Here is a 59,409-nt window from a genome sequence, read left to right on the forward strand (position 1 = left end):
CTCAAATAGCGTAAGTATCGAAATAATATATGTATACTTTAGGAATGGGTTTTACAAATATCTCAGGTAATACGATACAAATGTTTCCACCTTTAGCGGATCGTTCAGTTTTATTACTATATTTCTCATACATGGGTGTGACCTTTTTGTTATTTAGAAAAATATTGTACGCCTTACGCAATTTTAATCAGAGATATTTCTTAATTCTTGTAGATTCAGAGAAATTAGATAATCTGGGTGTAACACTTGTTTTTTTAATCTTAACTTCTGCTAGGGAAATACCATATTATATTGGCTGTGTGTCGATAAGGATCATTTTGTCAAATTATCTTAAATTACTCGCTTACTTTCAGAAGTGATTTATGCTATTTCAACATATTGAACAATTGCAATACTTATCAAATGTTTCAACGATCAATTAAAATTATATTATTGACATATATCAAAGGAGAATGTTAGAATAATAGTTTGAACGTATTGCAATACATGGTTTAGCACTTTCACAAGTGAAAGTCAGTCAGTGACATTGTGAACGCACAGTCAAATAATATGTATTTTCCGAACAGAGTACATTTTTGTAATGCAACCAAAGAGTCTTTAAAATTAATCCGTAAAAAGTACCGAATTTGTAGATCTTTTTCTCTAATATTCTGGGTGTCGTCTTTTCTAATACAAAAGTTCCACTCATAATCAGAGTACGCAAGAGTAACATATTAGCGATGATATAAATTAAAATTGTTCATGTATATGAAATAAACAATGTAATAAAACGAGAAATAAATCAAAGGTCGAGGATCTCGACTTCGTTGTAAGAATGTCGAGAGCCACGACTGTTAGCCGCACAATGTACTTAAATTTTAAATTAATGATTATAGTCTTAATAACATAATATTCCTATCATTTACTGTTGACCTGTGTTTACCCAATCATAAATGGATCGTATATTATCCTATTATGTTGGTCTCTGGGAACTCTCTCGAGCAATGCCTCTTCTCCGGGCCTTTAGTATTGGTAACATTTTAGTTTTGCATCATTTTGCGGAACGAATGTCGCGTGTTCGTTCTTCAGCAACTCGTCATTCCCCGTTTCAAACATCCGCAATAAACGCACAAACGTTTTCCGGAGAACGGGCATTGTTTCACGGAGTTCCCGCATAGCTTATAATGTTTTGTATTAAAATTTTGATGGACTTTTGTTGTCGATTTTGATGTGTCAAACAAACCGTTATGAAATTTGTTTTATATAAATGAATGCTGTACACGAATTGTGACCTTGCGATCGTCCCATGTGCGGAATACGTGGTGTCTTTGGAGTTCAAATTTATCATTATGACAGCAAAATATTATTATTTTGAAAAAAAATTGAAAACAAGGTATTTTAATATATTTATGAACTTCGTTTATAGATCAGAATGAACAAATGGATAATTTTACCAAACTGACATTATCTCTCGTAATCTGTGTTTTTTTTTCTTTGAATAATTACTAGGTATAAGATACAGGCTTCTTTAATGAAATAATAAGCCTAGCCTTACATTAACGCAATATTAGAGTATAATAGCTAACATAGTTTTTTAATGTATTAAATATATTATACTTATGAAAGTGAATGATAGGTAGACGAGTATATCTCGATTTTATGTTAAACGGTTGCCGAATTCTTTTCTTACCGATCAATGTTAAGTGTAATTAACTTAATATAGAATTATACGAGATAGACACTTGGTCCCTTTCTGTGTGTTAGTCTGAAAAAACTGTAACTAGTCCCAATTCTATTGTCGTTCCAATATATAACCCAGAAAGTTTCAAATATCTATGAATTAAATAGAATACGCACTCGTTAAAATTGTCACCATCTTGCAACTTCTCAATACTGTTTACATTTTTTATACATAGATCTAGCGACATAGCACTGGAAAGCCACACCTTCTGAACAATCTTCCGTACAAGACTAGCACTCGTCGTTCGTAAGGGACAGCTCCAAAAACACCCGTATTACAACATAGCGCCATTGCAAACTCCACGTTGCTTAACATCACAGGACATCATACTTGGCTCCGAATTCCCCGCACACTCCGCGTAACCAAATTGTGTTTGGAGTGATGCAATACTTTCCAAAGTGTAGCAATTCCTAGTGTAAAGAAGACATGCGATCGGTGAATGAAGCATGTTTCTAAAATGCTGATTGAATTTTTATAGTTGTTTTTTCAGGATATATCCTGATGTGATAATGAAGCGGTTTGATGCCCTGTTAGTGTTTTGCTGTTTTATACTTGACTTCTGTAAGTTATAATGAGGCTCCAATACAAAAGCAATAATGAAAATGTACGCTCGGTGTTCATCTTGTACCGTGTTTTGTAGGAACGTATTTTGGAAATGGATAAGCTGTAAATGTAATGCTACAAATAATCCAACACCAATAACAGATACATTTATGAATGTTTAAAAATAGGAATACAAAATGTTTTTAGTACGTTTACCAACTCCGCAGTTATGTGGACTTTTGGGTTGCCTTCCATTTTTAGTCAGAATGCTTTTCAAACTTATTTTTATATGGTATATTCTATGGAATTATTATCAAATTACGAATGATTATCCTTGTTACCTTTATTTTGACAAAGTTTACTACTTTTTCGTCGCAAACAGGTTAGAATTATGCGTTTACGGACATAGTTTATACAAAGTCTATTCGTAATAGTGATGCCGTTTTCTATGGATTTACACTTTGGTTTTTAGGAAACGATTTCAAGTGAATGAAACTTAGTGTTACTGATACAGTTGTTTGTATACTTTATCAACTCTGCACAAATATATATTAAAATAAACAATAATATTGTAAAGTGGGGGAATTAAACGAACTAGTAACATTGGCAAGGCATACTTTACTAACTTAGTCCACATACCTAGAAATAACAAGAAATTTAAGGTATTTTACTAACCATGTTATGTTTTATTTAACATGAACTTTCTATTACTTTATTTCTAATGAACAATTATAATGTTGAATGTATAATAAAATAGAACTTTACAACTACTCCACGTCATTTGTTATTTCGCAGAAACGTATTTATGTTTCTAATTTATGTTTCATTTTTAGTTTTACTTAATAAAGGCATGGTTAAATAAAACTCGTGTGTTATTGCACTCAATCTCCATACAATGACATTACTGTTGATGTAACTCCTGATAAACTAACTCATCAATCAAAACGGTTCTCTGTTCTCAGCAACTCTCCGAGGTCAGATGGAAATAGTAGGACTTGTTAATACGGGACTATTATAAAATGTACGACGATAAGTAAAACTGACTTAACACACTATGGACGGGAAAGGTATTTCTACCCGTTCAGTCGATTGATGCTTAAAGATGGAAAGGATATTTTTACCTTCTGGGCCGGCCTCATTTCAGAATCAGAAAAGAAGGAATTACATATTTAATGTTTTTATAAGAATATTATGTACTAATCTCTTTATTAAGGTCATAACTATAAAAACATAATTATCAAATCTCGATGTGGTCCGCAGACGTAAAAAACACCCGTCCCAAATGTGCTAATAACAAAAATGTTTACTAAAAACATTTAAAAAATAAGTGCAAGAACTTTACATAAAATACGAACATAAAATATCTGTTTTTATAACTAAGATATATGCTAGTTGTCACTACATTCTTTACATGTGTTGCCTCGGTGATGTCCGTCGTAAATTTTACAAAATGTCCTGTAATCTAGGTTTAATAAATCGATACAACTTTGTATTGTGTTAAAATGGTTATTTTTACTGTAAAAATCTGCGATTCTCCGACAACCATAAAATATTTAATTCACTCCATACAAAAATCATAGCTATTCACAATTTTCCCACACATTAATGGTTTATTTATATCTTTGGTATTTTCTGTCAGCTGCCAGCTCCCTTGCATCCTCCCAAGTCAGGTCTGCGTCCCAAAGTTCTGACGAGAACTGCCGACAAATTGTCAGCAGTGGTCGTCCTGCGCGGCGCGAACCTGATGCCTTGTAAAAGAGGCAAGCTTGATGCCTTGCAAAAGAAGCAAGCTTCAGTTGGCTTGGCCATGTACTTTGCAAGGCTCTTGGGAGGCATACAAAGAACGTGGCCAAGCCAACTGAATCGCCTTGAATCTACATAAGTAGATTTTTAAAATACCAACATCAGTAGATGTCAAAGTATCTCTCTTTTTATGATAGTTTTTTTTGGGTTCTTTTTTTCTCTTTTTCATCTTTCTCTTACTCATTTCTCTCAAATCTTTCATCTCATTCCATTTCTCAGATACACATTTCTTCTCTTTTGTATTGTATTACTTCATAGATATTAGAGATGATATGAGTGACACATTCTCTCTCTTTTACTATTGTCTTTGGTTTATATTGGTAGAACAAGGATGAACATGTTCTAGAAGTCTTTATCATTCTCATTTGATTTTTCTGTATGCATCCCTTTCTTCTTCTGTCTCCATTTGCCCTTTAAGATCTCACTCTAATTGAATTTTGGTTTCTCTAATATCTCCGTACCATTTTTTTTTTCAAATAATAATAAAAACAAAATAATCAAAGTTACTAAGGTAAATTTTGGAAGATATGGGTTGTAACTGGTTTGTTTTAGGGCAAGGTTTGACAGATAGTCTTCCTTTGTCAAATGGTCATATCGTTCACTCCTTTCAACAATGTCATAAATCAAAAATCGTAAATTTTCAGTTGTGCATGTTTTCGGAATGCCCAGAAAATGTACTATATCCCAGAAAAAGAAGCATATTTTTAACTTAATATTTACCCGCTACAGGGCAGAAAGTGTTGTTTTTGCATTTTGAAGAAAAGGTATTGTTTAATTATTATTTTACATATAATAAATATTTTTCAAATGAAGAAAAAACTTTCAGGTTTTACCTAAAAAAATCTGTTGCATAGTAAAGAGTTCAATAAGTGGCTTGATTTTTAGTTTTAATACATTTTATTATATTTTTAAACTTTAAAATCTCCTGAAAAATCAAGTTTTTTGATATATGATGTTGAAAGGAGTGAGCGATATGTGAGGATTATAAAGACAGGTTTAAATCAAACACGTTTAAAACAATTATTAACAAGTGATTCATTTATCTTGAAAACATTGTCTTGTTTAAAAATATGATTCTTTCACAAAATAAAAAAGCACACAAATTACATATTCCATATGACTACGTATAATGCTACATTTCTATATATACAATCATAATTCTAACAGTTGGTAGATAATACTGATCTAAACAAAATTGTACAGAAAATACTAAGTACATATTAACAGCTCACTTAGTGACATGAATCCAATAGTGTAACAATTATAAAGAAGGAGTTTAAAGCTTCTATGAATTGATCGGCGGGATTTATTTTGACCTAGTTGTAGAAGCGACTTCAAAGCAGAATACATATTTTTAGGTTATAATAATAATAATTTTGGATGATTTATATAGCGCCATTTTCATAAAATACTACCTCAAGGGTGCTTGTACAGATAGGGATATGAAAATGATAATGATACATAAAGAAAAACGTTGTCAATCGGCTGAGTCTGAGAGCCACCATATTATTGGGCCTTCTTCTAGTCTTGGGCTGGAGCATGGCCAAGATGTTAGGCAGGACGCCTCCTTGAGCGATGGTAGCGCCAGAGAGCAGCTTGTTGAGCTCTAATGTATAATACTATCTCCTGCTAATATTTTGGGCAGCCTTTTTCATGTCGCCAAGATACCGATATTACGGAATGAAAAAAGACCGTTAGGAGGAAATTTTTAACCCTTTTAAACATCCAAACAGTACATTCGGATCTGCATCGAATAGACATGATAAATGACATCAATCATGTGCTCCAAATCTGAGAGGAACAGAACATGTTTGAAGTGATATAAATGGCTCACTCCTTTCAAGAACGTCATAAATCAAAAATCGTCAATTTTCAACTGTGCATGTTTTCGAAATACCAAGAAAATGTACTATATAACAGCAAAAGAAACATGTTTTTAACTTAATATTTACCCGCTACAGGGCAGAAAGAGTTGTTTTTGCATTTTGAAGAAAAAGTATTGTTTAATTATTTTTTTTAAATAAACTTAATATTTTTCAAATGGAGAAAAAACCTTCAGGTTTTACTTAAAAAGATCTGCTGCACAGTAAAAAGTTCAATAAGTGGCTTGGCATTTATTTTTAATACATTGTATTATATTTTAAAACTTAAAAACGCTCTCCTGAAAAATCAAGTTTTTTGATTTATGACGTTCTTGAAAGGAGTGAGCGAAATGTCATAAGTGAAGGAGCTCTGGATGAAGCACATTACTTTAATATCTTAACACATTGTTGTCGGGCAGTTTTTTCATCAACCCCGACCCTAATTAGTATACTAATTACGGTTGTGTACTTATCACAAGTAACCGCAAACCCAATTCCGATCTGTACAATATTTTTTGACGTCTCTTGTGCTCTATCAAAAGTAAGCAAATAGCACTTATAAGCATCTCCCGCTCTCTACCAACAGTATGTAAAAGATGTTTTATCATAGATGAAGAGTAATATGGAAGTCAAAGATTAGGACTACTTCAGCACCATCTATGGTTGAGTTCAGTAAGTTTTTTTTATTTAGCAGAGACCTTTATGAAATAATTTGTGAAGAAAGATTAGGACTCACTTAAACTATTCTGAAGGACATTACTGCTATATGAAAAAAGAATAGCGGCAATTGCCAGGGTTGCATACCCGTACTCGATCTAGCTTATGACACTTAGACACTGCTATTTTGTATAAGTGGGTTGAGGTCACGTATACTCAGTATAACCTAAAAATATGTATTCTATTGTCAACAGTTATTGAGAAAATCTATGTTCATATTTAACATTTAAAATATACTAAAACCTAGTAGTTTTTTTTATTTTATTTTTTATAAACTATTGTTATACCGCTTGAACACAATTCCAACACAAATTTAAATATAACATCCTAGTGTGGGTTCATGAGATCCAGGTTGGATTTTTTGACTCTAAACATTTATTTAATATACCTTACATAGCAATAGAAAATGTAACACTGCTGTAATCTACATGGTTTTATATTGCGCTTCAAGAATAATTACTTGTGTTCATATTGCATTCATATAACTTCATTTCAGTAACAAAATTTTTAATTAGTAAAAACATTGTTTCTGACAGGCGCCGTGGCGTAGTTGAGTTGACGCTCGACTGCGAAACTGGTGTCGCGGGTTTGATTTCCGCCAATTGCAAAATGAATTCAAGAAAGATAAATTTTCAATTGGTCTAGGTGTTTGTGATGTATTTTTCACATTTACCTTCCCTATCCTTACTATCCTACCTGCAGACAAGCATCTAAAATTTGCGGGTTATTCCTTTAAAATAAAAATAAATTTAAATTAAATAAAAATATAATCTGACAAGCTTTCAATGGCCTATTTTACCAAACACTTCAATATGTTAATATGCAAAACTTAGCCTGTTGGCTCAAAGAATCGCGGAACAAAAGTGGAACTGGGCAGGTCATGTGACATGTATATCTGATGATAGATGGACGAAAAAGGTGCTTAACTGAAGGCCTAGAACAGTACGCAGGAGCGTGGGTAGGCCCCAGACAAGATAGTCTGATGACATTAAAAAAGTGGCGGGCCTGCACTGGAAGAGAGTCGCGTCCAACAGAGAACTGTGGAAGTCCAAGAGGGAGGCGATTGTTCAAGGCTGAAGTAAGTAAGTAACCTGTTTAGATAGTATCTATCAGTAGGGTGTCTACATATGTTATCACATTGTTTGCAGGCAGTTTTTTTCATCAACCCGACCCTATACTCTGCCAGTCTGCCGCCCAGCCCTCAGTATACTAATCACAAGTAACAGCAAACCTAATTCTGATCTGTACAATGTTTTTTAGCGTAACTCGCGCTCTACCAAAAGCAAGCAAATAGAATGCTCATAAGCGTCTCCTGCTCTCTACCAACAGTGTGTAAAATATACTTTTAAGCGTTTCCTGTAAACAATGTTTTAATAAGGAGAGTTTTATGTCACAGTTCTCACTCCTGAGAGTTTATAAGTTACATTTTTTGTTGATCCCTTCTTGTGTAGAGATACCCAATCCTCTGGTCATTACCAATTTTCCATATTCTATTACATATTACGAAATACTTTGTACTTCTTTAGATAATGTGATAATAATAATGAGTGGAATTGTCTTTTAACTGATAAAAATACTAGAACAACCACACAAGTATAAAATATGTAAAGTTTAATAAAAAACATTAAGAAAAGACATTATTTATAAAATACTACACATTTTAATGACAATAAATGGTACAACGATTAAAGAAAACACTTCGTTTTTTACCACTTGAGTTTTATTATAGACTACATGTTTCAGAAGTTAAACTTCCATCATTCAGGTCTGTATTCATTCGTTACTATACAGACCTGAATGATGGAAGTTTAACTTCTGAAACATGTAGTCTATAATAAAACTCAAGTGGTAAAAAACGAAGTATTTTCTTTAATCATTGTAACATGTCTTACCACAAAGTTAATGCCGAAACAATAAATAAAATACAATAAATGGTTGTGAATAAAGATGGTTGCCATAATCAGGTTAGTACTTCTGTCCATAGATGTCAGGCAAAAATGTTTATATACTTGTCCCATAGGTCTTTGCAGAGTTTTGCACATTAACATATAAAAGTATTGGCACTTATTTTAAAAACACACCAAATTTAAAATTTCTCAGCTCTTTGTACATACAATGAAACATATGTATACATTTACACATCAATACCTAAATAATATTAAAATTTCATAAAATAAATGAGAAACAAATTGACACTGTTAAAAATATAGCGTATTTATTCATCATTTCTCAATTTTATTAATTGAAAAATATATTCCCACAGTATTTCAATCAATGAGGATGTCAATGTTGAAGGAGGTGAACGTTAAAAATTGTTTTAGGTTAAAAATAATCACACAAAAATATTAACAGTATAGAACACTGTCCTAGGCTGATGAAGACTAGAAGAGGAGAATATTGAGAAGGATACAGTTATACCACCGATTTGACTTGCCTCCACTTAAATATGGCTCACAGAATACCGGATCGTATTGAGAACTTGATCTGGGTAAGTGAAGTTAGCTTTAGTGGAATTTGAGCCATATTTTAAGATAATTTCTTCTTTTTCCTCAATAATAAATAAAGCTTAACATAAGTTGCTATAAAGTTGACAAATTTAAGTTACATCTTTTTAAAAAATGGCTGACAAATTAATTACCTCAATGGTTGTCGTTATTTTTACTATCTCTGCGTGTTCCAATATTGACACCTTCAAAAAATACTTGACTTTTGCTAGTGAAATGAGTATAAAGTAGTATGTGTAATAAATGCTAATTTTGATTAGCGTGTGACGCAAGTACGGAAACGTATTAACACACTAAAAGGGTTAGAGATAAACAAACAATATACAAAGTAACAAATAACATGTAAAAGTTTTAGTAAAAATATTTAAAGACATTTCCAGATCATCATTAGATGTGCACAGCTTTACTGTAGCGTGCAATGCGTAAAAAAAAGAGAAATTATATCATAGAGGTATCATTCATGTAACTAATATATGTATATAACTATATAGCCAATAAACAGAGACAGTAGCTAGGACACTCTCAGAGTAAAAAGCCATAAAAAAAGAGAAGAAGATAGTATAAGGCAGGCACGTAAAATTCACGGCCCGTGGGCCGCATGTTTGACATGCCTGCCTTTTTTTTTTGCGGCCTTTGAGTATTTTTTTGCAGCCCGCGGATATAATTTTCATTTATTTTGATTCTTCATTGAAATCATTTTTTTTGTACAGGAACATATAATATTCTTTTACAAAATCATTAAGTTGGATCTACTGTACCTCATGTGACTGTCTTTGATAATGTATTATTCACTTAAAGTTAGATAAAGATGAAAATGAGATTTTTTAGTGTTTTGAAGTGGCCCGCAGGCGTACCCAAAATACCTTATGCGGCCCTTGGTGCCTTTTGAGTTTGACACCTCTGGTATAAGGTAACGTATATTATAAATTTAGTTTAAAACAAAAGATGGATAATCGGCAAACATTACGCAAAACGGAGCCAATCTATAACCTTTTACAAAATGTAAATATCTTTATATACAGTTATATTGTGAAGAAAAGGAATTAAAATATTAAGTGTATAATATTAACAAGTTGTCAAAAACCTACAGCACAAACGAGCATCAATACACTCAGACCTCGCTTTGCGTCGTATCACTTTGCATTTTTTTGAAGTTGGGTCTTTACTGAATTAAGACTCATTTTCGCCATCTTTGATATTTATATGATTTCCAATGGAAAATAGCCATTCACTTTGCGTTGTTTCAATTTGCGTTGCGATATTTTGGAATGTATCTACGACGCAAAGTGAGGTCTTAGTTTAATTAAAATTTTGAGATTGTGAGTTTTTTATGTTTGAAATACGTACAAACATCTACATACCAACATAAGTAGTTTTTAGTAATCTGATGAATTCAATCAAAATTTTTCTTCATAAAATATCCAAATAATTGATAAAAATAAATAATCTTAATATTACCAATTATTTACGCGTTACAATTTTTATACATTTATATAATATACGTAAAGTTTCGATATTACAATAAAACAGCACCAGAGAAGAATTGAAATATTATATTTATGAAATGAATAGAGGAAAGAATTAAATTTCAATTAAACAGTAAAAAAATTGATAATGAATGTCAAAAAGATCAAAACAGTGCTTTCAAATATAAGAATATTCAGATAAAATTTTCAGTTTTTTGTCGAGGTATAACTGCCTCAACAAAAGTGCAAATGAACATATTGCTCACCACTCCTTTCAACAACATCATCATCAACATATCAAAAATCAACGATTTTCAGTTGTGCATGTTTTCGGAAAGCCCAGAAAATGTACTATATCCCAGAAAAAGCAGCATATTTTTAACTTAATATTTACCCGCTATGGGGCAGAAAGTGTTGTTTTTGCATTTTGAAGAAAAGGTATTGTTTAATTATTTTTTTCAAATATACTAAATATTTTCAAATGGAGAAAAAACATTCAGGTTTTACCTAAAAAGATCTGTTACGCAGTAAAAAGTTCAATAAGTGGCTTGATATTTATTTTCAATACATTGTATTATATTTTTAAACTTTAATAATGTCCTCCTGAAAAATCTAGTTTTTTGATTTATGACGTTGTTGAAAGGAGTGAGCGATATGACAACATCAGATTTGCATACTTAACGCAACAAAATATAACCAGGATTTTTTATACAATTTCTTTAACAGCACATTTTGTTCAACAAGGATTTTTTTAGTCATCAAAGCAGTCAATTTCGACTAATATTCATTATATTTATGCACATTATAATTTGACATTTCATACAATTATGGTGCCAGCAATACAATATCAATTTTAAAAAGAAAAAAATAACTACAGTGTACGATATTTATAAGAAGAATGTAGTATAAGAAATAATCGTATATTTATTTTTAGCTTGTTAGAAGAGGCATAATGTACTAAATAATGGTACATCAAGTTTTAAATAATAAAATTCTATACACAGGCATTAAAAAATGCATACATAAAATGTTATCAATTAATTTAATTTTGCAAAAATACTATGTAAAATCTGGTGAAACTTACAAGCAAATCTTTGGTGTTATTTGAATTATTAAATATTAGCTGTCATTCATTTTTCTATGTCGCGACAATATAGCAGTCAGACTTGAGCTAGCTTTACGTTGGCAGAGTGTCTCACATAGCCATAAACAAGAATCAGGTTTAAATACTAGTATATAACGACATTATATATGTTTATATCATAATACTATAATAATCTACTAAATAAATTACAAGAGATTTCATCATTTTTGGGTTAATATTCATCAACACACCTTTTGTTGTTATTGAAAAAACTACTAATTTATGTCATAATAATTGTTGATGTTTGTAATTTCAAATTATATTTTTTTAAATGTATACTGTATTTCAATTACATTGTTAGAATATACATTATCTATGCAGCTTGTTTAAAAATTGTATTTATTAAGGGAAATTTAATAAATTCAAATCATTGTTAGAATTCTAAAAAAATAATCATAGAAACATGTATTGATGAATTATTTACATCTCGAAATATTTTAAAAGATTTTTTAACATTTTGTGGACTGTTTTGTCCCGTTAAAAAAATTGTAACATTGAAATACAGTAAAACCTTGATATAACGGAGTAACTGGGGGGGGGAGAGGATGACCATTAATGCCAAAAATCTGTTAAATAAAAATGGGTTTAAAATAAATAAAAAAAAAATTTTTTTAAATACGAACACTATTTAGGTATAAATAAACAATACTCAACACAAACAAAATTCTATTTATCTGTTTTATTTTTTACTGTTTGATATTGACACATTTGCTTTCGGTGATCCTGTTTTGAAAAACGAATCATGTTTTGCTTACACTTTTGAAATTTTGAGACATAATTTGTGATTAATTAAAAATGGCCACTAAAAATTGTTTACATGTGGTGCCACTCAAATTTAAGCATGTATAATATTAAAGGGACTTTTTTAATTTGTTAACATTAGACTGGATCTTTTGTCCGTTATATCCGAAGTTCGTTAAATAGAGGTCTGTTATATCGAGGTTTTACTGTATTGTCTTAGTTGGCAATTACACATACATAAAAAGAAGTGCAAAATGGACTCAAAAAGATGAACGTAAAAATCCTGATTTGTAGTTTCTAGATTAGGGTGACAACATGAAAAACCATTGCCCTTTTTTCTTTTAAAAATTCTGAAAAAGATTATAAATAGTAAAAACAATAAAGCTTTGTTCATATCGCTCACTCATTTCAACAACGTCATTTATCGAAAATCGTCAATTTTCAGTTGTGCATGTTTTCGGAATGCCCAGAAAATGTACTACATATATCCCAGCAAAAGCGGCAGATTTTAAACTTATTATTTACCCGCTACAGGCCAAAAAGTGTTGTTTTTGCATTTTGAAGAAAAGGTATTGTTGCATAATTATTTTTATAAATATCCTAAATATTTTTCAAATGGAGAAAAAACCTTCGGGTTTTACCTAAAACACAGTAAAAAGTTAAATAAGTGGCTTGATATTTATTTTTAATACATTTTATTATATTTTCAAACTCTCAAAACGATCTCCTGAAAAATTAAGATTTTTGATATATGACGTTGAAAGGAGTGAGCGATATATAAAATTATAACAAAATTTGGTTTGAAAATGGCGACAGAAAAATTATAACAAATCGCTGAAAAGGTTGACCGAATAGAGGTGTAAGGAAACCGAATATGAAGTGTCCAACAAAGGTTTGTATTTTAACATGAGACCCCTTATTCAATGAAATACAATGAAACCTCTCATAACGAGCACCTCCCACAACAAGTAATTTGCATAACGAGCAAAAAAATGTGACAAGTTGCTCCCTTAACCGGATCCACGCGGCTCGCATAACCGTATGTGTTTTCACAAAACATTCCCCGTAGGCGGCTGACATAACCGTTTGTGTTTTTACTTTACTCCAAGTTTTAAACCTCAGTTCAACTTGGATGGATTTTTTCATGGTGTGGAACTTTGGATAAAATAATATGTCAATCCTTGGCCTTATGACATCTGTTGAAATATCAAACTAATAATTTGTAACATCACAAGGATAAATAAAAGAACAGATCCCTGATTTTTCTTGCGGTCGGTAATTAGTCCGCGCCATAATCATGCCCTATATCTGTCTCACTCTCGACGCTACGCATCGCCAGTGGGTAAGAGTGACACACGATGCGTGCTTTGATTTATTTATCTTACGATCTTATTTGTTTATATTACGATATATTTCAAAAATAATGTGACACGAGTGTATTATAGAGTACCAAAAAGGCACAATGAATCCCATTGAACATTTTTGTTTAGGAAAATAAATCGTTTCTTAATTAAATACATGATAAAAGTAATCATTTAAAATACGGCAAAATACCGCCGCGCACGGGCGTCTCTCAGGAACAAAGTGAACGCGGTTAAAAGGTTAACGAATGACATTTCGGATAAAAAGTTACAGAGAAAAGGCAAGTCTTTTCACGACATTCACTTGTGAGCCGGGATTTCCGTGCCAGTCAAAAAAAATGTTTCGCTTAACGATTAAGATTCTGGAACGAATTATGCTTGTTATGAGAGGTTCCACCATATTTTTTAAAACCAAAAACTAACCATTTAATTAATATCAATAAAAAAAAAATGCCAGCCTGCTTTAATTGTTTCTTGAACTATTTTCTTTGATAATATCATTTGAATAATATCATCTTCTTTGTTTCGCACTCTATTTTTTATTTCTATACCCCTCATTTAAAATTGAATCAAATTGAATCTCATTATGTTTACATATATTCATATATTACACTCATTAATAATATAAGTACCTTATTTTTTTTACTTATTTACGAATTAAAATTTATCAAAAAATATTTCAATTTGACACCTACAACTTACAGGCCAATACCATCCAAGTAGGCCCCCAAATGGATCAATAACCCGTTTAAAAATACATAATAAATATTACATTAAATCAAGCTTGTCCTTAAAATATAATGTACTGCGAAAATTCATATCATAGACAAATCACACTACAAAAAGACATAAATTTAATAAATAACATCTAAATTAATTTATTCAAACTTTCAGAGATCAAAAAACGATGGGAAATGTTTTTTTAACTGATATATGTGTCTGCGAATTTATAGTCTCTTCTTCTGTATAACAGTTTCTTTAATAAACTGATATATTTATTATAAATAACAACTCACCCCGTATTTGAAATATAAAAAAAATCACTTGACGAAAGAATGTTTGGAATATTTTATAATAAGTATGGCAACTCTTTTATTTTGAAAGCTAATATTTCAAATAAAGAATAAAAACTTGTCCAAAGCAGAAGTTTTAACAAAAATTAATGAGGTATAGTAAAACATACATTATTTCTTTATAATAAGCCCTTAAAAGGCAAGTGTCAAGAAAATAATGTTATTAATAATCATGGACATAAAAATAAATAAAACTACAATAACTTAAAATTAATTTCGGTTTAATTATATTTTTTTTAATATATATTTTTCTCACCAGCTCAGAGACTTTCCGGACTCTTCATTGCAAATTTATTTTGCATAACCAAAAAGTCATTATCAAAAATGTACATATATACACATCTTTGATAATCACTTTGCATAATTTTTGGCATCATATAAGATAAACCGCAACATTAAAATTAAAAATCAAGTACATTACGGTGGGAATAAATACTAAAATTAAATAAAGGGCTTTAAATATTATTTTATATGCTATGCATAGTCATTTGTTGGCTTTGTGAAAGCATCATGGCCATTTTTTCGGTCGTTATATATTTCTAAAGCGGTGTGAATGTAACGCCATTGCGTGTGTACGTGTGTATTAATTTTTTTCATAAACCTTTCTGGCATTCTTTCCGGAAACTGTTGCTTTTCTCTCTCAATATTTCTTCATCTTGTGTTCTCAATTGCCATCAAGTTGTTTTTTTAATTTTATTTCTGAAGTATTCCGGTGATGCTCTGGAATAAACAGAAAACAATTAAAGTTTTTCAGACTATCATCTTTTTTTAGATGGGAATTGCATTTATTATTTTCCTTTCTTATTATGTACCGTAGAACGGGGCTACTTGAACTTTGATGTGTTACTTGAGCCCAGTACAAAAAAATATTTGAATCTGTATTTGGTCTACAATAATGAATGTATCGTGACAATAAGTGTCACCCGTCAGGGAAACAATGAATCATGTCGATACGTTCATTATTGTAGACCCAATACAGATCTAAATAAAAAATATATATTATATATGTTCTACGGTACATGGTTTATAGATCATTAAGTGGATTTTTGTTTCGTCTAACTAACTAAAGATATTTAAATCTGTGTTGGGAACAGGAGGGATAATCTAGTGTGGGCCAATCAGGAACTTCTCAGCATTTGCTCATTGCTGGGAAGAAACCACGTAAAACTCCTCAGGAGAAGGCAGACTGTTGACTGTCATCAGCAAGCCTTCCGTTCTACTAGAAGAAAGTTCGGCATTTTGTGTCCTAGCTTGGTTTATGGTGCCAATGTCCTTCACTATCTTTATCATGTATGATACCACCTCTCGTGACAGTTCCTTATGACTATCATCTATATGCAATGGTGCATAGGAAGGTAAGACTACAACAATGATATATAGTCTTTAATTGATCACCAATCTCATGAAGGTAAGGTGATTGTTCTGCGCTTCAGGTTGATACCAGTACATGGGGTAAAATGTAGTGGCGTGAATATGCAAAAAATCTCTCCCAGATAAGTTAATATCGTCTTCCTTACTTGTTTTTTGAGGGCAGAAAATGGGCAGATATTACCATAAAGTGGCTGCCGAATTAATAAATCAAAATACAACTACAAATACAACAACTTACATTGGATTCTGTACTGTAGTATTGAAGAAAATTTCTAGAGTGCGGTGATTTTCAATATGTACATCACAAAGCCAGATAGCAATGCCGCTATTGGAACGGTGACTACCCAAGCAAAGATTATATTTCTGCAACAAAAAAATCATATTAGTCAATAAACCAATCGTAAATGAGACATTATAACGCAGCATTTTACAATTAGACACATTTGAACATCCATATTAACACACTTCGGATGGAAAAGGTATTTCTTCCCGTTTAGTCGATAGATGCTTAAGGACGGGAAGGGTATTTTACCTTCTGCGCCGGCCTCATTTCAAAGGCAGAAAAGAAGGAATCATCCAATGTTTCTATTCTGTTCAAGAAGTTAAATAAATGGTGTTATATTAGATGCTAAACACTACATTTTATCTATGTTACTGGGTGAAATTCTAAATAATTAGATCCCAGAAAAAACAACTTCATAAAATACAAATTAGTTGTTAACCACTTTCATTGCCTTCTATGTCTCCAATCGGTTTTGACAATCATTTTGTAACTTTATTTTTCTGTGTTTAATATCTATCCATCTCTGAAGGCATTTGTGCAAAAAAACAAGTTGGAGAAATAGTGCGAAATAAAATTGGTTAAAAACAAACTTTTTGGTTTATTTCGTAAAATAAACCACAAAGGGTTGTGGTTTATTTTATACGAAAATGTGTCAATTTATTGTATTTTTTTTTGCAATCAGTACCTGAATATCTTCCAATCAACTCCATCGGACTTTCCTTTAGCGTAACCGACGAAGACCACAGATCCAACTTTACAGTGCGTCGTGGAGATGGGGAGACCGATCTTGGATGCTATCAGAACAGTCAACGCGGCGCCGATTTCAATCGTAAAACCGCTGAAAAATAATACAAATTGCAAATTGGTTGAACAGTCGAAATTGAGTACAGCAACATACTATAGCTATATAGAGTAAATTGTAGGAATCCCATATAGGTTTTTTTTTAAAGGGCATAATCCACAGAGCCTCTCTTTAAGAGGCTTGTCTGCAGTTGGAATAGTAAGGATAGGGAAGGTAAATGTGAAAAAGACATCACAAATACCCAAAACAATTTAAAATAAATCCTTCTTGAATTTGTTTTGCAAATAGCAGGTGCAAAAATCAGCTTATATGTATTTAAACCCGTAGATGGAAGCATATATACCTTCCGAAACTAGTCGTTAAAAGTAAAATATAATACTCAAGTGGTAAAAAACAAGTGTTTTATTGATATTTACAACATTTTGAGTGTGTCCAAATACTTCACAAAATCTGGATTATCTCCAATTACAGGAGTTATTTTCATATTATTTTTTGACATCTCATCAAAGATGAAGAAGAATATGGAAGTCTGGGCATTTACAATATTAATTATTATCACATATTCTTCTTCATCTTTGATGAGATGTCAAAAAATAATATGTTTTATTGATAATTTAAATACTGCATGAGAATGCTCCAAATATCATGGGTGTAGAGAGTCCTCAGCCAACGAGCGCTTATCGGCTACACTTCACTACATACATACGTTGAGGGCGTTATCTCGGTGAGGTCCTCCCCGACGGTCTGGATGACCCGGCGCCCCCACAGCCACAGGCCGATGGAGATGCCGACGCCCCCGTACAGCAGGATGAGCAGCGGAGTCTCCGACCTCTGCTGCGACGAGCCCTCCACGTACAGCAGCCACAGACCCACCACGGGACCGATGGCATTACTGCACAAGACAACAGTATTTAATATCATTTTTTTAAATTATATATCAAATTTTAAATCAAACACTGATTTTTTGAGTCTACTAAGTTGTATTTTATTGTTAAACAAACACATAAAAATCAATTTTGTGACAATTGTTTCCCCTAGTTATGGCATTTTCAAACGAAAGCATGTAAAAAAAAATAGCAGCCATGATAATCACGTCTACAGTCTGTTCACAGTTATTTTACCTCTAGTTTTTTTTTTTTATTACTATTTATATTGCCAAATAAATAATTTTTAAAAATGTGCTTGGTTATTTTACCTCTAGTTTTTTTTTTATTAATTTATTTATTTTTTATTTAACTGCCAAATAAATATAAATGAAAAAAAAAACAAAAAAACTAGTGGTAAAATAACTCTGAACAGACTGTAGCACTAGAATTTGTAACATAATGCCATCAACAGCAACATCATGTCACAATGAGTGTCCAAAGACAATGGAATTTTGTTTTTGTTTTGTATTGGTTATCTGAATATGTACAGCATTTTTTATTTATTTTAAACCTATTTTTATGTATAAAAGACAACCCTCTCCCCCCAATTAGTCTATTATTTAGATGCTTTATTATACATGAATACCGCCAACTCAATTAAATTCCGATAAAGCTTATTAATATTTAATTGTACTTATATAATCCTGGTTTAATTATATTGAAAAGTAAAAATAGATGTATTAAAAACATTGAGAATTAAGACAGTGGTTCTTAACCTGGGTTCGATCGAACCCCAGGGGTTCGGTGAGTCAGTCTCCAGGGTTCGGCGGAGCTCAAAACACACACCCGAATTATTGTACGAAATTGTGAAAAGTGATACAACATACAATATATTCACTATCCAATAGATCTAGTATATTATTTGAAAGGAATATATCAATCTGGCAATATATTTTTCCAATTAAGGGTTCGGTGAACATATGAAACTAGTGGGGTTCAGTACCTCCAACATGGTTAAGAACCACTGAATCAAGACCTTTTTTACTTGGCGTCATAGCGGCGACACTTGAGTAGTATGGCAAACCATGCATGCCGCTTCAATGAGGGAAAGTTCATATTTGTACTTCAATTTTGAATTAATGAGTAAAAACTGTCATGTTAAAAAAAACTCACCTGACATCGTTGCCTCCATGGGCAAAGCTACCAAAAGTTGCTGTCAAAACTTGTAGAAACGAGAACAGATGACCGACGCCGCTCTTCATCTCTTCTTCGGCTCCGTGGATACCGATTCTCTGTCTAGAATCTTGTCCTCTCTGCCTCTGCCTAAGTTTGTCCGTAGCTAGTATAAGAGGAGCCGCACTCGAATTAGGTGTCAACGAGGGATTGAGTTCAACCAAATTTGTCCCACTATCCACGCTTTGCAGTTTCACAATTGATTTCGCAATAGCTTTGCTTCCTGTAGACATTCTGCGATTGTCCAACCCGCAGAATACGGTTTTGTGTTGTTTATTCTGCTGCTGATTTCGATCTTCGATATGGAAACCGACCTTTACGTCGGGACTGTTCTCCAAATCGTTACTTTTCACCGTTTCGTTATTATTCTTCAGAGGTTGGAAGAGCTGCTTCAAGTTGTTTGGCGCTTCAGTTTTCCAATTGTTATCGTGGATTCCATCTGTGAAGTTTCTGAGATAGCTGCTACGGTTGGAATCATAGCTGTTAGGCAGCTCTGCCGTCTGATTCGAATCTACGCTTTTGGAAAAACTCAGGGTGTCATCAATGTATTTGAGACTTGTCACTGTTAAATCGACATTGTTTAACGAGTTGATATTTGAATCGACGATATCCCTTCTTATCGGAGCGGCTTGGGGACTCAGACTGGATGAAAGAACGCTGTTGCAGTCTTCGACAGACGCCAGCATAGCTCTATTTTTCATATTGATAGCTGAAATACCAATAGACGGAGACTTGGTATCATTCACGAAGCTGACTTGAGTGGTGTCTATGACGGTGTTTTCTTCGGATGTCTCGCTGTTGGGGTTGTTTGTCTCGTTCTCCGCGCCTTCCGAGACTGTCGCGAGAGGGGGATGCCAGTCAGGAGGATGCGGAGGTCGCTGCGCATTGCTGCCGTCAGTATTGTAGTTGGAATCGTGGAGCGGAGAGTGGACTGGACTTATTTCTATGGAAAAAAGATAGACATATAAAGGAAGTCTAAACAAAATTCTAGATGTTGTGAACCATTGCTCTAAAAAAATATTTAAAAATACTTTGGGTAAACTTGACATTTTTTTGATATTTGGCAATACATGATTTTATTTCATATGAACATGTTTTAAAGATATTGAATTACATAATATCATACTTAGAACAAGGGTTTTTTATTCAATTACTGTACTAATTATGTTATAAGTACATACATATACACTTTCATATTTTTAGCTCAACTGGAACAACCAATATGTAATATTTGATATATTATCATTTATTTTAATATAAAGTGAGTCTTTTGCTTTTACACCCTATGATGAAATTTAAGGAATCCTTGGCAGGTGTAACCTTTCTTTCTCAGTGTATTTTATTCCAAGTATTTGGTGACAAGGATCTAGGATTATGATTAAGAGAGAGTGTGCGTTTACCATTGGACCCCATGGTGAAGTTTGCTCTGGTCTTCTTGGAATCCCGAGGAACTAGGAGCAGCCAGGATAGCAGCATGGCAAACAGGCCGGTCCCAATGCCAGTTAGTAGAGCTCCCCACATAGGTATACGGTCCATGTACAAAACTGAAAAGATTAACCTCAAATTACTTTCTTACTCTCTTGTTCTTGTAAGTTTTATATGTAAATAAATGTATTTATTTTTTTTTTGTGTGAAGCTTAATAAAACAAAAGTTTATTGCATTATAAATATTTTTAATTAATGTTTTACTTAGTAAATACCACTTTTTTTTAAATCTACAGTGACACGTTTTTCGATACATTCCGCATCATTTTCAAACACCGTATGCATCGAAACACGTGTCACAGTAGATTTTAAGAAATAGTGGTATTTACTAAGTAGCTCTTTGCGGTGGTATGGACATGTGGAGCGAATGGATAGCGAGAGAATGACTAAGAAAATATATGTGGCGAATGTGAGAGGGAAAACAGAACGTGGACGACCGAAAAAGACTTGGCACGATCAGATCAATCAGAACCTAAAATCTGGCGGTGTCAAAAGTCTGCGTAATCGGAGGGCATGTATGACTAGATGTATGGATGTGAAGGAGGCTAGGAGTGTATGTCAGGACAGAAGAGTGTGGCGTTCCATCCTCTCTGCCTACCCCTGCGGGGAAACGGCGTGATGGTAGTAGTAGTAGTAGTAGTAGTAGATTTTACCACAAAGTGACTGCCGAATCAATTAATGGCATAATAAATAATCTGTGATCGACATCTGTTTTTTTAACCTTTCCGGGAGAATGGACGTAAACGAATGTTGCTGCAAAATTTTCCTCAAAAGAGTATCGACGTTAATGAACGTCGAAGTTTATGTGTCAATTAGTGTGATGTAATTTATATAGCAATGACATCTGTGGATATTTGTATTAGATACTTTGTCATAAAATAAAACCTAGAGATGGTGAGCTTTATTTTTTATTTAAATTATTTTTCCATCAATTCTATCAAAGGAGTATCGACGTTATTTAACGTCGAAGTTCATCTAGTCAGTTGGTATGACGTAACTTGAATTACCATAACATATATTTGTGTGTAATTTTGTCATAATTTTAATAAAAAAAATTTATCTTCATGATACATCGATTTCTTGAAAAAAACATTAGTGTTAAAAGAACCCACTCCCCAGAGAAAGTCAGACATTAATTATTGTACTCCCGGAAAGGTTAAGATATGTTTATAGCATAGGAAATAATACCGACATTGGATGACCACTACAGTCCATACACATAGAGCCACCCTGAGAGAATACATTCCTATTATAGAAAGTACTACCTCATAAAATAATACAGAAGAGTCAGTTTGAGATACTTTTTAGCCAGGGTCCCCATACTTGGTACAGTCAAATTAGCAAAAGCCTATTTTTATTTATTCAAATCAGGCAAAGGGTTAATTTCTCGACCTCCTCTTAACACAGCGTTTGCAGAAAACGCTTTAAAGGGTCTTTTATATACTGTTGGTAAAGAGTGGGAGACACTTATAAGCGTCCTATTTTCTTAATTTTGGTAGAACGCATGAGACGCCAAAAAATATTGTAAAGATTGGAATTGGATTTGCAGTTACTTGTGATTAGTATACTGAGGGTCGGGCGGCAGACTGTCTGAACATAATAAGGGTCAGAGTTGATGAAAAATCACCCGACAATAATGTGTTAACTCCATCAAAAATTTTACTCAATCATCTTCCATTTTTCCCCTTACTCCTACTAGCGTGTGTAAACTATACACTGCTAATTCGTATGAGTCCCATGAGGAAGAAAAAGGAAGAAAAACGTTTTAAAAGAGCCTACTCACGTTTGGGACCGTCGTGCACGATACTGAAGACATTGATGAGTATGGTGAATCCATAGAAGAGAGGGAGAGCCTTGTATCCATTGGTCAGCGGTTCCTCAGTGTGCAGCACACAACGCCTGATGATGAAGTAGATGATGACGGAGACGAGGCCACTCATCAGAGGGGATATGAACCAAGATGCAACTGGTAACAAAACAAAAAACTGTCAATGGACTAAATTAAAATATTTCTGATTACCTATATTCTATAATTGAATCCCTATGTGTATATATATGCCTCCATAGTGTAATGGTCAGCACGCTTGGCTACCGTACTGGGGGTCCGGGGTTGTCGTTCCGAAACCGGTAGTTATGAAGTAGTATTTTTAAGTGGTATTACACAAGGTAAATGAAAAGGAAAGTTTTGTAATAAAAATGCAGTTCTCTCCCATAAAGAGACTGAGCTCTTGTGCTTGGAGAGGGACTTATGTTTATTACCAACAAACATAACTAACAAGTTATGTAAGTCCCTCTCCAAACACAAGAGCTCAGTCTCTTTATTGGAGAGAACTGCGTTAATTTTAAGATTGTTAAAGTAGAAATGTCTAGAAAATGGATTAAAATTATAAAAAAACTATTGTTACCATATTAAATAATAAAAAATAAAATATATATTTAAGTTAAATACTTGGTGCACATTTCATATGGATAGCGCGTTCTTAACCTAACCTAACCTAACCCGAGTCAGCATTACCGATAGTTCCCAGCTTGCTCCAGTGCAGGCCGGGGGTGCCCCTGGCCACGAGACTGAAGCCGACGGTGGCCCCCACGATGCTGTGCGTGCCGGAGATGGGCAGCTTCAGGAAGGTGGCGATGAGCATCCAGGCGGCCGAGGCCACGAGAGAGGACAGGCAGCCCAGCATGAGCTCTTTCTCGTGGCCCTCGTACACCATCACGTCCAGGATGCCCTTCCGCATCGTGTCCGACACCTTGTAACCTTCAACCAAAAACATTTTGCGTCACACATATATCACCAATCAACCGCAGGAAATGGAAAGAAGGGAAAGAGGCCTATATCCAGCAGTGGAGGTCAGAGGACTCATAAAGAAGAAGAAAAAAGATATAAATCACACCCAGGAAATAAATTCAAAAGTTACTTGCAGATATCACATTCAAAAAACACCAATAGCATTTTCTTAAAACATTGTTTGCAGGCTGGTTTTTCATCAACCCCGATCCTAACTATACTCAGATAGTTTGCCTCCGACCCTCAGTATACTAATCACAAGTAACCGCAAACACAATTCCCATCTGTACAGTGTTTTTTTATGTCTCTAGCACACTACCAAAAGTAAGCAGTAGAACGCTTATAAGTGTCTCCCGCTCTCTACCAACAGTATGTAAAAGACGCTTTTAAGCGTTTCCCGCAAACAATGTGTTAACAAAGACGATACATTTATTTTTTAAACTACGGGAAAATCTGAGCTTCTCAGGACTTACGACCTGACACTGGGTGGCTTTACTGCGCAACGTTTACTGTTCTACCCTATATTGAACATCCTAGATGCAGTATTGCAGCAATTGAATTCATATATTAATTGAAATAGACAAATTTATTGTCATTTATTATGAACTTTTGTTAAGTAAATACATATCTTTGTTTATCGTTCTTAGGGACAAAATCCAATGATTGAAAGAATGAATAAAATAAAAACAATTCTAGACTAACCTTACTTATAATTTTATATTAACTATTACTTATCATACTTCAAGCGTGTTAGCAAGATTCACAGACAAAGAAGGATTAATGTAAAAAATTTACGGGTTATGGAGCATTTTGAGAATACCCCCTCCGTTTTAAAATTAGACAAAACTCTATTTGTGAATGTGATGAGACTTCAGCACAAGATGTCCCTAATTGAGTGTGGATATGTCCAATTTTAATGAAAGATATAATAGAAGCAGAATTTGCGAAAGAAGGTATGCAGTTGAAAAAAATTGATGAAGCAATAGAGCATAAAGATCCATCAGGTTTAGTGGTAACTAAGAAAATATGACAAGAAGAATATGAGACTAATAAATGAGCAATGTGACAAATCTTGATTGATGTAAAATATTGAATCCATTGTATTGTTTCTAGGGATCAACCTCATTCATTTATTATTTACTATACACATCCACTATCATTTTTAAGATATATAAACCGATTATGCTATAAATCCTTGTACCTACATAATAAGCAAGGAGAATTTTCTTAGGCAACTAATAAATGCATATTTTTTAAATGTTTTACTGTATTTATATATTTATATAATTACCATAAGTAAGTACTTTATTACTTATTTATTTATTTATTTATTTATTTATTTATTGAACGGCTGAAGCCTTTAAGGTAAAACATATAATACATATCGCTCACTCCTTTCAAGAACGTCATAAATCGAAAAACTTGATTTTTCAAGAGAACGTTTTTAAAGTTTAAAAATATAATACAATGTATTAAAAATATATATCAAGCCACTTACTGAACTTTTTGCTGTGCAACAGATCTTTTTAGGTGAAATCTGAAGGTTTTTTGTCCATTTGAAAAATATTAAGTATGCTTTAAAAAAATAATTAACAATACCTTTTCTTCAAAATGCAAAAACAACACTTTCTGCCCTGTAGCGGGTAAATATTTAGTTAAAAATATGCCTGTTTTGAATATTGAAAGCATTAACTGCTAATAAATGTAGCCCTGAAGAGGGCAACAGGTTGTTGCCGAAACTAGTTGGTTAATAAAAATGTGAGTGGATCAATCAGCACACAAAGTATTTTTACTTTTCGAAATAATATATAAAAATATGTCTTTTTTGCTGGGATATAATACATTTTCTGGGCATTCCGAAAACATGCACAACTGAAAATTTACGATTTTTGATTTATGACGTTCTTGAAAGGAGTGAGCGATATATACAGTATTTAATACAAAAATAAAAAATACACTAATGAATACACTAATAGAGAAACAAAAAGTCTTGTAACAAATAGTCTTATAACATAAAATCATAGTTAAAAAAATAAAATAACAAGTAGTAAGTACTAGTAAATACACGTCTCCTTCAAACACTATCGGCGAGCAGTAAGAGAGAGTGAAACACAACGTTTAAATTTATCCATTATAACATGAAATAACAAGAAATGCTGAGAAAGTTACTCACCAATCAATATGGCTCCTGTAATCTCGAAGACGGTAGCCAAGTAGCAAGCTTGCCGGACTGTCAAGACTTTAGCTCCGACACTGGTACCAAACGAATTAGCCACATCGTTAGCTCCGATACCAAATGCCAAAATAAAAGCGAAAATGAAACCCACAATTACTATCCACAAAACGGTCGACGAATACGGCTCCATTGCGAATACCGAATCAAAACAAAAGAAGATGACAAATCAAGTACTTGACGATCAAATAACCATCAAACCTGACTAGGATTTCGAAATTGATTTTAGTTAAAAAGTTTTTAATTTCTTTTTTCTGTTCATCTTATGATTGGTTTTATTTTTGCAGAGAACAAATCAAATTTAAAACTGAACTTTTAGTTTCTCGGAATTTGGTGTATTTGGTTACAAATCAACATAAACTATGGGCTTTTTCGGTGTTATTTCTGCAGCAGTTTATTGCGGTAACTGCCAAATGGGTCGACTATAAGACATTCGACTTCTCACACAACCGTCAGATGATGTATCGGCTCTCAAAGATGTTCATACGGTGGTGTGGGTGGTATCGAAAAGACGGCGACATCTGTAAAGAAAGAGACAAATTTCTCGGTCAGACACATTTTCAAATAATAGCAGAATGTTAACACACTTTGGACGGGAAAGGTATTTCTACCCATTTGGTCGATTGAAGCTTAAGGACGGGAAGGGTATTTTTACTTTCTGCGCTGGCCTCATTTCAAAGGCAGAAAATAAAGAATTACATATTTAAGGTTTTTATATGAATATTATGTACCAATCTCTTTTTAAGGTCTGAACTGTAAGTACATAATTATCAAATCCGCAGGCGTAAAATAGCCCGTCCGAAATGTGTTAAATTGACTTGAGAAAACGATTTACAAGCGCGTGTAAATATTTCAGCACCTAATTATACGATATTATATGAGAATCTACATTTATATTTCAGCTAATTTATACACCTACATAGTGTTGCGGTTAGTGTGTTTGGCTTTTATGTATGAGGATAAGATTCCCTCCTAGTGGGGTCCTAGAACGCCACACTTATCTGTCTTTGCAAACAATCTTTGCCTCTTCTACATCCATGAATCTCAAACTCTCATACTTCTTCTTCCAACCCCTATCCGCACCCTATGAGTTGTGTTAATTTATTTTTTAAAAAAGCTTTAGATTACCCTGTAAATGTATGTATTTTTAATTTCCTCTCCGCGAGATGACGCCCACGCCAAAGGCGACTTACGCATTACAAGGTTATTTTAGGAGAATTCCGTTACAGAAGTACGTAGGTACCTATTTTTAGCCGATTAAATTGAAATCAAACATCGTATTGATTTATATATGCGAGTCAATTTTGCGTGTCGGGCATTTAATTTTTTTTAATTTCAGCGAGCGAATTTTAGAGGCAGTTAAATATATTAAAATAATCCTATTCAAGTAAAATCTCAATATAACGGACCTCTATTTAACGAACTTCGGATATAACGGACAAATTTTTCAAGCATGATGAAGGTGATCTGGGTATAAAATATCATGGTTTTAGTGATCACTTTACACACGTGTAACATTCACCAATTGTACCCATTATTGACAACCACACCACTCAAATTTTTGGAAGTTCTATATACATATGATCCAATTTCGAAACATTGTTCTTGAATCAATAGAACTTCACTAGAGACATCTATTGGTGAGATGAAAAGAAGCTTTTTTATTGAGCAGAAACTCTTTTATTAGTATGTGAGGTGCGAATCCTGGATTAAAATCACTTACATGAGAAACGCCAGAAAATATCATTTTCATTTTTATTGCAAATCAGCCTATGACGGTCGTCAGCCCCAGACTTCCGTATTTTTCTTAATTAAATATCACGACTGAAAGTAAAATAGCAGATGAAGTTATGAGCCCAAAAAATGAGGATGAAAGTGAAGGTAGAGAAGAAGAAGAAACTACTCTGCCAAAAATGAAGTTATCAGTGGTAAGATCACATCTCGACGATCTAATAACATACATTGACAATTCGTCAGATAACGAAGTTCAACTATATTATATGCATTTTCGTAATTTTAGACAATAGATTAAAATAAAAAAAACAGCAAACTTCAAAAGTGCAAATAAAACTTATACAGTTAACAAAAATATAGTTCAACCTCGATATAACTGACCGTATTTGACGAACTTCGGATATAACGGACAAAAAATCGATTGCAATGTAAAGAATTAAAAACGTCCTGTTAATTTTCCTGTTCATTATACATGATTAATTCAAGTGTCGCCGCATATAAACAATTTTGACATTTGTACAAAAATAAAATTTTGGAAGAGATAAAGAAGACGAATGAATCACAATAGGTTTATTTTTAAAATTGGACTTGAAGTTAAATTTACACAGAGTGAATGATGAATGATAAGGATAGTGTTATATTACCATACCACAAAGTTAACAATGCTTTTAATATACAAAATATATTTCTATTTTTAATAAAAAAAAGTTAGTTTATTTGGTTATAATGCTATGTGTGACGCGCGCTTAAAAAATCTGTACTAGTATTGACAAGTTTAAAAGCTCACATGAGACTCGCTTTTCCTTTTGATAAATCACTAATTTCGCTGCTATTTTGAAATAATCGCCCAATAAAAGTCACGATCCGCCTCTGCTTTTTCTCCGTGACGTCAGAGGGCGACAGTTGGCTGGTGCAGGGGTCGGCAAAGTGCGGCTCGCGAGCCGCGTGTGGCTCTTCAAATTCAAAATGACATTTTTAAAGAAAATTAGATTTTTTTTAAATTAATTTTTGCAAAAAAAAAATTTAAACTTTTTAATAAGTACTTAAGTTTTATTCATTCTTATTTCCTCGATAAATTAATAATGCATAGTAAAAAACACAAATCGTTGAATGTTAAAAGGTACCGTTAAATAATCTTCGTAGTAAAAGAGATACTTAAAAAAAACTATTTATTTTAATAGAAAAAGGCGTTACGAATTATATTTTGCACCCATTTATACATCGTATAATTATAATTATAATATATGTATAATTACATTTTTTCACATCTCAACATAGATGAAGAAGAATATGGAAGTCTGGGCATTTACAGGGCTTACGACCGTCATAGGCTGGTTTAAGTGATCACTTTACACACGTGCAACATTCATCAATTCTACCCATGATTGCCAACCACACAAGATATATTGATCAAAATCGAATAATACCTAATTGGAGACAATCCAGTTTTGTGAACAAGTATTTGGATACGTTTACTCAAAATGTTTAAAATAAATGTATGAATCTGCGCAAAAAAGTATTTCTAATTAAAAATCTGTTACCTAAAAAATACTTCTAGTTTGCTTTAACTCTGACCACTCTGTAGGCCAGACATTCTGGCCCGTATGATTCTAGTAGGCAGCTCCGTAGGCCACAATGTCTGGCCCGGCGCAGGTATAACTTTAATCACTGATTTCACTATCACCCAAGTATATTCTACCAAAAAATATTTCAGATAAATACAGTTAATGTTAATTAACATGGTCATACGAATTGCCAGACAGGGTGTCCCAAAATTAGGGAACCAAAATATTTATTTTAATGGTAGAAAAACGTCACATTTTTTTGATCAGAGTAGCTGATCGGTTATGAGAAAAAATGGTCAGAGTGGAAAGGGTTAAACAGTGGCAGTGGCGTGCATAGAGGTAGGCAGTAGAGGTAGGTAGTAAGGTAAGCTAGGTACTACTTACTAGGCTAGGCAGTAGAGGTAGGTAGTAAGGTAAGCTGGTACTACTGAGTAAGGTAGGCTAAGCATAGGTTGCGTTTTTATATGTCACGTGGGTTAGTTAGGATAGGCACTACATTTCTGCCTGTATGGAAGGCACGCCCCTAGTTGTGGGTTGCTTTGAACATTCTATAAATTATATTTATTGTTTCGGCATTAACTTTGTGGTAAGACATTTACAATGATTAAAGAAAACACTTGTTACCAAAACATCCAAAAAAAACTAAATTCTAATAATAATTTATTAAATAATATATTGTTTCAAAATTCTTCACCTTTGCTTTCCATTTTTCCTTTGTTTTCAAACTCCGCCCCTTGACTTACCCTCTAGCCTAACTTTCCCCTCTCCTTATTTATGGAACAATTTTATATTTTATATTTCAGTTATTAAACCTAACCTAACCTAACCCCCTCCCCCTAACTTTCCCCTCTCCTTATTTATAGAACATTTTTATATTTTATATTTTAGTTATTATTCAGACCTGAATGATGGAAGTTTAACTTCCGAAACATGCAGTCTTTAATAAAACTCAAGTGGTATAAAACAAGTGTTTTCTTTAATCATTGTTCTATAAATTCAATTGAATTAAAAATTGGCTGCCCCAAAATTTCCAAACCGTTTGGCTCTCTTGGTCCAGAAGGTTGCCGAATCCTGAGCTGGTGCGATGCGGCCAAAACGGAAATTCCTCTGCGCCGAGCGCGACACATCGAGACGAGATGGGGCGAAAATAAACCAAGATGGAATGAAAAAAAATACAGACAAGTCGAGGCAGACATTTTGTAACACGCGGTCTTGAAATTATAGCAGGGAAATTGTTCCCTTCTAATCTTGCCAAGTTACTAGTGACATTGTACTCTTAATATTAATATCTGCGGAGACATACAAACGTATATAGATTTATACTCTCGATATTATCAAAAGGGGATATTCGTTAACACAGAATGAAGAAGAATATAGAAGACTGGGCATTTAAGGGGTTAAATAGATTTTTTTTATTTAGCCCCGTAAATGCACAGTCCACGTCCGCTTCCGTAGTGTAATGGTCAGCACGCTCGGCTACCGTTCTGAAGGACCCGGGTTCGATTCCCAGGGGGGGGGTCAAATAAATATAAGTGATTTTTTCACTCTAATATTTATTCAATATTACCCTGGACTGGTACCTGAAGTGGAGGGCTGATCACCTTTCCTTCGTGTTAACGATCAAGATAACGCTGTGTTTGTATAACGCAGTGCCCTATGCACCATTGGGGTGCGGATAAGGGTTTTTTTAATTGGAAAATGTGACAAGACGAATAAGACAAATAAATGAGCTCGGCTGTCCAATTTTAAAACACAGGAAGGGACATTTTTTGGTAGTACGGTTTTTTTACATTTTTGGACTAAGTAGAATCTACTTAGTCCAAAAATGCAAAAAAAACATACTACAAAAAAAATGTCCCTTACTGTGTTTTGAGTTTGGACAGCCGAGCTATGTAACGGATCGTGATTGATGGATATAAACTAAATATGCTATAAATCCTTGTTCATAATAGGCAAGGAAAATTTTCTAAGGCAACAAAAAATATTTTTTAAATATAAAAATTTTATGAATATTTTATATCGTATCAGAAAATAAATATTAGAAGGGTTTAAATTATATTAATCCAGCTGGTAATTGTCGCGCAAGACATAAATCTATATCTAAATGCGTAATCTCAATTTTGTGGCTATTTTCGGTACGAAATATGATTCAAAACTCGAGAATATAGTGGCCATTACAATTTTATGGGACGAAGATAATTGCGTACTACGTCAAAAATATTGAGCGCTAAGCTAATACAACAGCAAAAATAATGGAAATATGTATGTACCTGAAATAGCGTAAACGAGGCTGATTTTTACTATAAACCTAGCTGAAAATGCTCGTATTCTTAAGGGGTTATTCGCAAACACAGAATTCATTCGCCGGGCGACCACCGGAAAGATCACATGTCGCTCACTCCTTTCAAGAACGTCATAAATCAAAAATCGTAAATTTTCAGGTTTGCATGTTTTCGGAATGCCCAGAAAATGTGCTTTATCCCAGCAAAAGCGGCATATTTTTTACTTAATATTTACCCGCTATAGGACAGAAAATGTTGTTTTTGCATTTGAAGAAAAGGTATTGTTTTTTTTTTTTTTTAATAAACTAAATATTTTTCCAATGGAAAAAAAAACCTTCAGGTTTTACCTAAAAAGATCTGTTGCACAGTAAAAAGTTCAATAAGTGGCTTGATTTCATTTTTAATACATTGTGTTATATTTTTAAACTTTAAAAACGTTCTCCTAAAAAATCAAGTTTTTTGATTTATGACGTTCTTGAAAGGAGTGAGCGATGTCTGTTCACGCCCGATTTTTTTAAAGAATGTATATTACTTTTTTTTTGTTTTTTCGAATATATAGAGAAAAAATATTTTTATAAGTTTTTTTAACTCCTTACATTTCAATGGCTCTTTTTTCAAAACCAAATAATTATTTCGAGAAAAAAAATTCAAAGCAAAAACAATGTTTTAAAAAAAAAACAATTACGTAAAATGTTACCTGGATTTAGAGAAAATTAAGTTGCGTTTTAACGAATACTGGGCAAATATACATATCGTATTCATACAGGAGAAAGTGACCAAGTGCATTTTTTACAAACGCGTGATCATTGACTATTTTGATACCTTACTACCTTAATATTGCCCTGAAAAAAATCCCAAAGGATTTTAAACTTGGAAGTATAATATATTGACTTGTTAAAAATGACTAACTTTTTTTTCTTCTTTATTTTAAATTCTTTTGCATTACATAGCATAAATTCAAATGCAAAAAATATTAATAAAATATAAAAATGAATACAAAAAAAGATCCCACAAAGGCATGGCCTGTGTGTGGGTATACAAAATAAATAGTCATAGTACAGGGTATAAGGGTATATATAGGGGTTTCTAAGTAGAATTAGTTAATACAAAATAACAAAAAACTTAATATAAAATACAAAAAAATACTTAACATTTTAAACAACATTGATGTTTATTTTGTTGCCAAGCAAAAGTGACTTAAATGGCCCTCCTGAACATTTTACGTCTTGTTAGTTAGTCACTTTCTCCTGTACGACTACGATATGTTTGAAATATTATTTGTATTTTATTATTTTATTTTCTATGAACATATATTTTTATCGAGCCCAGCCCAAAAATCGCACGAATAATATTTATAGTATTTATTTATACAAATTATAAAAATGTTCCAATTTTTATCTAAAGCAAGCATTTTTATCAGAATTTGTTAAGTAAATAAAATAAATCACATACATATATTAATTTAATCCCCCCCTGAGAATCGAACCCGGGACCTCCAGAACGGTAGCCGATCGTGCTGACCATTACACTATGGAGCGGACTAATTTTTCACTCTAACATTTATTCAGATATATATATATATATATATACATATATATATATATATATATATATATATATATATATATATATATATATATATATATATATATATATATATATATATATATATATATATATATATATATATATATATATGTATATATATATATATGTATATATATATATATATATGTATATATATATATATATATATATATATATATATATATATATATATATATATATATATATATATATATATATATATATATACATATATATATATATATATATATATATATATATATATATATATATATATATATATATATATATATATATATATATATATATATATATATATATATATATATATATATATATATATATATATATATATATATATATATATATATATATATATATATAAACACGCTGACCATTATATATATATAATGGTCAGCGTGTTTAGCTACCGTGCTGGAGGTCCCGGGTTCGATTCCCAGGGGGGGGGGGTGAAAATAAATATAAGACAATTTAACACTGTAATATTTATTTACTTCCTTCATGTGTAAACGATCGAGATAACACTGCGTTTATATGAAGCAGTGCCCTATGCACCATTGGGGTGCGGTAAGGGATTTATTATTATTATTTATTATCACCCTGGACTGGTTCCTGGAGCGCAAGAGCGATCACCTTGCCTTCATGTAAGTAATGATCAAGATAACACTGCGTCAATTTGATGCAGTGCCCTATGCACCATTAGGTGCGGATAAGGGTTAAACAATAATAATATTTATTCAATATTACCCAGGACTGGTACCTGAAGCGGAGGGCTGATCACCCTTCCTTCATGTTTTAACTTTCCTTCGTGTTTCTTCAGTAGGTATATATTTTTTCGATATTAAATGGTTTAACCCTGGTTTTTACCCAGACTGCCGTGACGCAGAATTTATTTTTGTAAAATATGACGTAATCGCAAGTCTGTGCAAATTCAAACAATGGAGTAGTAAAATGGAGCTATTTAGGAGTGCCATTCACGTATTCGCATGTTGTATAGCACGAGCTCCCCATACAATGCTCCCCGCACACACGTACTGCATAAAAAAGACACGCCCGTACACCAAACACACCTGGCAAAAGCAGGGATGGAGTTTTACTTCTTTTGGAATTCGATTTTTTTGCATTTCACAATCTTATACAATTACAGTATCGAACAGATTAATTGAAAAAAAACTTTTTTTTCTATTTTCTACTCATTACTTATAACCCTTATCCGCACCCAATGGTGCATAGGGCACTGCATCGAATTGACGCAGTGTTATTTTGATCATTACTTACATGAAGGCAAGGTGATCGCTCTTGCGCTCCAGGAACCAGTCCAGAGTAATATTAAATTAATATTAAATAATATTAAATAAATATAAATGATATCATATTAAATATTAATTTGTGATATAACTAATAAACAAAAGATTTTAAAACACTTTTTTACGAAAATACAACAAAAAATTATTTGTTTCAATTAATCTGTTCGATACTGTACAAGTACAAAAATATTTTATTTTATTTAGTATATATTATAAGGCGTAGATCTCAAGCTTGTCTCGATGTTGTTGTCGATGTTGTTCGCGCTCAGGGCGCGAAGAACATCGCCGTGGACTTACTAATAATTATTTTTCGGAATTTTCAAATCATACAACCACTCATTTGACAAATTATTAGACTCTGTTACAAATAAAGGTCAAGTCATGAACAATTTAGAAAATTAAGAAAAACATAAAAATTTTAATTCTGAAAAAACGTTAATTAATAATATGCTATTTCAAAATACGTCACCATTATTATCTATGTTTTCTTTTACAAAAAGTCCCGTACCTTAACCCCCCCTCCCCTTTATTGTTACCCTATCAACCTCTATATACCTAAATATTTTTTGCTCGTTAGTTTTAATTTTCACCTGCAGATGAAAACATCTGTTAGTTTTCGAAACTAGTCGTGTTTCATAAAATAAAACTCAGTAAGCGGTTTATTGCAAGTGCTTAATTTTTAAAGAACACTAATGCTATGGGAAAGGTATGGGATAAAGAATAAAGTTCAAATAAAGTGCTCGTATTAAAATTCAAAATGGACATTCAGAAGTTGAACATATCGTAGTCGTACAGGAGAAAGTGACCAACTAACAAAACGTAAAATTTTCAGGAGGGCCATTTAAGTCACTTTTGCTTGACATGAAAATAAACATCAATGCAGTTAGTCATTTTTGACAAGTCAATATATTACACTTCCAAGTTTAAAATCACTTTGGGATTTTTTCAGGGCAATATTAAGCTAGTAAGATATCAAATAGTCAATGATCAGGTTTTTGTAAAAAATGCACTTGGTCACTTTCTCCTGCATGACTACGATATACTGTATTCAAGAATAAATTTGCCCCCTTTTGCCTTATCCACCACGATATGGAAATAGCATTGGTGCAATATCTTACTCAGACACTAATTGCGTCGATTTGCACCAATGTCGATACACACGTTTGTACACACAGCCGGCACATCCCTATAGCTACACAAGGGCCGGGACTAGCACAAAACATGGCAATGGTTTTTCGCGACAATTGGACCATGTTGCGCAGAAAACATCCAACCCAATTTACAAAATTTGACTTTTTGATTAATGGTATTTCATCGATTGAAAATATTTAATTTGCTGAAGACACCCAACCCAAAAGATCGAGACAATTAGTTATTTTTTTTCTAACCTACAATCAATAAATCCATCAGAAAACAATGTTAGAATTATCCATGTGGGTTGACAGCTTTCAGCATTTCTCACACTTAAATATTTTTTTAAAAATAACCCTTATCCGCACCCGATGGTGCATAGGGCACTGCATCATATAAACGCAGTGTTATCTTGATCTTTTAAATTATTTACATGTATGAAAATATTACAGAAAAAATCTTTAAACTAGAAGAAAAAAACGAATTCGCTGAAACCATCCAAGATGGTTGGATGTGTTCTTTGTACCTTATTTTTATTTTGCTGAAACCATCCAACCAATGAGATACTTGGCCACGCGCAACGTATCAGAACGACTAGTGTGATCGTTAGCCTGGTGGAGAAGAGAGGGAGAGGAAGATCCCCACGCGATGGACCGATCAAGCTAAGGCAGCAGCAGGCACCTCGGTGGTTGGAGCGCTACGTGCAGCACAGTCAAGGCATAACTGGAGAAGAGTCATTGCTTCTGTAAGGGTCACAACCCTCAGTAATGAGGAATAAGACGGAAAAGAGATTTTTTTTTAATACTGAAAACATTCAAATGCGATTAACTCAGCTTCCCAATTTCCGGGTTGGATGGTTTTCGCATAACATAGTCCAATTCTAGCTGTTTGTGATAATTTATTATACTCCGTTTAAAAGACCTTGTGATTGGTGGTGCCCATTCAAAATGAGATAAATGAAGCGTGATCGATTCACTAAGAGGAGTGGTTATGTATATTCGTTTCCATATATCGCTCACACCTTTCAAGAACGTCATAAATAAAAAAAATCGTCAATTTTCAGTTATGCATGTTTTCGGAATGCCCAGAAAATGTACTATATCCCAGCAAAAGCGGCATATTTTAAACTTAATATTTACCCGCTACAGGCCAGAGTGTTGTTTTTGCATTTTGAAGAAAAAGTATTTTTTGCATTTTGAAGAAAAATACTTTTTCTTCAAAATGCAAAAACAACACTCTGGCCTGTAGCGGGTAAATATTAAGTTTAAAATATGCCGCTTTCGCTGGGATATAGTACATTTTTTGGGCATTCTGAAAACATGCACAACTGAAAATTGACGATTTTTTTATTTATGACGTTCTTGAAAGGAGTGAGTGATATGTATATACAAAAAATGACTCATTGAAAAAATATGTCTTTACTATAGCCTACATTTAGAAAAATACACTTGAAATTAAAAATAATAAAAAAAATGCTATTAATTTTATTATCATTTATTACATACATTATTATCATTTATTATTATTATTATCATATTATCATTTTATTACATTATTATCATTTTATTATCATTTATTAGTTACATTTTTTATACAATTTATATACTTTTCTACTTAATAAAATTTTACAATTTTAGTTGCATTGAGCCTCTCCAAAAAAGAGACTGAACTCTTGTGCTTGGAGAGGGACTTTTTTCTTCTTTTTTTTGTTAAACAAAATATTTTTGGGGAACATATTTTTTGCCGTGCGAGGGAGTTATCTTGTTTATTTTTTTATTGTTTAGTCTGTATATGTTTATAGTGTTCGTTAAATTTAATTTTTAGAGTGTTTGTGTCTTTTATATTTTTAATTTCTAAAGGGAGGCTGTTAATTTTTTTTTATTCCTAAGTAGATGTAATTTTTTTGGTACTGTTTTGTGTTTTGGGTATTTCAAAATTATTTTTATATCTTTGCGATATGTTGTTTGTTTCTAGTTTTGAGTGATTGTTTTCTTTAGAAAGTTCTATAATTTATGTTTTTATAGCTTTTCTATTTAAAAAAAAACACAAATAATTATAATGTTTAACTCACAGTTTTGTGACGGCACGTCCAATGTACTTAAATCCGCAATGTAATCAAAAACATTCAATATTTTAGACTTAAATAAATCACAAAACAGACCAAGCACGGCTAACCTTAAACATCAAAGAACTGTCAAAAGTCAAAATATTAAAATTAACTGTCAAAACGTTTAAAAAGGGAACGCGGCGGGTTCGGAAATAAAAACATTTACGGAATAAAGAAAGTAGGTACTCAAATTTATTTATGGCAGCACTCACATTTTTACGAGTAGGTACTTTTTGGCATAAGAGGGCGGCTCACGCGAATGCCCGAAAGTATGAATATAAATAGTCACGTGGGTAGATACCTGTTTAATTTTGTTTTGACGACGCCGATGTGATAATTTCAACGCGAAGCGTTCGAAGCAACCGATTTCCGTTTGCGACTGGCTCTTGTTTGTGTACTTTAACGGTTTCAAACAGGGTTGCCACCGATATGGCAAAATGTTATGTAGGGTGTTTTATTAGAGGTATACAAATTCAAATTTCCCGTAATAAATTGATGGTGGCACCTGCCGTGTGGCATGTTGCGCCATTTTGTCTCTGTCACATCAATCCCATTCAACTGAGTTACGAAGAAGTTTGTGATCATGGTTTTGTAGCGCTCTCCATTGACCGTAACATTCTGGCCGGCTCCGGCGTCGTCTTTAATTAAATTTTATAAGAGGTCAAGGGATCTTACATCCCTTATGCCACTGCGACCTCATTAGGTATATTGTGACATCTCTCTGTGTCATAGCTCACTCTCAAGACCTACGTGAGTCATGTAACTCATGACCTGTCTTGGTAGCAGGAGCTTCACCTTCTCGGAGTCTAGTAGTGGTGGTCCAAGGATGTGACTTTGGTTGCGAGCGAGTGCGTCACAAATATAGAGAATGTGGATGTGTGTCGCTATCCTCCATACATAATTTTCAAACTGGGGAATCATGTTGTCAAGGTCCCGGTTAGGTAAGCGTTTTGTTTTAAATATTGAAAGCATTAACTTTGTGGATCATATTGATATATTATTTCGAGAAACAAAAATACTTTGTGTTTTGATCCACTCACATTGTGAGGATCATATATTGATATATTATTTCGAGAAATAAAAATGCTTTGTGTTTTGATCCACTCACATTGTGAGTGGATCAAAACACAAAGTATTTTTATTTCTCGAAATAATATAGGTAAGCATTTATTTGTTTCTTGTTAAGCTTTAGAGCTTCTGTAAAAATCTGGCCTTATGTAGTTAGCTAGTCTGCCGAACCCAGTATTCGGTGGAAATTTAGTCAAAACTGTTATTTTTATCGCAAATTTATGTGGTAATTTTTATCGTATGTTTTTGTGGGTTTTCTCAGCCCTGCGATCCGGAAGAATAGACTGTCAATCAAATTATAATCGAAGCAATTACAAAGCAAGTACCTAATCAGCAGTCGAACGACAAAGACGAGGATATTAAAGGCAATAAAATGTCTTCCATGGAAGGTTTTGCGCGCTAATTGTAATCGCTAATTGCAAACTGCGCCACTGGACAACTCCGCGTTAGAATTAACTGCGAGTCTTTCCAGCGATCGCAGCTGGAATCCAATAACTGCGTGTTTACTGTTTACTCATGTCATTCTATATAAAACAGTGTTTCTAAACCTTAACCGCGTTGGAGGTACCGAACCCCACCAGTATCATATGCGCGTTCATCAAAGCCTTGATTGGAAAAATAAATATGATTTTTTCAACTTCAAAACATAGATTATACATATCGTAGTCATGCAGGAGAAAGTGACCATGTGCATTTGTTTACAAAAACGTAATCATTATCTATTTGATATCTTACTAGCTTAATACTGCCCTGAAAAAATCCCAAAGGATTTTAAACTTGGAAGTATAATATATTGACTTGTCAAAAATGACTAACTGCATTGATGTTTATTTTCTTGCCAAGCAAAAGTGGCTTAAATGGCCCTCCTGATCATTTTACGTTTTGTTAGTTGGTCACTTTCTCCTGTATGACTACGATATATTTATACATAGGTGCACAAACTGAACAAAACCATTAATGACAAAGCCATTATAACACGATTTTCACGTGAAATAAAAACAAAATAATAAATATTTACTGCAAATCAGTGACTTCTGCTGTTGCCTTTCAGAGACCAGTTCAGAAATGCGCGACTTTACCTTGGCAGGTGCCACTCTCGTGTCATTTTCGCAACAAAGTCTGTTCCTTTTCTTCGTTTGTATATCCGGCATCCTCGAAAAGGATCGCTCGCAAAGATATGTTGTAACGACGGTACGAAAGAGCTTTCTTAGCAATAACAGGGTATCTACGTTACCATTTGTTTACACCAAAACGTTGAGACCTCCGCCGAACCCGGGTAGAGAGTCACTGTTCTAAAAGTTCAGGGGCGCATTTCTCACGAGAGTGAACAATAAACCCACCCCATAAGGCAGCGAGAGAATGTATTCTTTCACGCAATAAAATACAAAACAACGTGGGATTGAGATTTTACTTGTACACTTTTTGGGGGCTAAATCTTTCCCACTCTGAGGACCAGATATGTTAATGACGTCATCGTGTCATGTACATCAGCGGTTCCCAACCTGTGGTATGCCTACCACCGGTGGTACGCGAGTGGATAGTTGGTGGTACGCGAAAAATAATCAGTAATGGCGGACATCTTTTTTTTTAAAGAGTAATTTTAGTTTTTTTTTTTATTTACACAATTTTCAATTTCATACTATTTCTGTAAGCCTAAGCGGCTCATTATTAGAAATAGGTATCAAATTGTGGTAGAGTGGGTTCGAACTGAGAAACTCTGACTTAAGAGTCCGCGACACTAACCATGGGACCACAATCCGACACTCTTTTAAAATCAGGCATAAAAATATCTTTTAAACCATTGAATTTTTTCATTAATTGATTCGGCAGTCACTTTGTGGTAAAATCTATCCATTTTTAATTAATGTTTTACTTAGTAAATACCACTATTTCTTAAAATCCATTGAATTTTTCCTATATTTTTTTATTTTAATTAATAATATACAGTACAATTGTTACATACAATATCATTAATATTATTATATATATTTTTTTAAATATACAAATAATTTTATTCTACGTATTTTTTTAAAATTAAATTAGTTGTTTAAAAAAAACTTCTTTAAATGCCATGGTTTTGAATTTTACCAAGAAATAAGCTTCAGCTGTTTATTTTTAAAAAAAACATTGTGATATGTAAACTTCAAATGTCTCATTTTAATCAGAAAAAAATTGGTATTTTTTTTAACATAAATAAATTGTTTTTTGAAAATATAGTCAACCTATAAAATTTATAATGCAAATAGAATAACAAATTTCTCGAAATACAATTATTTTTACCAAGTGGTACAATTAAGCGTGATGTACTACCAAGTGGTACGCGAGACAAAAAAGGTTGGATAACGTTGATATATATATATCGCCACTCCTTTCAAGAACGTCATAAATAAAAAATCATCAATTTTCAGTTATGCATGTTTTCGGAATGCTCAGAAAATGTACTATATCCCAGAAAAAAAGGCATATTTTTAACTTAATATTTACCCGCTACTGGGCAGAAAGTGTTGTTTTTGCATTTTGAAGAAAAGTTATCGTTTAATTATTTTTTTAAATATCCTAAATATTTTTCAAATGGAGACAAAATCTTCAGGTTTTACCTAAAAAGATCTGTTGCACAGTAAAAAGTTCAAAAAGTGGCTTGATATATATTTTTAATACATGTATTATATTTTTAAACTTAAAAAACGTTCTCCTCAAAAATCAAGTTTTTTGATTTATGACGTTCTTGAAAGGAGTGAGCGATATATCAATGTTGTCCTGAAAGGGACCTTTTTAAAACATAGAATATAATTAAGTAAGTAAGCACTACGAGCATTATGGAACTAGCACTGCACCGGTCTCTAAGATCTTAAAAATTCGAAGAGCAACGGCGTGCGTCAAGTACCAGTTTCATTCTACTGCCGAACATTTCCGAATAGAATTGGAGATAAATACATTTTTTGTCCAAATATTTGTTCACAAATCTGGATAATTAAGTGATCACTTGTGCAACATTTGCCATTCTACCAATGATTGACAACCACACTACTTAAATTCTTGCAACTCCTACATATATCATTAATCTCATGATACTGTGCATGTGAGTTCACTAGAGCCATCTATGCTGGAATTAGAAAAGCTTTATCTTTAAAAGGGTCTCTGCCAAATAAAAGCTTTCTCAATCCAACATCGATAGCTGTTGTGAACTCGTATGTACTGTGTCATGAGATTTATGACAAATGTAGAAGTTCCAAAAAGGTGAGCATTGTGGTTGTAAATCATGTGTAGAATGGTGAATGTCACACGTGTGTAAAGTGATCACTTAACCAACCTATGACAGGTCATAAGCCCTGACTTCCATATTCTTCTTCATCTGTGTTGAGATGTCAAAATAATATAAAAAATAACTCCTAATTGGAGATAATCCAGATTTGTGAACAAGTATTTGGACACACTCTAAATGCTGTAAATTAAATAGCTTCACTTATTTCGTTACCCTCAATTTTTTTTTAATAAGTTCTGTTTTAGAATAAAAAAGTAAAGGTCCAAATAAAGATTTCCATCACTCAATTTTTTTTTATTTAGTAAAAAAGTTAATCAAAAACAAATTTAGATGAATTATTTTGCGCCACCCTAAATCTGTTTGTACACTGCAGCCGTCTAGTTCACAAATCGCTCACTCCTTTCAAGAACGTCATAAATCAAAAAACTTTATTATTCAAGAGAACGTTTTTTAAGTTTAAAAATATAACACAATGTATTAAAAATAAATATCAAGCTACTTATTGAACTTTTACTGTGCAACAGATCTTTTTAGGTAAAACCTGAAGATTTTTTCTCCATTTGAAAAATATTTAGTTTATTTAAAAAAATAATTAAACAATACATTTTCTTCAAAATGCAAAAACCACATTTTCTGCCCTGTAGCAGGAAAATATTAAGTTAAAAATAGGGCTGTTTTGCTGGGATATAGTACATATTCTGGGCATTCCGAAAACATACACAACTGAAAATTGACGAATTTTGATTTATGACGTTCTTGAAAGGAGTGAGCGAAATGTCAAATATTATTGAGGTACGACTCCATTTGCAAAAATTATAGCATCTTGTGATAGAATGATTAATTTTGTCCCATCCTGTACAATGTCATTTAATTAACCGAGACCCTTTAAATTATAACCGGATGACACTGTTACCGAATTCAGGGTAGATAAATACATTTTAAAAGTGTAACTTGAGTTTCAAAAACAAATTTCTCACTGGCGATTTACACAGCCCTATGTAAATATATGCATGTCTGGACTAATATACAAAACTATAATTACTCATGACTATTATTAAGAAAGTATTACTAAACATACTAAGTATTGCTAAATTAACCGCCCTACCCATACGAACGTATGTAATACGTCCACTATATTATCGCCCGAACGCAACAAGCCGTATCCCGTACGTTCAGGTACAAAAAGTATACCCGCAACCACAGAAATGTTCGTGATACGTCAAATTGTTCCTACTCGCCCTACGCATACCAATACGTCATACGGCACTATTAGCATTTCAAGGTCAATATCAAATTTTTGCAATGTTTGCAGAATATGTTGAGATTGTGTTGATTGATATGTTACATTCAACACAAAATATATTTGTTAAAATATTCAATAGAATACAAAATAATTCCGGAGACATAAGAATGGTAATAAGGTTCTCAGCATAAGAATGCTGAGAACCTCTGACTTGCAAAGGGTAATAAATATGTATATTCTTTTAAAAATTGTCTGGTACATTGTAAATAAGCATTGTTATCGAGAAATCTTTTGAAAAAAAACCCCTTGATTTTTCACCTACTTCTTGGATAATAACCCAAAGGTACGGTGGTTAAGAAAGGTGTGTTGAGATGGTTTGGACATCTGGAAAGAATGAGTGCGGAAAACGGTAAAAAAAATACGAGTCGAATGTAGTTGGAAATAGTAGCAAATGAAGACCGATGAAAACTCAGCAAGATTAACTACGTCAAACACTTGTAAGCAGTCAGGTCAGGAGTCGGAATAATCAGCTGGTATGTAAGAGGAGATGCATGAATGTGGAAGAGCGAAGAATGTTTGTAAAGACAGATTGGTGTGGCAGTGTAATCTCTATGCCTACCCCCGCGGGGAAGCGGCGTAGTGGTTAGTTAGTTATACTACAAGTATTTCAAAATCAACATCGGGCAAACATAATATGTTTTCTTGGCATGCGATACGTTTATCTTGATAAATATTATATCAATACACCTGGTATACATGTACTCCAAGGAGCTTCTTACGATTGCGGAAAGCATGTGCGAAGGCACAAACTACAGAGGACGATCCCGCTTAACCTTTATGGACCAAATTATCTCTGATATGCTTTAATTATATTGTGGTATAAGTGTTAAAACCTCCATAGCTCCAACTATTACTGATATTCTCACTTTTCTACCTATTATTCATCCCCCATATCCATATAGCAGTAATATCTTGAACTTTATCACTTCTATATCTATATTTCATCAAACACCATATATATATATATATTAACTAATTAGCCATCGCGCCACTTTCCTGCTTAATATGTAATTCCTTATTTTCTGACTTTGAAATGAGGCCAGCGCAGAAGGTAAAAATACCCTTCCCGTCTTTAAGCATCAATCGACCGAACGGGTAGAAATACCTTTCCCGTCCATAGTGTGTTAAGGAAATAATAAAAATAACACTATAGTATTCTTTAGTATTCCATTTCACTGGACAAAAATAAACCTCTTTAGATCATGACTTTAAATACACACTTAAATGGATAAAACAAACCAAATATGTACTTTTTAGGTCAAACTTACTCCAACAGTTTTCATTGAAGCAATTCTAACTAATTACAGTGTCAGACTAGAATATTTTTATTTGAAACTTTTGGATTTTTTCTTCTTCTTTGATCCTGTTCTCATCCAAATGGTCTTACGGTCCAGATCTAAGAGGTGTGGAATATATTTGAAGAGATACAGATAATGAAAATGAATTGGAAATTAATAGCAGGTAGTAAAATGATAAAAGCATTAGTAAAGGGACTTGAAGTTGCAAACCCATACTTATCCTAGCTTCTACAACTTGAACACTGCTCCTTCAGAGCATATTTTTAGTGAATTCAAAAGAATGACTGAAATTCCATGGTCGAAGTTCCATGGAAAAAAAACAGCAACAAAAACATTGACATGTTTAACCTTAATATAAGGAAAACATTCAATTTATTTATACTATTATTCAGGGCTTTTTTTCATGTAATGCGGTGGAACAGCGTTCTGACACCTTTTTTCAGTTTTTTTTTTTTTTTTTTTAATTTTCAAAATCAATTAGACGAAACAATGTTTGCGCTTACGTAATTACAATCTTTATTTATATAATTCATCAAAATGATAAAAAACGGTATTGTAATGAATATTTCAATGATATTTGAATATATATTTTTAAAGTAAAAAGCTTGACATGAAGTGAGTTCCAGGACCTTTTTTCCTTTAAAAAAATCCCTGCTTTTATTTATAATGCTCGAAATAAATTACACTAGGTAAGACTTAATTTTTTATATTTATTTTTTAAAATCGTATTATTCTAAAGTAAATTATTTGTCATTGTTATATTTAAATTAGGCTAAAACGAGAAATTAATATCGAATTAATGAATTCATCAAAAATGAATCATGGAAAGAGCTCAGTTCAAGGTCCAATTCCACCCTGGCCGACATTATTGATCGAATTCTCCATTTTCGCAGAATCTTTGGCGCCAATCTGACAGAAGACAGATCGATTCATTTGACAAAGAATTATATATAGTAATGTATACACTTGATATTTTATATCCCGAAAATACAAGCGGTTTAAAAATAATAAATTATCGAATAGTGACAAAATTTTGTTAACTTATTTTGTTGAAATATTGCGTACGTTAGGCGCCGAATGACAACACACGTGGGTGTCAGTACGTATAGCTTTTAGGGGTGAAATGAGTCACGCCGGCGAGCGTCGAAACGGCATTAAATACACACTAAAATACGAAATAAAATTTAAATTATCACTTACCTTGGATATCTGAAGAGATGTTGGGTAATTTTTCGAGTTTTCTCGAAAAATTGAATATCGGCAACAGTCAGACACGTCCAGAGACAGTACAGCTGGCGCGTGAAGTTAGCCCCGGACGCTAGGGGTTGCGTGCGAGGCCGATACAAAAAATATGTCTTATCTTAAAGAATATTTTTATACATACATATTATGCTGTTGCATGTATTTTTGAAAATTACTCTTGATTTTTTAAATGCTAAAATAAAGGAGAAAAAAAACATTGTACAAATTTGTTAACCCTTTCGCTTCCACTGCCGTTCCGTAGATAAATATGGCTAATATAGAGATGTGACTACTGGATAACTGTCACTTTTTCGGTTACTCGATTGGGGTGGTGTTTGTTATTTTTCTCAGTTGATATTTCACTGTCAAATGCACCAGGAGGTACAAAAACGCAATCAAAATTGCATACTAATTTGCGTGATTAGATTCATGTGATCGAATCACAAAACCGAATTAAGTAACAACTTCATTTAAAAAAACCCTTGTTCAATTTGTTTTTCTTTAATTCAATCCCCATTACGATTCCATAGGTATCCGATAACAAGCTGAGTGACTACATCTAGTTATTATTTTTTAATAACATTTAGTACAAAATGATTTGCAAAGTGTACCAAAATAATTTGACAGCACGGAATGCTCCCCTTAGGGAACGGGGTTTAATCAGTCCATATAATAATTTGTAAATCACACAATATTGGATACTCTGAGCACTAAAAAAGTCACATCGAAGCATGATATATTTGTAAATGTTTTTTTTTAAGTAAGTATTTTCAAACACTGATGAAAGATCGAATTAAATAACGACTATCTAAAAAAAATCGTTCTTATATCGGTTATTTTATTCGATTATTTAATTGCTAGATCGGAGTAAAAGTTCAATAACATAGGTAACAAAATACATCCGTGTCGAACTCCGCGTTGTATCGGGATGCCCTGTGATGTTCCATATTCCAGTTTAATGACAGTTTGTTGATTCCAATACAGGGTTTTAAAAATATTTTCATCTTTGTCATCTATCGTCAGAATCATTTTCATGAGATCTCCATGTTTCACTCCATCAAATGCCTTTTCATGGTCAATGAAACATGCAAAACATCCCTCTTTTGGTTTCGACATTTCTGCAGTAAAAGCAATGCCTCTCTGTTGTCCCAACGCCACTTCTAAAACCAAACTGAGAATTATCAGATCGGTTTCAAATTTTATTCTTATTCTAGAGTGGATAATTTTTAAGAATAGTTTCAAAATGTGGCTCATAAAGAGTATTAGGCGATAATCGTTGCATTTTTCGGGTGCGTTTTATTAGAGAGTTTTGATGATTTTAAATTTATTTTATACAAATAACGATAATGCTGAAGAATCCTTCAATTTCTTTTATTGGCTGTAATAATTCTAGTAGCGAAAGAGAAGGTTGTTTTGACATTTCGCCATTTTGGGTTTTCATATAGCAATACCAAATTTAACTGTCATCAACGTTTTTACTTATATTTATGTAATTTATAAATATTGAGATTGAAGACACTATGCCAATTATTTTAAAAGCGCCCTAAATCTTTTATCAAAATGTATACAATTTTCCGGACTTTGCCCAGCTTTGTCGAAATAACAGGACAGTGAGTACGCTTTGAGGTTATGTTGGTAGATTTGGGAATTCTATGAGAAAATCTGTTTGAATATTTGTATATCAATATTATTTATGTATTTTAACGTTTTTACATTAATTTGCGCATGTTTATTGTCACTATCCCAACTCTTTCAATCAATCAGTGTAATGTGATGAACTGGCCTAATTTGTACCACACTAAAAACGTTCAGTGAAGTTGACATAGTTTAAAAGGTCATTTATAATGTCACAACTGCTAGGGGTCTTCGTTTACAACCGGCCAATACATAAGCCAATCAAGTGGAGTAGTTATTGAAGCCAAATGTTTTTATTCAAGTGTTCTTTGAATTGGCTTATAAAATTGACTTGAGGACATTCCATTGTCTCGTAATGCCGTCAGGCTAATATCCATCTGGCTTAATAAAATGTATCTAAAATAGTCCTTGTATAAATGCCTCATGACACCAATAAATTATATTGGTTATTACCCTTAGATCAACCGAGTTTCTCCAGGGTATGCTTGGCTACAATAGTTTAGAGACTAGAAGGAATGTGTATTTGATTACGCATTTTTATCGATTGATGCGTGATATGATTGATAATTCTGAAACTATGCGGAGAATTGGTCTGTATGTTCCCGATAGTTACCTAAGACAGCGTTGGCATAGATTTTCACATTCTTATATACAGGACCAACCTGCCGATGGTTATGCCTGTAGGAAGAGCTAACACTATGCTGAACAATATCACGATAATATTGATCTATTCCATGTCTCTGAGGGGGTATTCCGAAGCAGGATTCTTCTGCAACTTGTTAAAGTTGTTTGAGAGTCATTTTATTTTCTTTGTAATTTATATTAATAATATATAAGCCTTAAATGTATGTTTGTCATGTATATGTTAATTATTTAATAAATTGAAAATTGTGATTGATTAAAATATAACTTAAAAAATAAAATGAATTTATACACTCTGATCAATGTGTTAGTTGTTTATTTGAGCAATAGATTTAATATTAATTCATTCCAAGATGAAAGACATAACTAACTTAATCAATTGTTTATTTTTTATAATTAAAAAGTAATTTTGTTTTAAAATCACTATAAATATTTTATTACAACTTAATTATAATGTCTACCGGTTTCGAAGCTAACCGCTTCTTTATCAAGACTGATTAATACTAATATTAATCAGTCTCGATAAAGAAGCGGTTAGCTTCGAAACCGTGAGAGATTATAATCAAGTTATAATAAAACATTTATAGTGATTTTAAAACAAAGTTACATTTTAATTATAAAATGGAAAATCACAATGTTAGTGCTTCAAATATAAATAATGTTTATTTTTTTATTTAGGAAGTCTGGGTTTATTCACCAAAAAGTAAGTGCACACTTGTTCGATGGCGCGCTCAGGAAATGTACCCAGGAAACAATATTGTTTAGGCAAACAACGAAGCGTGGTTTTAAATCTCATCACAGACGAACGTCTCGACCCGCTGACGTAGGTTTGGAGACATCCCCATTGGATTTAGGACCTATTCCCTTACGAAGTCTGTGGAAACCTTTTGGATTTGTGGTGGCGGTAAGTTTGCTTCTTGTTCATGTATAATTTTATCTTTTATGTCTTTATCTTCCTTGAACAAGATATGGGATCCATGAAGGGTAAGCATCTTGCTTTTTGCAGGCAAATCAGCATCAGTGTTCATTTGCCTCGATGCAAGTGATACCAGTGTAATACTCTCCTTATCATTCATCATTGACTTTTTATAATACCACTTAAAAAGCAAGTATTTTAAGTGGTATTACACAAAATGAACGATAAACGATAATGAGAGTGTTATATTACCATACCACACAGTTGTGAAATACAAAACAGACATTGTATTGATTGAAAAATTTCATACAAACAGTCTGTTGTCTTCTTTATAAGAAAGATTATCGTTGAAGCGAGATCGTTATAGACAGTAGACAATTGACCTGATGATTTTTTTGTTTCATTACACAAAGTAAATGATGAATCATAAGGAAGGTGTTATATTACCATACCACAAAGTTGTATAATACAAAATGGACATTTTGCTGATTTAATAATTTAAAAAAAACAGTTCGTTTTCTGCATAATAAGGAAGATTAATGTTTAAGTATACCACAAAGTTTACAATGGTTTAAATATACAACAACAACAAAAAAACCAGTGTATACTATATACACAGAGAATCGATAGATCGTTTAAATAATGAGTGATATAATTTAAAAAATGAGTAACATATCCTAGCTTGGGGTGCTTTGATAATATGTGAAAGCCATGATATTGAATAATGGTGCACGTCCGATACAAAGGGTGAAGACTTATGCAGGTATCCGGAAATGCAAGCCCTTTAAATAGAGTATAGGGTGGACTATTAGTAGAGTTGAATGAATCCACACACACAAAATGTTACTTTTTTTTAATTTATAAAGGTCTAGAAAGCATACAATTTGTATTGCCATCGCAAACTTCCTGAATTTAATAATGTAAATTTTGTCATAATATTTTTTTTTATACTTATTTTCAGTTCTCATCTGCAAGCATAATTGGGGGAGCGATTTGGCAGTATGAAAATATGAGAGCACACGCTATAAGTATGATAAGAAAACAGACCAACTGGCTCCAGCCAACTCCTAAGAAAATGGTATGTTTAAACTTTGAAAACCATTCAATTTATTTATTGTATTATATCAAAAACATAAAACAAGACAACAACTGTTAAGCTTTTTCCACTTTTTTTATCATTTAACCAGTAAATGGGTTTCGTCGCTACTGACATCATCAGACTGGTATGGTCAGATCTGGTCGCTGGTCAAATAAAATAAAAATGGAAAAAAACTACTTAATTTTTTTTATAAAGTAATGTAAAACTTTTTTATTATTTGTAAGAGAAATATTTGTGTTTTTTATTATTATTTACAAAAATACTTTTTAGTATTTACAACAATATTTCAATTTCATACTATTTCTGTGAGCCTAAGCGGCTCATTGTGGTTTCGAACCGAGAAACTCTGATTCAAGAGTCTGCGACACTAACTACGGAACCACAACCTGACAACCCGATGAAAATGCGGTTCCACCAAGAAATGTCAATACAAAACATAAATAAAAAAATAAAGAATAAACCTGTCCGGGTAAAAAAAAAAACTATTTTAGAACAAGTCAAATATAGCAAGGATGCTCCCGGTAATCTCAAATTTACTGTTTGTGATGTTGCATATTCACGGACAATATTATTATTTTTTATATTGTTTGAATGATGGTAAAAATTAGCAAACTTTTACGACTAAATAAAGGCAGTCTAGTAATTTATTTTTCTATTCAAGTACTTCTAAAATCCATGGGTTCCATATTCAAAGGAGGGTAACTCATTGGCTGAGAATAGAGTCTCGATGTTTGCTATCGACTTGTCTATTTTGTTTTGCTAACATAATTTTTTTTTACGAACCATACCCGTAAATACCGAGGGACCTATAGTTTTTACAATTTCCAAATCCAATTTTTTTACAAACGAGATAGGTACATATTGCAAAATTATTTTCTCTATAAAACAACTCATTTTAGCAAATTTATTCCCTTTTAAATCGGTGGCTAGCAAATTGTTTTTCGTATATTAAAAGCATCGTCAACTTTGTGGTATCGTAATATATCACACTCATTTTGTATAATACTATATACTTAACACATTTCGGAAAGGTAATTTGTATGCCTGTGGATCGCTAGTAACGGGATTCGATAATTGTGTACATATAGTTATGACCTCAACAAAAAGATTGGTACATAATATTCATATAAAAAGGTTAAGTAAATCCTTCTTTTCTGACGTTGGAGTGAGGCCGGCGCAGAAGGTAAAAATACCCTTCCGTCCTTAAGCATCAATCGACCGAACGGGTAAAAATACCTTTCCTGTCCTTAGTGTGTTAAAAAGTAAGTTTCTTTTCAAAGTATTTTAAAAGGTATTACACAAAGTGAACAAATGATATTAGGAGAGTGTTACTATCCAATTGCGTTATCTATGCTTTACAATATATGTATTTTGTTACTACATTCAGGGCGGATGGCGCGAGGATATAAACCAGTGGTGGAACTCGTTGCGCGAGTCGGAGCGGGTATTCTACCCCCTCTGTCTCGCCAATGTACTGGTGTTTGCTGCGTGGCGCGTTCCCCGATTCCAACCTGTCATGCTTAAGTACTTCTGCTCCAACCCTGCAGGAAGTTAGTGGTATCTATTATTCAATTAAACCAGTACCGAATCATTGTTATTAGTGAGCTTTGCCCACTTAACCGCTAGATTGGTATTGTTCATGTAATAAATAAACAATCGTGGACCAATTTTTTACATTTTAGGTGTCTTAACGTGAAATAAAACATTTTTCTTTTTTATTATGAAAGAAAATTGGAAGCCCTGTAAATACTTAGACTTCCGTTTTCTTCTTCATCTATGTTCAAATATCAAAATGTAAAAACAATCCTAAGCTGAGAAACCCAGATTTGTGAACGAGGATTAGGACACACTCAAAAATGTTGAACTTACCTTAATTGATGAGTGATATAATCATTTCTTTACTGTATCTATATGTAAAAAAATTGACGCCTTCGAAATGTAGTGTTGGAGGGGCATGCTCCGAATTCCATGGACAGCTAGACGCACCAATGAGTCCATTCGCCAGGAACTACGCTTGGATGGCTTGGCTCTGGCCAATGTCTGTACCCGACAGATTCTCCAGTTCTTTGGACACGTTGCGCGTGACAACGAAGATAGTCTGGAACGACTGGTTGTGATTGGTAGCTTGGAGGGGAAGAGATGGAGAGGAAGATCCTCCACACGATGGACCGATCAAATATAGGCAGCAGCAGGCACCTCGATGGTTGGAGCGCTACGTACAGCGCAGTCAAGGGATAACTGGAGAAGAGTCATTGCTTCCACAAGGGTCGCAACCTTCAGTAATGAGGAATAAGACGGAGAAGAAGATATATTAATTTCTTTACTGTCTCTATATACTTAAGTAAGTCAAATAAGGGTTTTGAATACTAATTTTATCTCTTCCTTTTAAATTTCAGAAGCCGTCTGTTGGCCGATGGTTCTATCCACATTCAGCCACCACTCCGCTTTCCATTTATTCGCTAATATGTTTGTGCTGCACAGTTTCAGTTCAGGTAATTTCATGTTTAAATATTTAACAATCTATCCTAGCAATGTGTGGACAAGTCTCAGTTTTCTAGCCAAGAAAAACTTGTGCAGTGCATGAAGATATTCTCCATCTTTATGTAAAAACACTTTTAAAACATGAATACTGTCTAAAAAAATACTGGAATACCATTTAAGTTTCATCCAATGTGCTAATCATATTTTAGTGTAAAATAAATATGCATTATACCATTATTTATTATACACCTGTTTTCCAGGCGTGATAGCGAACCTAGGAAAGGAACAATTCATGGGGGTGTATTTAGCTGGTGGAGCTATTAGCAGCTTCGCCAGCTATCTGTATAAAGCAGTCACAAAACAACCTGGACTTAGTTTGGGAGCTGTAAGTATGCACTTGCATATTTGTATAATTAATTGACGACATGCTTTATTTGTTAAGAAGGGACCAATGTAATGTATATTATTTTGTCATTTTATTTACATGAATTATTTGTTTTTTTTAGTCTGGTGCAATAATGGCCGTGTTAGGATATGTATGCAGCGAATTCCCCGACACACGGCTCAGTATTATATTTCTGCCCATGTACACCTTTACTGCTGGCATTGTAAGTAGAATTTCTGTTGATTTTACAACATTTTCTTAATTTATACTCTCTCTCTACAAATGATGACACAATTTCTTGTATTTTTAAAATATTTTTCTTGTAAATCCATGTCTCTTGACTGATAATGATGATGATCCCGCCTGTTCATAGTTTTGGCATGTGTATGGATGATCTACCTCTATCTGGAACAGTCATACACTGTTCCGTAGGCATCTGGTACTGATGTGTCTCATCGCCTGTGCAATCTCGTATCTTCAATACAATATTAAATATTTATTTCCAAGAAATCAGGGTACGCTGGTAAAACTCAAAAATCCTTGTATTACAAAATTCTGTATGTTAAAAAACACACTACGGATAAGTAATACTGAAATTGCATTGGTAAAGTTGTGTAAATTTTTCAGGCAATTAAAGTTCTGATGGGTGTCGATTTGGCTGGAGTGGTTCTAGGATGGAAATTCTTCGATCATGCAGCGCATCTCGGAGGCGCTTTGTGGGGAATGTATGTTAAAAATTCTCGTTTTTTATCAATCTCCAAAAATAATAAGAATACCTTTATACATAGATTCTAATTTACTACTTACATTTTTTAAAGGATTGCATTTTACTGCTTGTTTTCCATGTTATGCGGTGGAACGGCGTTCCTGCTCCTTTTTTCACGGATAAATTAATTTTTTTGAAATTTTCAAAATCAATTAGACGACACAATGTTTGCACTTACGTAATTACTCATACTTGATTTAATTTAATTTTATAATATCGATTGCAACGAAACCCAGTTGCTGATCAAATATACAAGATTTGAATGCTAAAAATCTTATTTCTTTTTCTTTTCTATTTTTTTCTAAAATGTTATTTTTTATAAAATAATTTTTGTAAAATTTCTTCTTTTTTCTTTTCCAGATTCTGGTGTTACCTAGGCAATGCATACATTTGGCAGAAACGAGAGCCTCTCCTCCAGTTTTGGCACCAACTTCGAGGAAACTCTACGAGATAGTGTATTTATAATAATTATTTTATAATTTAGGCACCGCACACTTGGGTACTGCACACTTTTTTGCGGGATGAATTGCACTTTTATCTACTTACTTTACTTTACGTTTCGTACAGCTCGGCAAAAAGTAATAAGTTCTCTAGGCAGTTGGGCTGTGTTTACATGTAAAAATAAACAAAAAATTCATGTAAAAAGAGCCTACTACCCAGAGAAAGTCGGACATCAATTATTGTACTCCCGGAAAGGTCCAATGATTTCATACAAAATGGGTTTAAAAAAAACATTGAGTTTTTGGTATTTAATTTTATGTTTTTACAATGTTCATTTGAAACAAAAGAATATCATATTACTTATAACCCTTATCCGCACCTAATGATGAATAGGGCACTGCTTCTAATTGACGCAGTGTTATCTTGATCATTACTTACATGAAGGCAAGGTGATCACTCTTGCGCTTCAGGAACCAGTCCAGGGCAATATTAAATAAATATTACAGTGTTAAATCACTAATATTTATTTTCACCCCCCCCTGGAAATCGAACCCGGGACCTCCAGCATGTTAGCCAAACATGCTAACCATTACACCACGGAGGCGGACAAAATATTTACTAAATAAAATAAGTCCATGTTATCACAACTGCAGGCGAATTTCCATCCAATTAAATTGACACACATATCACGAGTTTTATTATAAAAAAGTGTGAACTGAAAAACTTCCTATCCAACAGAGCAGTTTTAGACTGGAATATCTTGGCAATCTAAGTTTTCTCTCAACTACGGTCAACCAGTTTGTAAAAAATTGTGTGAGATGATTTCGTTTGGGAGCAGCATGTAGCGTGTGAACAGCCATTATTTTTTAAATGTAAAACAAATACTTCTTCTTCTTCTTCTATCCATGTTTGCTCCCTAGGTGGAGCATATGGCCAACACGAGTCGTCTCCAAGTCACTCTGTCACGCGCCATCTCCTTTGCTTCCTCCCAGGTCAGTCCGGCGTCTCGAAGTTCCGCTGAGTATAGTCGGTGAATGGTCGTCAGCGGCCTTCCGGGGCGCCGGAATCCTCGGGGTTGGAAGAAGAGACACGAGGGATTGATGCCCTCAGGTGGCATTCTAAGGACATGTCCCAACCATGTCCACCTTCTTCTCTTCAGGACTTCCAGTATATAGGGGCTGTTGAGTTCTTCTCCTCACTTCGTCATTCCTGACGAAGTCATACCACTTTATACCCAGTATTCGCCTCAGGCATCTATTTTCAAAACTTGCTAGTTTCTTGCTTTGAGTTTTGAAAACAAATACATCAATGTCAAAAAAATGTGCAGTATATTGTTGTGTAACTCTACCCCTAAGTCTTCAGATAAAGTGTGGTATGTGATTGTTTCTAACCTTTATTTATCTTTATTGTGCTCAGCACTTTGACCCTACCCTGATAAAACAATCACAATCTTTATCATTTAGTTTTTTTTTTGTCTACGCCTAATATTACGTAGAGTTCTAAATTGGCTGAACAGCAAATGCCACAAAGACTTGGTACTCTGAGTTCTTCAGAGTTATGTTTAGGTCAGATGAAAATTTAGTTTGTTAATTTGAGTCTAATATTTAGACTCAGTTTTAATTAATGTTTAAAATGTATTTGTAAATAAATCATTTCATGATTTATAAAACAACCAGCGGGTAATCATTATTTAATTATTATATGAAAACAATAATACATATATCGTAGTCATACAGGAGAAAGTGACCAAGTGCATTTTTAACAAAAACGTGGTCTTTGACTGTTTGATATCTTACTAGCTTGATATTACCCTGAAAAAAATCCAAATGGATTTTAAACATGGAAGTATAATATATTGACTTGTTAAAAATGACTAACTGCATTGATGTTTTTTTTGTTGCCAAGCAAAAGTGACTTAAATGGCCCTCCTGAACATTTTACGTTTTGTTAGTTAGTCACTTTCTCCTGTACGACTACGATATAAGAAAATTCAAAATCCCTTTGAGGTGGAAATGCCCGTAGGCATTACAGAAAAATATATTTATCAAATCTTTAGAGTAAATAAACAATTCAACTTTGAGTGGATACTGGTGGACATGTTTGATGCCCATAAAAAATACTGCATGATGAATAATGGGGCCATTTGATATGGCATAGTGATGGGCATCCATGGCACATCCCGCCATATGCCAAAAAATATAAATAATATGCGGGATAAGTCACCGTGGGTTCTATATATAAAAAATGTTGATGAATAAAAATGTCAGATGATGAATCTAAACAATTAATTACTGAGTCAATGTTCTAATTGTTGAAATATCATATACATATATCCGTCATAGCTCTTTTGATAAAAGTTATTCTCTGCTTTGAAATATTATTTAAATTATAGTAAAATTCGCTGAATTTTTGCAGAGAGCGATTTTGTTTTGTATAAAAAATGGTAAAGGTTTCAAACAATATATTTCCATTTAATTTTAATTAGCAAAATTAAGAGTAATGTACCCTGGAGATGGTCAGTATTTTTTTTTTACTTTAACCAATTGAACATTTACATAGGGAATTGAAGCTTTTGCCATGAGAATTTTGAGAAACATTGACAAATTTATAAACTGTCTGCAGCACTTTAATATAGTAATAAAGAAAGGTAATGTTAAAATATTGTCATATTGATCCACTTTTACATTTACCTGGTAAAAAATAATTTTATAGTAAAACCCTGCATTCCCTTAAAAATTCCCAAAAAAAATTAAGAAGTAAAACTGCTAAAATATGAATTGTATTATGCTAGGACAAGATACTTAAAATGAGTGCAGTTTTAATTGTATAAATAGATGTCTATAATATGTATTTTAATAAAATAAAATAACTTTTTTTGGAAACATTTGTTTAAAAAATCACACAAGAAAAAAAAAGATAATTAACACATTGTTTGCAGGAAACGATTTTAAGCGTTCTATTTGCTTATTTTTGGTAGAGCGCAAGAGATGCCAAAAAGCATTGTATAGATTAAATAGGGTTTGAGGTTACTTGTGATCAGTATGCGACCCTAAGTAGTATACTAATTAGGGTCGGGGTTGATAAAAAAAAACTACCCTACAACAATAAGTTTTTAAAAATATGACCTTATCACCGTGTCTCTCGTGGTATCCTTTTTTATTTACTATCTTACACTATTTAATATTTTCCTGTACACCATTATTTTTTAGGACAAAAACGGATATGAAAATAAATTATCTAGTATTCAGTAGATAATTTGTTTATATATCCGCTTCCGCAGGGTTAGGCAGAGAATAGAATGCCATGCTACTCTGCCTTTGCAAACAAGAAGACGGCTATAATTGGCTATAAATTATTTTACTATGGGTACCTGAAAAAGCATAAAGATTGGGATTGAATAAAAATAAACAGTCAAATAAAAAAGTTGTTTATTGAAAATAACAAAAAACAGTTTTTATCATATTCCTTGCCATGCGGCATTAATGAAAAGAGGTTAAATAATTGTCTGTGGATATAGACACGATATATATAAACAATACATGTAGGAATTGCAATGTTTGGTAAAATATAACAAAACAGCTTAAGTAATTAGGAATTAGCTGTTGAATAGCCATCCATCGGACTAATAGAAAAATACAATTTGTGAGTTGCCGAAAACTTAACGGAATAATTAAAACTATTCACATCAACTAAAGTTACATACTTTAGGGAATTAAAAACATACAAAACTAAAATACAATAAATTAAAATAGCCTATTGTCTTAAAATAACTTTTTGGAAAATAACAAATTATATTTTTACAATATTTAATTAAGGGAGTGTTACCTCTAACATTGTTTAACCATTTTAACATTGTATATACTTGTATGCATTGTGTTGTATTTGTATTATGCATTAAATTGCTTCAAAAATTAAAAAAAATACAATAAATTGTCAACTGAGAATTGATTTGTGACATATAACTTTCGCCAAAATAGGAAAATAGTCATTTTTAATTAATTTACTCAGTACATACCACTATTTCTTAAAATCTACTGTGACACGTGTTTCGATGCATTCACCATACGGTGTTTGAAAATGATGCGGAATGCATTGAAACACGTCCACAGTAGATTTTAAGAAATAGTGGTATTTACTGAGTAAAACATTAAATTAAAAATGTATAAATTTTACCACAAAGTGAATGCCGAATCAATTAATGAAAAAAGGAAAATAGTCCTCCAAATATCGTTTCATAAGGACCGTTTCCAATATCGTCATATGCAGTAGGTAAAAATCAACTCAAAGCTAGCAAAATTATAGAAATAAATCTCATTTTTAAATCTTTTTGCATGTTTTTGCACCCACGTACGGAGCCACTGAATTAAATTATGCATTGTTCATATTTTTAAATTGACTCAACTATTTGTGGTTATACGATCTCTGTATACAAATATTTCAATTCAATACTATAAGGCAGGTAAGCCTAAACGGCTTATACAGAACAGTAATCAAGTTGTAGGCAGAGTGGAGGTTAAATATAGAATAATTTTCATAGATGTTACCTCTAACTCGCGCGCCAATGGGTGCTTGAAAATATTCAATAGAATATATATAAGTTCCAAAAATCAAGTGGTATGGATGTTCAATCGAGACCAGAATGATGAATCCAACACAAAAATATAAATTAATAATCTATGCCAGCCGATAACAGATCCTAAGCCGTGTAAATGATTTCTGCCATCTCGTTAAGACATTTATAATATGTATATCTTGATTACAATTACCTGGGAGATAAATCCAGTATTTATGTACTTCAAAGATTCGGACATTCAAAATAATTTTAATCTGAATATTTATTGTAAAATAAATATTTTTAAAAAACCCTCTTTTTACATCACTCTACTTTATTTCGACTCTCACACATTTCAGGAACCGATTATGTACAAAATTCGGGGACGCCTGTATTTTATGCTTTATTGCATTTATGTATTGGAGGAGCATTCATTTCATATTGTAAAAATTTCAAATGCAAATTAAACATTATCATTACAGGGTTTTACAATACATATTAAAATACATGATGCCTAAAATTTTAATTTTATTACTAAGCAAAACATGCGGATATCGTAAAATTAAGGCTTATATACAAATTTGTAATAA

General features: G+C 32.9%; 2 protein-coding genes across 4 annotated transcripts; one reads left to right on the plus strand and one right to left on the minus strand.

Annotated features, from left to right (window-relative positions):
- Positions 1-14,497: 14,497 nt before the first annotated feature.
- Positions 14,498-45,967, minus strand: NaPi-III (Na[+]-dependent inorganic phosphate cotransporter type III). 3 transcript variants are annotated; one of them, XM_088263167.1, is made up of 10 exons: positions 45,861-45,967; positions 25,936-26,516; positions 23,490-23,732; positions 22,758-22,940; positions 20,890-21,033; positions 19,430-20,432; positions 18,097-18,282; positions 17,274-17,426; positions 16,544-16,668; positions 14,498-15,654 (listed from the first exon to the last, which is right to left on the minus strand). In XM_088263167.1, exons 2-9 carry the CDS (start codon positions 26,126-26,128, stop codon positions 16,578-16,580), a joined length of 2,196 nt encoding a protein of 731 aa, XP_088119293.1. In that variant the 5' UTR covers positions 26,129-26,516; positions 45,861-45,967; the 3' UTR covers positions 14,498-15,654; positions 16,544-16,577. The 3 variants fall into 3 exon arrangements, with proteins under 3 accessions (XP_088119293.1, XP_088119292.1, XP_088119295.1); XM_088263166.1 differs by lacking the exon at positions 45,861-45,967 and adding an exon at positions 37,694-38,110; XM_088263169.1 differs by lacking the exon at positions 45,861-45,967 and adding an exon at positions 38,031-38,101.
- A 1,374-nt stretch (positions 45,968-47,341) lies between these two features.
- rho-7 (rhomboid family intramembrane serine protease rho-7) lies at positions 47,342-54,412 on the plus strand. The gene is made up of 9 exons (XM_088263213.1): positions 47,342-47,512; positions 48,858-49,083; positions 50,057-50,173; positions 51,582-51,744; positions 52,591-52,686; positions 52,936-53,060; positions 53,182-53,283; positions 53,688-53,785; positions 54,187-54,412. The coding sequence occupies exons 1-9, from the start codon at positions 47,463-47,465 to the stop codon at positions 54,278-54,280; spliced, it is 1,071 nt and encodes a 356-aa protein (XP_088119339.1). The 5' UTR covers positions 47,342-47,462; the 3' UTR covers positions 54,281-54,412.
- Positions 54,413-59,409: the final 4,997 nt, after the last annotated feature.

This window comes from Brachycentrus maculatus, unplaced genomic scaffold (genome assembly GCF_059751285.1).
Source record: "Brachycentrus maculatus isolate JH-2025_06_01 unplaced genomic scaffold, ASM5975128v1 h1tg000196l, whole genome shotgun sequence".
NCBI lineage: Eukaryota > Metazoa > Arthropoda > Insecta > Trichoptera > Brachycentridae > Brachycentrus > Brachycentrus maculatus.

What these genes read in the sequence shown, in the direction of transcription:
- NaPi-III (XM_088263167.1), bottom strand. Translation starts at nt 26,128, where the DNA reads ATGGAGCCGTATTCGTCGACCGTTTTGTGGATAGTAATTGTGGGTTTC. An exon ending in CTTCACCATGGGGTCCAATG is followed by an intron (nt 20,433 to 20,889) that starts GTAAACGCACAC and finishes TTTTTTCCATAG; the next exon opens with AAATAAGTCCAGTCCACTCT. An exon ending in ACCGAGATAACGCCCTCAAC is followed by an intron (nt 17,427 to 18,096) that starts GTATGTATGTAG and finishes ATTATTTTTCAG; the next exon opens with CGGTTTTACGATTGAAATCG.
- rho-7 (XM_088263213.1), top strand. Translation starts at nt 47,463, where the DNA reads ATGTATACAATTTTCCGGACTTTGCCCAGCTTTGTCGAAATAACAGGA. An exon ending in TTTGTCGAAATAACAGGACA is followed by an intron (nt 47,513 to 48,857) that starts GTGAGTACGCTT and finishes TTTTTTATTTAG; the next exon opens with GAAGTCTGGGTTTATTCACC. An exon ending in CTGCTCCAACCCTGCAGGAA is followed by an intron (nt 51,745 to 52,590) that starts GTTAGTGGTATC and finishes TTTAAATTTCAG; the next exon opens with AAGCCGTCTGTTGGCCGATG.